This window comes from Oncorhynchus masou, chromosome 33, assembly GCF_036934945.1.
Source record: "Oncorhynchus masou masou isolate Uvic2021 chromosome 33, UVic_Omas_1.1, whole genome shotgun sequence".
Lineage (NCBI taxonomy): Eukaryota > Metazoa > Chordata > Actinopteri > Salmoniformes > Salmonidae > Oncorhynchus > Oncorhynchus masou.
This window is the reverse complement of record NC_088244.1, coordinates 14,673,878-14,745,966: the sequence shown is the minus strand read 5'-3', so window position 1 is coordinate 14,745,966 and position 72,089 is coordinate 14,673,878. Positions and strand designations below refer to the sequence as shown.

The 72,089-nt window shown below is 43.7% G+C and overlaps 2 protein-coding genes across 2 annotated transcripts in view; one reads left to right on the top strand and one right to left on the bottom strand.

The window, feature by feature from the left end:
- Positions 1-51,144: 51,144 nt before the first annotated feature.
- On the bottom strand, positions 51,145-55,734 carry LOC135527879 (spermatogenesis-associated protein 2-like). The gene is made up of 3 exons (XM_064956507.1): positions 55,679-55,734; positions 53,390-54,221; positions 51,145-53,213 (listed from the first exon to the last, which is right to left on the bottom strand). The coding sequence occupies exons 2-3, from the start codon at positions 53,723-53,725 to the stop codon at positions 51,870-51,872; spliced, it is 1,680 nt and encodes a 559-aa protein (XP_064812579.1). The 5' UTR covers positions 53,726-54,221; positions 55,679-55,734; the 3' UTR covers positions 51,145-51,869.
- Positions 55,735-69,954: 14,220 nt separating this feature from the next.
- The window catches only part of rnf114 (ring finger protein 114), a 7,796-nt gene continuing 5,661 nt past the window's right edge, over positions 69,955-72,089 (top strand). The window contains exons 1-2 of the mRNA XM_064956506.1: positions 69,955-70,142; positions 71,325-71,475. Coding sequence (XP_064812578.1) covers positions 70,006-70,142; positions 71,325-71,475 — 288 coding nt within the window. The 5' untranslated portion in view covers positions 69,955-70,005. The remainder of the gene's footprint in view (positions 70,143-71,324; positions 71,476-72,089) is intronic.

Genomic DNA, 72,089 nt, shown 5'->3' with positions numbered 1-72,089 from the left:
CTGTGCACATCGTCAGTTTTTTCCCCTCGTCGGTTATGGGATTCAAACCAGCGAACTGTTAGTTACTGACCCAACACTCTTAACCGCTAGGCTACCTGCCGTCTAAAATGGTACTCTGTTCCCTACATACTGTAGTGCACTACTTTTGACCAGAGGATTAGGGTCACGTTTAGGCGACCTAGTGAAAAGTAATGCACGACATGAGGGATAGGAATAGGATGCTATTTCAGATGCTGCCTCACCTCAGTCTTTTCTATGACATCATCTTTGCCCTGTCTTTCCTTATTTCCTCCCAGCCGGTGAACCGGGACGTGTCCTGTCACATTCAACCCAATACAGAACAGGGCTCCGGGCAGCCGAGCGGAAATGGAGGAAAACTTGCCTCCCTGCGGACCTGGCATCCTTTCACTCCCTCCTCTCTACATTTTCCTCCTCTGTCTCTGCTGCTAAAGCCACTTTCTACCACTCTAAATTCCAAGCATCTGCCTCTAACCCTAGGAAGCTCTTTGCCACCTTCTCCTCCCTCCTGAATCCTCCTCCCCCTCCCCCCTCCTCCCTCTCTGCAGATGACTTCGTCAACCATTTTGAAAAGAAGGTCGACGACATCCGATCCTCGTTTGCTAAGTCAAACAACACCGCTGGTTCTGCTCACACTGCCCTACCCTGTGATCTGACCTCTTTCTCCCCTCTCTCTCCAGATGAAATCTCGCTTCTTGTGACGGCCGGCCGCCCAACAACCTGCCCGCTTGACCCTATCCCCTCCTCTCTTCTCCAGACCATTTCCGGAGACCTTCTCCCTTACCTCACCTCGCTCATCAACTCATCCCTGACCGCTGGCTACGTCCCTTCCGTCTTCAAGAGAGCGAGAGTTGCACCCCTAAAACCTACACTCGATCCCTCCGATGTCAACAATTACAGACCAGTATCCCTTCTTTCTTTTCTCTCCAAAACTCTTGAACGTGCCGTCCTTGGCCAGCTCTCCCGCTATCTCTCTCAGAATGACCTTCTTGATCCAAATCAGTCAGGTTTCAAGACTAGTCATTCAACTGAGACTGCTCTTCTCTGTATCACGGAGGCGCTCCGCACTGCTAAAGCTAACTCTCTCTCCTCTGCTCTCATCCTTCTAGACCTATCGGCTGCCTTCGATACTGTGAACCATCAGATCCTCCTCTCCACCCTCTCCGAGTTGGGCATCTCCGGCGCGGCCCACGCTTGGATTGCGTCCTACCTGACAGGTCGCTCCTACCAGGTGGCGTGGCGAGAATCTGTCTCCTCGCCACGCGCTCTCACCACTGGTGTCCCCCAGGGCTCTGTTCTAGGCCCTCTCCTATTCTCGCTATACACCAAGTCACTTGGCTCTGTCATAACCTCACATGGTCTCCCCTATCATTGCTATGCAGACGACACACAATTAATCTTCTCCTTTCCCCCTTCTGATGACCAGGTGGCGAATCGCATCTCTGCATGTCTGGCAGACATATCAGTGTGGATGACGGATCACCACCTCAAGCTGAACCTCGGCAAGACGGAGCTGCTCTTCCTCCCGGGGAAGGACTGCCCGTTCCATGATCTCACCATCACGGTTGACAACTCCATTGTGTCCTCCTCCCAGAGCGCTAAGAACCTTGGCGTGATCCTGGACAACACCCTGTCGTTCTCAACTAACATCAAGGCGGTGGCCCGTTCCTGTAGGTTCATGCTCTACAACATCCACAGAGTACGACCCTGCCTCACACAGGAAGCGGCGCAGGTCCTAATCCAGGCACTTGTCATCTCCCGTCTGGATTACTGCAACTTGCTGTTGGCTGGGCTCCCTGCCTGTGCCATTAAACCCCTACAACACATCCAGAACGCCGCAGCCCGTCTGGTGTTCAACCTTCCCAAGTTCTCTCACGTCACCCCGCTCCTCCGCTCTCTCCACTGGCTTCCAGTTGAAGCTCGCATCCGCTACAAGACCATGGTGCTTGCCTACGTAGCTGTGAGGGGAACGGCACCGCAGTACCTCCAGGCTCTGATCAGGCCCTACACCCAAACAAGGGCACTGCGTTCATCCACCTCTGGCCTGCTCGCCTCCCTACCACTGAGGAAGTACAGTTCCCGCTCAGCCCAGTCAAAACTGTTCGCTGCTCTGGCCCCCCAATGGTGGAACAAACTCCCTCACGACGCCAGGACAGCGGAGTCAATCACCACCTTCCGGAGACACCTGAAACCCCACCTCTTTAAGGAATACCTAGGATAGGATAAAGTAATCCTTCTCACCCCACCCCCCCTTAAATGATTTAGATGCACTATTGTAAAGTGGCTGTTCCACTGGATGTCATAAGGTGAATTCACCAATTTGTAAGTCGCTCTGGATAAGAGCGTCTGCCAAATGACTTAAATGTAAATGTTAAATGTAAATGTACATCATCCCATAAGGAGTTTTCATCATGTTTTACTTCTAAGAGCTTTGATTCGATAGCAGCCAGTATTTCACCTCTGAGTTAGAGGGAGATGTATGAAGCGGTTTAGGGGGTTGGCAAATAGATTATGTGCCCTGTCATCTGATCTTTTAGGAGAGCAGACAGTGACATGGGACGTCAGTGTCACTTCTCTACCTCCTCTGCTAGGTTGTTGGGCTTCTTTGTTGTATTGTGATGTTAGTGAAAAAGGACTATAAGAGAAGACACAGGGTTAAGGGGTGTCAGTGGAAGAGAGAAACCATACCGTATAGGTGCATGTTAGTACTGTGAGTGTACAGTAAGCCTATTTATTTGATCAGAAACATACTACAAAAACTGATATCAAATGCACGTTCCACTTTATAAGTTGTTTACGCTTCATAGTCCCACATCTCTGTGCTAGATGTGGAAGGTTATGTGGCACTGGGTACAACAGGACTGTATTAGTGAGGGTATACAGTATGGGAACAAACAATGTTATGTGGCACTGGGTACAACAGGACTGTATTAGTGAGGGTATACAGTATGGGAACAAACAAGGTTATGCGGCACTGGGTACAACAGGACTGTATTAGTGAGGGTATACAGTATGGGAACAAACAAGGTTATATGGCGCTGGGTACAACAGGACTGTATTAGTGAGGGTATACAGTATGGGAACAAACAAGGTTATATGGCGCTGGGTACAACAGGACTGTATTAGTGAGGGTATACAGTATGGGAACAAACAAGGTTATATGGCGCTGGGTACAACAGGACTGTATTAGTGAGGGTATACAGTATGGGAACAAACAAGGTTATATGGCGCTGGGTACAACAGGACTGTATTAGTGAGGGTATACAGTATGGGAACAAACAAGGTTACAGAAAAACAAATGAAGACACAAACACAGACACCCGGGGTTGGGGAGTAACTGATCAGTTACGTTACCTGCAAAAGTATTGTAATCAGATTACGACTTTTGAAAATGATTGCTTCTTGAGGGGAAAAAATAAATACATTATGACACTGTTCTGTTTTCTTAATGACATTCAATTCAGCATTGAAAAAAGTCACAAGTTTGTTCCACCTGAGCGTGTCTGGCCTCAAGTCAAAAACCACTATGATGACACACCAAATGCATTTGATGGATCCCTTTCATCTTATTCTAATGTCTCTTAAGGTGAAAGCAATCAAATTACATTGCTGAGTTTGGGTTTTCCAAAAGTATTTCAAACATGTCAGACAGGTAACTGGTAACACATTACATTTAGAAAGTAACCTACCCAACTGTGAACACACACACACACACACACACACACACACAGTGCAGTAATAGTGGACTAGCCCAGTGACCTCTAGGCTCTCTGACATGTTAGCAGAACAGCTGTGAGGACAGGAATGTTAAAGACCCGTCTGCTGTTGCCCTGCAGTCATCCCTCTCTCTCTCTCTCTCTTTCTCTCTCTCTCATCCCTTTTGTCTCGCTCTCGTGCACACGCTCCCATACCTTTCTCCCTATCCCATCTCTTCCTCCCATTCCCTCTCTTCATCTCCCTCATCTTCTCTCTCCTTTTTTTATACATGTGTTTCCCTCTGGCTTGTCACAGCTCCACCATCACCACCCATCCTCTGTCTCTCTCTGTGTGTCTCTCTCTGTGTGTGTCTCTCTCTGTCTCTCTCTCTCTGTCTCTGTATCTCTGTCTCTCTCTCTCTTTAAAACACACATCCTCAGACACTTGAAGGCTTACTGCTCTTATGCAACGCCTGCCTTACATAAGCCTTTACAAACATTCTCTCTTTTTATATCTGTCCGTTGTCATAATCATCTGCAACATGCACGCTCTAAACTCTGTGAAAATCCTTTTCCCTTTCGGTGTCTCTCAGTGGATCACTCACTGTGCGTTTGTGTGTCTACATACTGTATGTGCTCGTATGTAGGTGAGTGCATGTAGGTACATTAGTGTATGTTCTCTTTCATCAGGGATTCACAATGCAAGGTGCATCTGGCATGTAGAGGGTCCAGACTTGCTACATTATGCAGGACACAAACACACACATGAATGCACACTCCCCGGAGCAGGCTGGGAAGAGGGGACCTGGAAGCAGGAATCATCTGCGGCACAAATGTGGAGGACACACACACACAGTGCAGAATCACCTCTAGGGAATGTGCTTATTGGGCCTATATAATTAGGCCCTGTTCAGAAGAAACCATAACCCTTCCTCCCTAAGCGCTTGTGTTGAAATAAGTAAATCAAATCAATGATGAGAGAATAGTCAAATTAACTGATAACTGACAAAGACATGGTGGCGTAGCAGCAACATGTTAATGTGTTGAATCAAGAGGTTCTGAGTTCAAATCTCAGGGGAGGACATGTTGAATGATAAATACTTTATAAATTAACATATGCAATCATGTATGTCAAAAGATTGTAAGATGAGAACACTGCATGTTAAAATCACTGTGTGTGAGTATCTCTAATGAATGGATCAGTAGTTCACCAATCAGGGCTTGGCAACAGTAACAAGGTATAATGAACAAAACATTTGGGAGAATGTTTCTTTGGGACCATCAGGTGACGTCCTGGCAACTGATACACAGAACTGATCTTGCAAATTTCCATTGAAACATGTCTAGAACATTAATGTTTTATGTACACTACCGTTCAAAAGTTTGGGGTTACTTAGAAATGTCCTTGTTTTTGAAAGACAAGCACATTTTTTTGTCCATTAAAATAACATCACATTGATTAGAAATACAGTGTAGAAATTGTTAATGTTGTAAATGACTATTGTTGCTGGAAACTTTTACTGGAATATCTACATAGTCGTACAGAGGCCCATTATCAGCAGCCATCACTCCTGTGTTTCAATGGCACGTTGTTAGCTAATCAAAGTTTATAATTGATTTTAAAAGGCTAATTGATCATTAGAAAACCCTTTTGCGGTTGTTAGCACAGCTGAAAACTGTCATCCTGATTAAAGAAGCAATAAAACTTTCTTTAGACTAGTTGAGTATCTGGAGCATCAGCATTTGTGTGTTCGGTGACAGGCTCAAAATGGTCAGGAACAAAGAACTTTCTTCTGAAATGTATCAGTCTATTCTTGTTCCAAAAATGAAGGCTATTCCATGCGAGAAATTGCCAAGAAACTTAAGATCTCATACAACGCTGTGTACTACTCCCTTCACAGAATAGCGCAAACTGGCTCGAACCAGAATAGAAAGAGGAGTGGGAGGCCCTGGTGCACAACTGAGCAAGAGAACAAGTACATTAGAGTGTATAGTTAGAGAATCAGATGCCTCACAAGTCATCAACTGGCAGCTTCATTATAATGGTACCCACAAAACACCAGTCTCAACGTCAACAGTGAAGAGGCGACTCTGGGATGCTGGCCTGTCTGTGTTCTTTTGTCCATCTTAATCTTTTCTTTTTATTGGCCAGTCTGAGATATGGCTTTTTCTTTGTAACTCTGCCTAGAACGCCAGCATCCCGGAGTCGCCTTTTCACCTTTGACGTTGAGACTAGTGTTTTGCGGGTACTATTTAATGAAGCTGCCATTTGAGGACTTGTGAGGCGTCTGTTTCAAATGTTTTGGGTGTCATTACATACCACCGGGAAAACCTTTAGGACATCAGAGTGACGGTAACTCACCAGCATTACCAGCATTACAACCAGGAATCCGACTTTCCCGAATCAGATCCTTTGTTTGTTCCCCCCAGGGCAACTGAACTGATTCCAGAGGCTGATCCAAAACACTGCTGGCAGAGAAGAGGTATTCATTGTGGACTTCTAGTCCAACCCAGGAGGCGTGCACACCAACCATCGCCTCTGAGTATATTACTCGCTAATGTTCAGTCTCTGAATAATAAAGTTGATGAGCTCAGGGCGAGGATTTCCTTCCAGAGAGACATCAGGAATTGTAACACACTCTGTTTCACTGAAAGAAAAAACTGTCTGAATCCATACAGACAGTCAGTTCATCACGCAGACAGGAATAAATATCTCTCCGGGTAAAGTCCTTTTGTTCACCCGGTCCAGAATACCTCACAATTAAATTCTGACCGTATTACCTCCCAAGAGAATTCTCTTTGGTTATAGTCACAGCCTTGTATATTCCCCCTCAAGCTGATACCACAACGGCCATCAAAGAACTTCACTGGACTTTATGCAAACTGGAAACTGCAACCATTTTGCTCATCCCTTCCTATAGGCAGAAACTCGAACAGGAAGTACCCATGCTAAGGTCTATTCAATGCTGATCTGACCGATCGGAATCCACGCTTCAAGACTGTTTTGATCACGCGGACTGGGATATATTACGGGTCGCCTCAGAGAATAACATAGACAAATACTCTGATACGGTGACTGAGTTTATCAGGAAGTGTATAGGAGATGTTCTACCGACTGTGACTATTAAAACCTAACCAGAAAGCGTGGATAGCTGCTACTCAATTTCAGTAACAAGAGTAGTCTGTTGCTCTACACACAGGCACGCAAACACACGCATACACACATACACCCACACACACAAATATACACACTCCTCTAATAAAGCCTCAAAATGTCAGCTGTCAACTTTACAAGTGGTCCTCATCATAGTTAACTGGTTATGACATTGTGTACCACTTTTGGCGGGTACCACTTGTTTATGCTGGCGCTGTGTGTGTCCTTCTGCCGGACAGTCTGCATGCCTGCTTGCTTTGGTAGCAACGGGGGCTATATGTGGGGTCATGGCGTGTGTGTGTGTGTGAACAAAGATTGGACCAACTGGGGACATTTTGTTATTCCCCACGAGGTCAAATGCTATTTCTAGGGGGTTTAGGGTTTAGGTTAGAATCAGTGTTAGGGTTAGAATTATGTTAATGGTTAGGGTTAGGAGCTAGGGTTAATTTTAGGGTTAGGGTTAGGAGCTAGGGTTAGGTTTAGGGTCCAGATTAAGGTAAGGTTTTAATGTTATAGTCACTCCCACTCCTCTTTCTATCGTTAGGGTTAGGGTTGAGTTTGAGGTTAGGGTAAAGGGTTAGGGTCAGAGTACAGGTTAGGGTTAGGGAAAAAGGGATTGGGGCTGAATTGTGTGTCCCCACAAGGTTAGCTGTACAAGAGTGTGTGTGTGTGTGTGTGTGTGTGTGTGTGTGTGTGTGTGTGTGTGTGTGTGTGTGTGTGTGTGTGTGTGTGTGTGTGTGCGTGCGTGCGTGCGTGCGTGCGTGCGTGCGTGCGTGCGTGCGTGTGTGTGTGTGTGCGCGTGTGATCCAATCTGCCAAGAAACTAACACCACATACACACAGTCTTAAACACACCTCTACTCTATTTCCTCTCCTCTCTTCATTTCTCTCCTCTCTTCTCTCCATTCCTTTCCTCCCTTCTTTCCTCTCACCTCCTCTCCTCTGTTATTTCCTCTCCTCTCTCCTCTCTTATTTCCTCTCCTCTCCTCTCTCCTCTCCACTCCGTTCCTCTCTTCTTTCCTCTCCCGTCCTCTCCTCTCCTCTCTTCTTTCCTCTCCTATCTTCGTTCCTCTCTCCTCCTCTTCTCCCTTCTCTTGTTTCCTTTCCTCTTCTCTCCTCCTCTCTTCTACCTCTCCCCCTCTCTTATTTCCTCTCTTCTCTTCTCTCTACTCCTCTCCTCTCTTCATTCCTCTCCTCTCTTCTCTCCACTCAGTTCCTCTCTTCTGTCCTCTCCTCTCTTCTTTCCTCTCTTCTCCTCTCTTCTTTCCTCTCCTCTCCTACCATCTTTCCTCTCCCCTCCCCTCCCCTCCTCTCCTCTCCTATCTACTTTCCTCTCCCCTCTCCTCCCCTCCTCACCTCTCCTCCCCTCCTCACCTCTCCTATCTTCTTTCCTCTCCCTTCCTCTCCTCTCTTCTCTTCTTTCCTTTCCTCTCCTCTCTGCCTCTCTTCTACCTCTCCTCCTCTCTTATTTCCTCTCTCTTCTCCTCTTTCCTATCCTCTCTTCTTTCCACTCCTCTCCTCTCTTCTTTCCTATCTACTTTCCTCTCCCTTCCTCTCATCTCCTTTCTTCTTTCCTTTCCTCTCCTCTCCTCTCTTCTACCTCTCCTCCTCTCTTATTTCCTCTCTCTTCTCCTCTTTCCTCTCCTCTCTTCTTTCCCTACTCTCCTCTCTTCTTTCCACTCCTCTCTCCTTTCCTCTCCTCTCTTCTTTCCCTACTCTCCTCTCTTCTTTCCACTCTTCTCTCCTTTCCTCTCATATTCTCTTCTCTCCTTTCCTCTCCTCTATTCTTTCCACTCCACTCCCCTCCTTTCCTCTTTCACTACTCTCATCTCTTCTTTCCACTCCACTCCCTTCCTTTCCTCTCTTCTTTCCACTCCACTCCTCTCCTTTCCTCTCCTCTCCTCTCTTTCCACTCTTCCCCTCTCTTTTTTACACGCCTCTCCTCTCTACTTTCCACCTCTCCTCTCCTACAATGCAACAATTTGCAAACACATAAAAAAGGCATACAGTACCATCGGAATGTATTCAGACCCCTTGACTTTTTCCACATTTTGGTACATTACAGCCTTATTCTAAAATAGATTAAATAAATACAAATCTCATCAATCTACACACAATACCCCATAATGACGAAGCGAAAACAGGTTTTTTTAGACATTTTTGGATATAATTTTTTTTATTATTAAAAATGTATTTACATATTCAGACCCTTTGCTATGACACTTGAAATTGAGCTCAGGTGCATCCTGTTTCAATTTATCATCCTTGAGATGTTTCTGCAACTCCATTGGAGTCCACCTGTGGTAAATTCAATTTAATTGGACATGGAAAGGCACATACCTGTCTATATAACGTCCCACAGTTGAAAGTGCACATCAGAGCAAAAACCAAGCCATGAGGTCGAAGGAATCGTCTGTCGAGCTCCGAGACAAGATTGTGTCGAGGCACAGATCTGGGGAAGGTTACCAAAACATTTCTACAGCATTGAAGGTCCCCAAGAACACAGTGGCCTCCATCAATCTTAAATGGAAGAAGTTTGGAACCACCAAGTCTCTTCATAGAGCTGGCTGCACGGCCAAACTGAGAAATCAGGGGAGAATGGTATTGATTAGGGAGGTGACCAAGAACCCAATGGTCACTCTGACAGAGCTCCAGAGTTCCTCTGCGGAGATGGGAGAACCTTCCAGAAGGACAACCATCTCCGCAGCTCTCCACCAATCAGGCCTTTATGGTAGAGTGGCCAGACAGAAGCCCCTCCTCAGACAGCCCGCTTGGAGTGTGCCAAAAGGCACCTAAAGACCCTCAGACCACGAGAAACAAGAGTGTCTGGTCTGATGAAACCAAGATTGAACTCTTTGGCCTGAATGCCAAGTATCAGGTCTGGAGGAAACCTGGAACCATCCATACAGTGAAGAATGGTGGTTGCAGTATCATGCTGTGGGGATGTTTTTTAGTGGCAGGGACTGGGAGACTAGTCAGGATTGAGGCAAAGATGAATGGAGAAGAGTACAGAGAGATACTTAATAAGAACCTGCTCCAGAGCGTTCACAACCTCAGAATGGTTTACGAAAGGTCACCTTCCAACAGGAAAACGACCCTAAGCACACAGCCAAGAGAACACAGAACTGACTTCAGGACAAGTCTCTTAATGTCCTTGAGTGGCCCAGCCAGAGCCCGGACTTGCACGCAATCTAACATCTCTGGAGAGACCTGAAAATAGCTGTGCAGCAACACTCCACATCCAATCTGACAGAGCTTGAGAGGATCTGCAGAGAAGAATGGGTGAAACTCCCCATATACAGGTGTACCAAGCTTGTAGCGTCACTCGAAGCTGTAACCACTGCCAACGGTGCTTCAACAAAGTGCTGAGTAAAGGGTCTGAATACTTGTGTAAATGTGACATTTAAGTTTTTGTATTTTAAGTAAATTTGCTCAAATTTAAAATACAAAAAAACTGTTTTTGCTTTGTCATTATGGGGTATTGTGTGTAGAGTGATGAGGAATAAAAACAATCCATTTTAGAATAAGGATGTAAACTAACAAAATGTAAACTAACAAAATGTGGAAAAAGTTGAGGGGTCGGAATAATTTCTGAAGGCACTCTATATATGAAGGAGAGGGCAACCAGACAATGGATCTGCATTTCATTATAGGATGTGTGACTGCCACGTGCCCAGTTATAGGATGGTGCCCAGTTATAGGATGAGTGATTACGTTGCTTCTGTCTCCGGAAAGCAATGGCCTACATATCTCTCTCATTGTGGCAGAGGCAGTTTGGAACATGAAGTTCTAGATGTGTACTCATCGCTCTCTGTTTCTTTTCACCATTCCTCTAGTTACAGCAAGTTTGATCAGACTGATAATAAATACTAGTGCAACATTGTTAATCCAATTTTGTTTGCTAGCTACAGCAGGCTAATTGTCAAAATGATCTGGCATGATAGTTTAAATAAATTGTGTATGTAGAATGACAATCACTTTTAAGGGGAGAAATCAAGCCAACTCCAATGCAAAAGGAGACATTTGACATAACTGCAGGGAACAGAGATTAAGGTTGCTCTTTCAATTACCAAAATATAACACACACACACAAACACACCACAGGCCCAGTAATCTGACTGCACCACAGGGGCTCTGCACACACAGACAGACACACAGACAGACATACTTACGCACGCACACTCCTCTTATAAGAAATCCACAATGAGTGGTGTGTATGAGTGGCAGTTTTCTTTATCACAGTAGTGGCCCAGAGAGGATTTAGCTAATCAAAGTTTAGTGGTCGTGTACACAAATTTGCAGATGTTATCGTAGGTGCAGAGAATTGCTTCTGTTTCTGGCTCCAACAGTGCAGTAATATCTAGCAATATAATAACAATACAGACATAATCCAAAAAAGGAAAACACAAAAAAAATAGAAATTAAGAAATATCAGAATGAGCAATGTCAGAATGAGCAATGTCAGAGTCCGGAATATGTTAGGGATGTAACGATCCACCAATATGGATCGGTCCAGATACGATTGGTCCGTGGACCCTAAACCGATCCAAAGGTAGCATGCATCGGTCAACAAATCGATTATAACATTATGAATCACCTATTCACTAAAACGTTTTCCTCATATTACATACTTTCTACCTTCCTAAAATACCTAATGCATCCTCTCCTTCAGTGTAGAACTAAGCATGTCTGTGTTTACTGTTACTGATCTACAAGTCATTTTGCATGTCGAACAACCCCAGGGAAAATCAGACTCCTATTGAAACTGCGCACTGTGGCTCCAGCGCTCTCCGTCTTGCGCTCCCGAGGGATTATGATGGAGCGGCGGCGGGGTGTCAGGGGTTCTTACTCCAACTAGAACTGTACCTGGCGACCGTGAGACCCACTCCCTCTGGAGCGGAGAGGGTGAGTGTCCTCGTCTCCTGCCTGACGGGTCGTGCTCTGGAGTGGGAAAATGCGGTCTGGATTGGCCCAGACTCAGCGAAGGAGCACTAACCAGAATTCACCCTCCGGTTTCGTGCTGTGTTTGACCACCCTCCAGAGGGCCTAGCGGCGGGAGAGCGACTGTTCCACCTTAGGCAGGAAAAGAGGAGCGCCCAGGATTACGCGCTGGAGTTCCGGACCTTGGCCGCTGGGTCTGGGTGGAACGACAGGGCTCTTATAGACCACTACCAGTGTAGTCTCCGGAAGGACGTACGCAGGGAGCTAGCGTTTCGGGACACCGCTCTCGCCCTAGATGAACTAATTGACATGTCTATCCGGCTGGACAATCTGCTTGCTGCTCGCGGGCGTTCGGAGAGGGTCCTGTGCGTTCCACCACCCAGCACCCCCGCTGCCATTCTGATGGAGTTGGGAGGGTCCGTGCCGTGGGGTACCGGAGGAGGAGGCTCCCCCTGCACCAGCTGTGGTCGGAGAGGACACACGGCCGATCGGTGCTATGGGGTGCCCGTCTGGGAGTCGAGCTGGCAGGTGGAACGCTTCCCGGTCACCCAGGTGAGTCAGCACCAAACTCACCCAGAACCCCCTGTTGGTCACATGTTTGTCTTGATTTTTTTCCTTAAATTTTTCCCCTCTTCCCAGCATAAGGCGCTAGTCGATTCAGATGCAGCTGGGAACTTTATGGATTGCGGACTCGCCATCAAGCTGGGTGTTCCGCTTGTGCCGATAGATTCTCCCTTTCCCGTGCACTCCCTAGATAGCCGGCCATTAGGGTCAGGGTTGGTCAGGGAGGCCACGGTTCCACTGGACATGGTGACGCAGGGGAATCATAGGGAGCGTATAAGTCTCTTTATTATCGATTCACATGCGTTTCTAGTGGTGCTGGGGATTCCCTGGCTGGCTCGGCACAATCCTAAGATTTCGTGGAGACAAAGGGTTCTCCAGGGGTGGTCAGAGGAGTGTTCTGGAAGGTGTCTGGGAGTTTCCATTGGTGCCACATCGGTGGAGAGTCCAGACCAGGGTTCCACGGTGTGCAATCCTCCCAGAATATGCCGATTTTGCAATCGCTATCAGTAAAAGGAAAGCGACTAAATTACCACCTCACCGACCGGGAGGGGATTGTGCAATAGATCTCCAGGTAAATGCTGTGCTTCCCAAGAGTCACGTGTACCCATTGTCCCAGGGGGAGACGTTGGCTATGGAGATATACGTCACGGAGTCTCTGGGACAGGGGTACATTCAGCGCTCCATCTCACCCGTCTCCTCGAGTTTCTTTTTTTGTGAAGAAAAAGCATGGAGGTCTGCATCCTTGCATTGATTATAGAGGTCTAAATGCCATCACAGTGGGGTTAGTTACCCACTACCTCTCATCGCTACAGCGGTGGAATCATTTCATGGAGCACAGTTCTTCACAAAACTGGATCTCAGGAGCGAGTAAAGTCTGGTGCGTATTCGGGATGGAGACGAGTGGAAAACCACGTTTAGTTCCAAATCGGGCCACTATGAGTACCTCGTCATGCCGTATGGGTTAAAGAATGCTCCATCCGTCTTTCGATCCTTTGTAGACGAGATTCTCAGGGACCTGCACGGGCAGGACGTGGTTGTTTATAACGATGACATTCTGATCTATTCCGCCACCCAAGCCGCGCATGTCTCTGGTATGCAAGGTGCTTGGTAGACTGCTGGAGCATGACCTATACGTCAAGGCTGAGAAATGTGTATTCTCCAAACGAGCCGTCTCCTTCCTGGGTTATCGCATTTCCACCTCAGGGGTGGTGATGGAGTGTGACCGCATTAAGGGCGTGCGTAATTGGCCGACTCCGACCGCGGTAAAGGAGGTGCAGCGGATTTTGGGGTTTGTCAATTACTACTGGAGGTTTATCCGGGGTTTTGGCCAGGTAGCGGCTCCCATTACCTCACTGCTGAAGGGGGCCCGGCGCATTTACGGTGGTCTGCAGAGGCGGACAGAGCCTTCAATAGGTTGAAGGCGCTGTTCACGGATGCACCCGTGTTGGCGCACCCGGACCCCTCTCTTGCATTCATAGTGGAGGTGGACGCGTCCGAGGCTGGGGTGGGTGCCGTGCTATCACAGTGCTCGGGTACGCCACCAAAACTCTGCCCCTGTGTTTTCTTTTCGAGGAAGCTCAGTCCTGCTGATTCGGTAACTATGATGTGGGGGACCGGGAGTTGTTAGCGGTGGTCAGGGCTCTGAGGGTGTGGAGACACTGGCTTGAGGGGGCTAAGCACCCCTTTCTCATCTGGACCGACCACCAGAATCTGGAGTATATTCGGCAGCTAGGAGACTGAACACACGTCAGGCAAGGTGGGCCATGTTCTTCACCTGATTTCGGTTTACTCTGTCATATAGACCAGGCTTCCAGACGTAAAGGCTGACGCACTGTCCCCATGGAGGATTAGTCCACTGAGCCTACTCCCATACTTCCCGCCTCGTGGCTGATGGCACCAGTGGTATGGGAGGTGGACTCGGACATCGAGCGGGAGTTACAGGCGGAGCCTGCGCCTCCTCAGTGTCCGGCTGGGCAGAAGTACGTTCTGCTTGGTGTCCGGGACTAACTGAGTCGGTGAGCTCAAACCCTACCCTCCTCGGGACACCCTGGGGTGGCGAGGACAGTGGGGGGCCTCCGGGAGAAGTATTGGTGGCCCACCTTGGCTAGGGACATTAGGGTTTATGTCTCTTCCTGTTCGGTGTGCACCCAGAGTAAGGCTCCTAGGCACCTTCCTAGAGGGAAGTTACAACCCCTCCCCATTCCACAACGGCCATGGTCTCACCTATCCATAGATTTCCTGACTGATCTCCCCCCGTCTCAGGGGAACGCTACGCTTTTGGTGATTGTGGAGTCCTGCCATCTCCTCCCGTTGCCCGGTCTCCCTACAGCCCTACAGACTGCGGAGGCATTAGTCACCCACGTCTTCCGGCACGTCTTCCTACATCGTCTCTGATTGGGGTCCCCAGTTCACATCCCGGGTATGGAGGGTGTTCATGGAGCGTCTGGGTGTCTCGGTCAGCCTGACCTCCGGCTATCACCCCGAGAATAAAGTGCAGGTGGAGAGAGTGAACCAGGAGGTGGGTAGGTTTCTGCGGTCGTATTTCCAGGACCGGCCAGGGGAGTGGGCGAGATACATCCCCTGGGCTGAAATAGCCCAGAACTCACTAAGCCACTCCTCTACCAACATGTCACCATTTCAGTGCGTGTTGGGGTACCAGCCGGTCCTGGCACCGTGGCATCTGAGTCAGACCGAGGCTCATGCGGTGGAGGAGTGGGTGCAGCGCTCCAAGGAGATCTGGAGGGCGGTACAGGAATCCCTCCAACAAGCCAGTGGATGGCAGAAGAAGAGTGCTGACCGCCACCGCAGTGAGCCCCCCGTGTTTGTACCGGAGGACAGGGTCTGGCTCTCGACCCAAAACATACCCCTCCGCTTGCCCTGCCGGAAACTGGGACCGCAGTATGTAGGGTCCTTCAAAGTCCTAAGGAGAATAAACGAGGTATGTTATCGATTACAACTCCCTTCCTATTATCGTATTAACCCCTCGTTTCATGTTTCTCTCCTCAGGCCTGCGGTAGCTGGTCCCCTGCAGGACGGTGAGGTGCCGGAGGTCCCTACTCCCTCTCTGGACATCGAGGGGTAAAACTTCTGTTCACTTCAAAGCTTGTTGAATGCGGCTCACAATGCTTACATTTCCCACATATGCAAAAATTGGTACTCAACTAGCAACTCACTTCTATACAGAAAGATAGTTTCACTAAAAGAAAGGACTCTAACCTTTTAATAGAGGACTTGAACCCATATAATGGAGAACAAACAAAACAAAGGACTCTAACCTTATACATCCCTGAATATAACAAAAGTTTCTCTTTTTGCGACCAAATCATCCGGGTCACGGCACCAAATGTTAGCAGTTGATGTTATTCTTTAATAACACAGATCCCAAATTAAGCCAGGGGGAGGAAAGTAGATGCTTGGAAGTAGATGGTCATTCTCCCCAGTGATGCTCTCCAGCGATTCTCTCCTATGGTTGTCTCCAGTGAACAAAGGGGCAGGATGTAGTTTATAACCCAGCCTTAGCCTGTGGTTTACTAATTAGAATTCCTTGCAACAAAACTGTATCCAATTTCAGGTTGGACCAATGAGAACATGCCATACCATAAGTTCAGGATTGACATTCCTAACAGATGTTGAACTGAAAACCAAATATTTCCATTGATAATTCCCTATTACAGAAAAAAATGTTTCCATTGATTGTTATTACTCTATTGACTTCTCGTCCTCTGTCTCTGCATTGTGTGTTTATCTTCAAAATATTCTTATAGTAGTCTACAGTTTATCATGAGGAACTCTACCTCAGGCGAGCAATACCTTGAGACGTCTTTAATATTAGAAATTATCAAACGTTGAATACTAAAGTCGATCTAGTGTGACCTGGCTGCTTTGGCAACTGCTGAGTATTCTGCATTAGTTACCTGCAGGTTATTTATAAACACAGTTCCTGCCACATCCTACACAATTATGATATGCATCTCAATCGATCATCTCCTCGGCACTCACCCAAAGGCCCTGCAGCACTGTGGGAAAAAAAGTGTAGCAAAACTAAGATGAGAGAATGCAGCTTGACCTTTAACCTCGCTCTAGTTCTCTCTTTCATAAAATGTTTCACATTACTCTCTCGCTCTCTTACGTGTTTGTGTACTCAGCGAAAAAAACAGTAGTTCATTTGATTTATCTTCGATGCCAAGATAAAGTAAGGTCAATGAAATTGGCAGGCTTCACTTGTTTCTGCAGTGTAATAGATTGCCCTTCTACTATGTGCCACTGCCCAGTGCCAGCTTGAAGACTGGCAGTTTGGCATATGGTCACAGAACAAGTACTTGAATTAGACACTGGCATGTGGGCGCAGCTCCTTAACCTCAGTGCAGCTTGTCAAGATAACACACTGGCCCTGACTTTTACTATATATATGTATGTATGTGCATGCATGTGCGTGTCCCCCTCTTGACAAGGCTAACAACATAGTTGTTCCAAAAGGTCTAGACTTGTGGCCTAAGCAAGAGTTCATAAGTATGGACCCTGGTGACCAGATCTTTACCCTGGATGATTTAGATAGATGTGTAAGTTATTGCTTGTACATGGTTGATTGCAAAATAGCCACAATAGAAAGAAGAGAAACCCCTCTTTTAAAAGATTGAATAGACGCTCCGTGAAGGACATGACTCTTAAGATTTACAACAACAACAACAACATGTAAACAGATGTTCAAGTTGTCCTCTAAATTATTAAAACAGTGTCTTGCTTTCAATACCTTCTGGGCACAGATGTCAATTAAATGTTTATTCCATATTGGTTCTACGTAATGTTATTTAAATGCCGTGGAAACAACATTGATTCAACCAGTGTGCCCAGTGGGTAGAGCCATGACAGCCCTTCACATTTTAAAATGACAGATATCAATCTGTAGTAACTTCTGTTTCAGTACCTTCAGCTCACTGCCTGTCAATATATTCCTCTTTTATCTGTAAATGTTGGTCATTAAAAACTGAACTGCCACTTCACCAGCAAGCAGAAATGTTTCCTTATGTGATATAAAATCAAATTTTATTTGTCACATACACGTGTTTAGCAGATGTTACTGCGGTTGTAGCGAGATGCATGTGTTTCTAGCTCCAACAGTGGAGTAATATCTCACAAGTAATATCTAACAATACACACAATCTAACGTAAAGGAATGGAATTAAGAATATATAAATATTTGGACGAGCAATATCAGAGTGGCATAGACTAAGATACAGTAGAATAGGATAGAAAACAGTATATACGTATAGATTGAGTAATGCAAAATATGTCAACTTTATTAAAGTGACTAGTGTTCCAATTATTAATAAAGTGGCCAGTGATTTCATGTCTATGTACTGTATATAGGGCAGCAGCCTTTATGTGTAAGTTTTTTTTTAAAGTGATCGTGTCGAAAAGATCAGAAGTCAACTCATAATTATATCAGTCAATGGAGGGAATAAACTGAAAGTGGAGCCCGGACTTGCACTCGATCGAACATCTCTGGAGAGTCCAGAAATTAGCTGTGCAGCAACGCTCCCCATCCAACCTGACAGTGCTTGAGAGATTCTGTAGAGAAGAATGGGAGAAACTCTCCAAATACAGGTGTTCCAAGCTTGTAGAATCATACCCAATAAGACTTGAGGCTATAATCGTTCCCAAAGGTGCTTCAACAAAGTACTGAGTAAAGGGTCTGAATACGTATTTTTAAAAAATATATATATATTTCACCTTTATTTAACCAGGTAAGCTAGCTGAGAACAAGTTCTCATTTACAACTGCAACCTGGCCAATATAAAGCAAAGAGGTGTGACACAAACAACAACAAAGTGTTACACATGGAATAAACAAGCATACAGTCAATAAAACAATAGAAAAAAATAAAGTATATATACAGTGTGTGCAAATGGCGTGAGGAGGTAGGCAATATATAGGCCATAGTAGCAAGTAATTACAATTTAGCAGATTAACACTGGAGTGATAAATGAGCAGATGATGAAGTGCAAGTAGAGATACTGGTGTGCAAAAGAGCTGAAAGGTCAATAAAAACAATATGGGGTGAGGTAGGTAGATTGGGTGGGCTATTTACAGATGGACTATGTACAGCTCCAGCGATCGGTTAGCTGCTCAGATAGCTGATGTTTAAAGTTAGTGAGGGAAATATAGGTCTCCAGCTTCAGCAATTTTTGTAATTCTTTCCAGTCATTGACAGCAGAGAATAGGAAGGAAAGGTGGCCAAAGGAAGTATTGGCTTTGGGGATGACCAGTGAAATATACAGTGCCTTGCGAAAGTATTCGGCACCCTTGAACTTTGCGACCTTTTGCCACATTTCAGGCTTCAAAAATAAAGATATAAAACTGTATTGTGAAGAATGAACAACAAGTGGGAGACAATCATGAAGTGGAACAACATTTATTGGATATTTCAAACTTTTTTAACAAATCAAAAACAAATCAAAAACTGAAAAATTGGGCGTGCAAAATTATTCAGCCCCTTTACTTTCAGTGAAGCAAACTCTCTCCAGAAGTTCAGTGAGGATCTCTGAATGATCCAATGTTGACCTAAATGACTAATGATGATAAATACAATCCACCTGTGTGTAATCCAGTCTCCGTATAAATGCACCTGCACTGTGATAGTCTCAGAGGTCCGTTAAAAGCGCAGAGAGCATCATGAAGAACAAGGAACATACCAGGCAGGTCCGAGATACCGTTGTGAAGAAGTTTAAAGCCGGATTTGGATACAAAAAGATTTCCCAAGCTTTAAACATCCCAAGGAGCACTGTGCAAGCGATAATATTGAAATGGAAGGAGTATCAGACCACTGCAAATCTACCAAGACCTGGCCGTCCCTCTAAACTTTCAGCTCATACAAGGAGAAGACTGATCAGAGATGCAGCCAAGAGGCCCATGATCACTCTGGATGAACTGCAGAGATCTACAGCTGAGGCGGGAGACTCTGTCCATAGGACTACAATCAGTCGTATATTGCACAAATCTGGCCTTTATGGAAGAGTGGCAAGAAGAAAGCCATTTCTTAAAGATATACATAAAAAGTGTCATTTAAAGTTTGCCACAAGCCACCTGGGAGACACACCAAACATGTGGAAGAAGGTGCTCTGGTCAGATGAAACCAAAATTTAACTTTTTGGCAACAATGCAAAACGTTATGTTTGGCGTAAAAGCAACACAGCTCATCACTCTGAACACACCATCCCCACTGTCAAACATGGTGGTGGCAGCATCATGGTTTGGGCCTGCTTTTCTTCAGCAGGGACAGGGAAGATGGTTAAAATTGATGGGAAGATGGATGGAGCCAAATACAGGACCATTCTGGAAGAAACCCTGATGGAGTCCTGAAACTGGGACGGAGATTTGTCTTCCAACAAGACAATGATCCAAAAGATAAAGCAAAATCTACAATGGAATGGTTCAAAAATAAACATATTCAGGTGTTAGAATGGCCAAGTCAAAGTCCAGACCTGAATCCAATCGAGAATCTGTGGAAAGAACTGAAAACTGCTGTTCACAAATGCTCTCCATCCAACCTCACTGAGCTCGAGCTGTTTTGCAAGGAGGAATGGGAAAAAATTTCAGTCTCTCGATGTGCAAAACTGATAGAGACATACCCCAAGTGACTTACAGCTGTAATCGCAGCAAAAAGTGGCGCTACAAAGTATTAACTTAAGGGGGCTGAATAATTTTGCACGCCCAATTTTTCAGTTTTTGATTTGTTAAAAAAGTTTGAAATATCCAATAAATGTCGTTCCACTTCATGATTGTGTCCCACTTGTTGTTGATTCTTCACAAAAAAATAGAGTTTTATATCTTTATGTTTGAAGCCTGAAATGTGGCAAAAGGTCGCAAAGTTCAAGGGGGCCGAATACTTTCGCAAGGCACTGTACCTGCTGGAGTGCGTGCTACGGGTGGGTGTTGCTATGGTGACCAGTGAGCTGAAATAAGGTGGGGCTTTACCTAGCAAAATTTATAGATGACCTGGAGCCAGTGGGTTTGGCGACAAATTTGTAGTGAGGGCCAGCCAATGAGAGCATACAGGTCGCAGTGGTGGGTAGTATATGGGTCTTTGGTGACAAAACAGATGGCACTGTGATAGACTACATCCAGTTTGCTGAGTAGAGTGATGGATGCTATTTTGTAAATGACATTGCTGAAGTCAAGGATTGGTAGAATAGTCAATTTTACGAGGGTATGTTTGGCAGTATGAGTGAAGGAGGCTTTTTTGCGAAATAGGAAGCCGATTCTAGATTTAATTTTGGATTGAAGTTGGTTAATATGAGCTTGGAAGGAGAGTTTACAGTCTAACCAGACACCTAGGTATTTATAGTTGTCCACATATTCTAGGTCAGAACCATCCAGAGTAGTGATGCTAGTCGGATGGGAGGGTGTGGGCAGCAATCAGTTGAAGAGCATGCACTTAGTTTCACTAGCATTTAAAAGCAGTTGGAGGCCACGGAAAAAGTGTTGTATGGCATTGAAGCTCGTTTGGAGGTTTGTTAGCACAGTGTCCAATGAAGGGCCAGATGTATACAGAATGGTGTCATCTATGTAGAGGTGGATCAGAGAATCACCAGCAGCAAGAGCGACATCATTGATATATACAGAGAAAAGAGTCGGCCTGAGAATTGAACCCTGTGGCACCCCCATAGAGACTGCCAGAGGTCCTGACAACGGGCCCTCCGATTTAACACACTGAACTCTATCTGAGAAGTAGTTGGTGAACCAGGCGAGGCAGTCATTTGAGAAGCCAAGGCTAGTCAGTCTGCCGATAAGAATGCTGTTATTGACAGAGTTAAAAGCCTTGGCCAAGTCAATGAAGACGGCTGCACAGTACGGTCTTTTATTGATGGCGGTTATGATATCGTTTAGGACCTTGAGCGTGGCTGAGGTGCACCCATGACCAGCTCAGAAACCAGATTGCATAAGGGAGAAGGTACAGTGGGATTTGAAATGGTCGGTGATCTGTTTGTTAACTTGTTAACCTGGCTTTCGAAGACTTTAGAAAGGCAGGGTAGGATAGATATAGGTCTGTAACAGTTTGGGTCTACAGTGTCTCCACCTTTGAAGAGGGGGTTGATCGCGGCAGCTTTCCAATACGAAAGAGAGGTTGAATAGGCTAATATTAAGGGTTGCAACAATTTCGAGCAGATAATTTTAGAAAGAAAGGGTCCAGATTGTCTAGCCCAGCTCAGTTGTAGGGATCCAGATTCTGCAGCTCTTTCAGAACATCAGCTGTCTGGATTTGGATGAAGGAGAAGTGGGGGGGGGGGGCTTTGGGCAAGTTGCTGCAGGAGGTGCTGAGATGTTGGCCGGGATAGGGGTAGCCAGGTGGAAAGCATGGCCAGCCGTAGAAAAATACTTATTGAATTGATCGATTATCGTAAATTTATCAGTGGTGACAGTGTTTGCTATTCTCAGTGCAGTGGGCAGTTAGGAGGAGGTGCTCTTATTCTCCATGGACTTTACAGTGTCCCAAAACTGAAGAGTGAAAGGCAAGTGGTGTCTGGTTGAGCTCCTTGAGTGACAGCGGGCAATGCTTGGTGAGCAAGAAAGAGAGTAAACTATAAAAATGGACGCAACACATGGCAAAATGCCATATCACATTTAACAAAACAAACATTGAAATACTGTTACAGAAGGTAAATTAAAAACCCAAACTGTTCCGTGCATCAAAACCTGTATATAGTAAAATACGGTGCACAATCCAGCCCTACTGTGTGTGTCTGTGTGTGTGTTTATGTAAATGTGTGTGTGTGTGTGTGTGTTTATGTATGTGTGCAGAGGAAAGACATGGAAAAGGGAAAGAGAGAGTGGTGCTCTGTGAAAAGAGAAAGAGGTGTGAGAGAGAAGAAAGATCAAATGGAGAGAGTGTTTAGAATGTAGGCTTACAGACAAATATTACCTAACCCTGGTCACTCACATACTCAAAAAGCCCTATGTCGAGCCACCTGAGAAGGAGATAAGCGACATCAAGCATTTACAAAGCCATGACTGGACTATTTACAAACACACACACAGGGCCTTACACAGTCCTTACATAGTCCTTACACAGTCCTTACACAGGGCCTTACACAGTCCTTACACAGTCCTTACACAGTCCTTACACAGTCCTTACACAGGGCCTTACACAGGGCCTTACACAGGGCCTTACACAGTCCTTACATAGTCCTTACACAGTCCTTACACAGGGCCTTACACAGTCCTTACATAGTCCTTACACAGTCCTTACACAGGGCCTTACACAGTCCTTACACAGTCCTTCGGTTGGCCAGGTGCTCAAAGTAAAAAACAAACAACATTAAACTTGTACTTTTCAACTGCTCCTGTAGCCAAATTCTGGATTATTTGTTTTAAAGCTGGAATCCATAGCGGTGAAACAGCCACGTTTGTTTGCGATATTACAACAACAAAGACATTAGTTAAAAAGTTGAAATCGAATTAGCATAATAACAAAATCCCCATCAAAGTGTAATTTGAAGCTAGATAAATCAGTTTTTGTAAAGGTGGCAGAGCTAGAGCTGTTTTTGTCAGACCAGGAGACATCCCGAGAATTGGTCTTCTCACGAAAACATCTATAGAGTCCGAATGGTTTGGCATTCACACTATTATTCTATGGAAAGATTAGTCTTTCACGAACTTGATGGTGTTCTCCGCTTTGCTCTATGACCTCCACACTGGACACACTGGACTCATCTGAAGTTGGTACATCTGATCTGACAACCGTCTGTAGCTAATTTTCCAGCCACCCTCTAACTCCGGACACTCTCTAGAGGTTGGAGGACTAAATCAACTGGAGCTTAACATTTTAATGGACTAGAAAATAACTAAGTTTTGCAACTAAAGACACCCTTCTTGCGAGCTGACCACCAATTCTTATTGCAATTTATGTAAGTTAGGTTTTGAGGGTAACAAACAAACAAACAGGTATGCACATTTTGTATGACACGCTGTATATAGTAATATTAGACTGCGTGAAAGACCACATATTTAATATCCAAAAATGTATTTTGAACTTTGAATCATTAACTTTTTGACACCTATCACTCTAGGCTATGTTTCATCTTACAACAGCTACATAGAGGCAGTATTTAGTCTAATGTTACAATGTACGCATCAATATTAAACTAATTGGGATACAAATTTTCATTATAGATAACATCAAGCAAAACGTGGGAACACTTTCAGTTATTGTGAAAACGTTCATTCACATTTCAATGCCTTAGCTCTGAAATGTAAATATTTATACATATTCAGATTTAGTTATCTTCCTAAAATGTGTATAGTGTCTCAAGTTATTTAGCTACATGTATTTACCACCACAGCATGGAGAAAGTCAAGAGAAAGTCAGGTGGACATGTTCCATGCCATGGAGGACTGCAGGGCAGGGATGGCTATTCACCAGGCTGCCAAGGTTAGTCAGGTGGGCATGTTCCATGCCATGGAGGACTGCGGGGCAGGGATGGCTATTCACCAGGCTGCCAAGGTTAGTCAGGTGGACATGTCCCATTCCATGAAAGACTGCGGGGCAGGGATGGCTATTCACCAGGCTGCCAAGGTTAGGCATCTTTTATTTTTAGAAGATTACCACGTGTATGTAAATTTTATCTGTTCGTAATAGTTTGATTTTTTATCTACCAAGGTGGATGGTGTACCTCAGCAGACACTGGCGGACAGGCTGAGCGGTCGGGTGACCCATGGTTGTCACAGTGAACAACCCACATTGCTTGCACCAGGATGAAAAGGATAATTTCTCTGGTGCAGAACTGTGTCTACTGCGCCAGCCATGGGTTCCCCTTCACCAGACAGAGGCTGATGAAATACTCCGACAAAATAAGCAGGTATTTGGTGTTCCATGTGTTTATGTATGTAGAACGCTGGACTGACTGTTCTCAATGTGTGTGATGTAAATGTGGGTGTGTATGGTGATGCCAAAACAAACATTTCCATCCTGATGGACAATTTTATATTTTATTATATTGTATGTTTCGGCACCCAGGGGAAACAATTCCACAACTGGGGAAGAGGTGGTGGGAAATGTTCAGGAGGTTCTCTGAGTGATCCAAACCTAATTTATTTAGACCTTGTGGACGAATGCTGAGGGAGGTGGAAGAGAGGAGGAGAATAGGAGAAGAGAAGGGGGAGGGAAGGTGACAGATGGGAAGGAAGGAGGAGGAGGTAGTGGCCAAGGTTTGGGGCAATGATGTTAGGAGAAGGGACAGAACTAAGAGTGGTGTGGTTATGTGTTCATTGATTAAAGGCTGTGTGTGTGTGTGTGTCTGAGAGACAGCAAGTAGCCCTCCATCCGGGTCCGGCTCTCCAGACATCAACAACTTCCTCCCCTTCATAAAAGTATGGCAGGGAGGAAGAACACACGTCTGATCCAGACGAACAAGTCACATGCGTCACCATAGGCAACGTTTGCTTTAGCAGCACTCGCATACCTACAGCGGGGAGTGCCCTAAAGACACACACACAAAACAAACTGCTAAATCACACAAGCCTGCACGAGAATCATGCCAACTTGGAAGAGAATTCCGCCACACCGATTCCCACACTCAGCTCATCAGTGACCCCCACTGAGCCAAACCTGTGGCAGACAGTGAAAACCGCTCAGCAGCCATCCTGCAAACCTGAGAGAACCCCCAAACTACAGCGTGTCTTGCAGGCGACAAGATCAGAGAAGCGTAGTCATATTACCAACAAACCAGTGGCGGTCAGTGCCGTTTAAGATGAGGGAGGATAATCGTTTTTTTATGAGCATGACCTTATTCATTTTACAGCATATTGGATGACTGCCTTTGATATTCCATTCACCCAGCTCAATGTAACATAGATAAGTTTAGGCTACTACGTGATTCTCAAATGTTCCATGTACCCACCAGGAGGTTTCTGCAACCTAGCCTATGGATGACAGTTTACAATGTAGGTGCACAGGTCAAAATCATTTTGAATAATCAAGGTGACAGACAGTGATACATTCAATACCGCATTGCGCACTCTTGCCTGCATCTATCTGATCTAGGGTTTAATCATTAGTCCAACAGTTGCAAATTAGACTTTCTATTGGACAAATTCAAGTATGTTTATCCCCGTTTTGTTCCGTTCGTATCTGTTTAAGAAACGTTTTTCAACAGAATCGGCGGAATGGATTCACACGCAAACACAGTTCACTTTCATAGCTGTCACATAAAAACAGCATGATCACTTTGCTTGTTGTATGTATAATTCCTTCTCACAACAATCTAAGCACTCTCCTCCTCTCATTGTAGTATTTACTGTAGTGTTGTTAAGGATTGTAGTAGGCCTACTGTAGTATTTAATGTAGTAAACACAGTTCACTGTAGTATTTACTGTAGTGTTTTTGCAGACATTTCTGTAGTATTTACTATATTGTTTCGGTCTTTGAGATAGAAGTGGAGACTTTCACTTTCAAGAAACCAACTAAAAGAGCACATTTTCCATAACCTGTGTGTAGGTACTAGGACTGGGGTCTGAATGGATAGTTCAAATCTTCTGCTCTTTTCCATAACCTGTAAGGAACACAATATATGGTCTATAATTGGCATGTAGGTTTCTTACTTATGGGTGGCGCAATTGTGATATGGCGTAGGTGAATGAGCAGGGTATATGCAAATAAAACACTGTAGTATTTACTATAGTTAAAAAGGTGTAGTGCTTTTGTGGACTGTAGGGTTTTTGTGGACATTACTGTAGTGTTTTTTCCTGGATAATATTGTATTTACTATAGTATTCTACAGTATACTGAAACATTCTAAAGTGAGCACAACACATGATTGGGGGATACTACAGTGTGTAAAACAGTATTCTACAGTAGCCTACAGTTTACAACAGTTTAATTCTATAGTAAACTAATATTTTGTCATGTGGTTTATGTCCAAGGCAGAACTGGGCCAGTATAAATGGAAAACACTAAATGTCAATGCTATTAAATGACAATGACATCACAAGGAAGTGCTTCTCTGTACAGGGTCAACATGACGAATGCTGCTTCTATGTCAGCGTTGTCATGTTAAAGAGGAGTACTGTCAGTGCATTCACTGTGTCCTTGTGACATTAGCGGTTACATACAAACACATAGAGAAGCACACAGATATACATGCATACATTCTAAAAAAGAAAAGGCTCCTGGAGTATCCTTTAGAGTTTCTTTAGGGGAACCCAAATAAGTTCTTTGAAGAACCCTTTAAAAGAAAATATCCCATTTTAATGGCTCCTAGGAGAACCTTTTGATGAACCTTTTGAAGAATCCTCAAAGAACCTTTTTGAAGAATCGTTTCCAGTTATATTCATCAGAGGTGTAGGGAGGGTGAAGTCTGTGAATCCAAAAAATAGTACTTATACAAATGATTAACAAAACATGGTTTTCGTGGTAAATGTGAATGAAAAAACTTTATTTGGACATACCTGGTAAGTAGACTCAAAAAAATGTCAATCATCCATTTTATCGCCAGTAAGAAAATGCTAGCCATTGGCTGCTAACAGGCAAGCTAAAAAAAAAGAGTCCCCAACTTCGGAGTAGAGACCCCCAGAAATCATCTGATCGCTCTCTAGTGGTGAAAGTACTAATTGCAGAAAATGCACAGAGGAGAGGGGAATAATTATTTTCAAGGAAAAGTTATTATGCCACTATAAAAAATAAGACAAAAGAAATGTAATACAGTTTGTAATCGATAACACATTAGTGCTGGAAGTGAATGCTGGAATTAAATAACTAACTATGCAAATGAGCAAAAGCTGTGTGCGTTGAGGAAATTAGCTCAACGAGCTCAACTAGCTCAAATAGAAGCATGTCTTTAATAAGTGCCTGTGCTCAGGGATTTAAGCAAATAAACGTTCAGGCGATTAACTGAAGTTTTACGTTACGCATGCATGCACACACCAAGAGAAGTTGTTTGGTGGAATTACCAGCCTCCTTTCACACTAGCAAATCATGAGGCAATCACCACAAAACGTATGTGTGTGTGTGTGTGTGTGTGTGTGTGTGTGTGTGTGTGTGTGTGTGTGTGTGTGTGTGTGTGTGTGTGTGTGTGTGTGTGTGTGTGTGTGTGTGTGTGTGTGTGTGTGTGTGTGTGTGTGTGTGTGTGTGTGTGTGTGTGTGTGTGTGTGTGTGTGTGTGTGTGTGTGTGTGTGTGTGTGTGTGTGTGTGTGTGTGTGTGTGTGTGTGTGTGTGCGCGCGCGTGTGGCAATACTAAATAAGGAGTTTAAAGAAGATATTGTCCGAAAAGTGTTAATTGTGGGAACTGATAAAGAAAGCCTGTATGACAGAGCAGCATAGGCCTACAAGAGGAATCTTCCCTCTTCTCCCAGTCCGTCTGATTATTTTATTTAACTAGGCAAGTCAGTTAAGAACAAATTCTTATTTACAATGACGTCCTACCAAAAGTCAAAAGGCCTCCTGGGGAGACAGGGGCTGGGATTAAAAATGTAAATTAATCCATTTAAAATATATATATATGACAAAACGCATCACGACAAGAGAGACAACACTACATAAAGAGACCTCAGACAACATATCGAGGTAGCAAGACAACATAACATGGCAGTAGCACAAAACATGGTACAAACATTATTGGGCACAGACAACAGTACAAAGGGCAAGAAGGTAGAGACAACAATACATCACACAAAGCAGCCACAACTGTCAGTAAGAGTGTCCACGATTGAGTCTTTGAATGAAGAGATTAAGATACAACTGTCCAGTTGGACTGTTTTTTTGCAGCTCGTTCCAGTCTCTAGCTGCAGCGAACTGAAAAGAGGAGCGACCCAGGAATGTGTGTGCTTTGGGGACCTTTAACAGAATGTGACAGGCAGAACGAGTGTTGTATGTGGAGGATGAGGTCTGCAGTAGATATCTCAGATACAGTGGCTTGCGAAAGTAATCACCCCCTTGACATTTTTCCTATTTTGTTGCCTTACAACCTGGAATTAAAATGGATTTTTGGGGGGTTTGTATCATTTGATTTACACAACATGCCTACCACTTTGAAAAAGCAAAATATATTTTACATACAAACAAGAAATAAGACAAAGAAATGATACTTTGTGGAGTCACCTGTTGCAGCAATTACAGCTGCAAGTCTCTTGGGGTATGTCTCTATAAGCTTGGAACATATAGCAACTGGTTTTTTTTGCCCATTCTTCAAGGCAAAACTGCTCCAGCTCCTTCAAGTTGGATCTGACCAGAGTATCTTCTTCCATGGGGAGTCTCCCACATGACTTTTGGTGAACACCAAATGTGTTTGCTTATTTTTTTTCTTTAGGCAATGACTTTTCTGCCCACTCTTCTGTAAAGCCCAGCTCTGTGGAATGTACGGCTTGAAGTGGTCCTATGGACAGATACTCCAATCTCCACCGCGGAGCTTTGCAGCTCCTTCAGCGTTATCTTTGGTCTCATTGTTGCCTCTCTGATTAATGTCCTCCTTGCCTGGGGAGAGCCAGTGCATGTTTTGTACACTCAGTGTATACTAAGATATCGCCACTAGCCACCCAAAAGTATGGGGACACCTGCTCATTGAATATCTCATTCCATAATCATGGACATAACATGGAGTAGGTCAACCCTGTGCTGTGTGGCAGTTCAGTGAAGACGACACGACAGCACCCTCGGGGGATAGGTACTCAGTGTAATGCCAATTAGTACACAGCTGGGGCCACAAATTGCTTTGTGTTCCTCTATATAGGTGTGTGCCAGGAGAGGAGGTGGGGGCGGATTGGGAGTAGAGATGGCGACATGTGAGGATGTTGGTTTTGCCTACCTCAGAGAAAGCTTCTGTGACTGAGCCCCTTGTCTCGGCAGGCTTTAGGTAGAGAGAAGCCTTTCTCCTGTAACTGGTATGTGTAAAACGATAGTCTAAGACAGGAGTGGCCATTTGTTGTTTTGCTTTCCCTTTTTGGTCACGGCCTTTTGGTCAAAGGCTTGGTTTCTGTTTATTTGTTGTGGTGTACTGGAGTCAGTTTGTCGAGTGAAAGAGCCTGTTTAGTAAACGATACAAAATAAAAGGAACCACAACCACTGCCTATAGTCTGCCTTTATGCCTTCCACCTGTGTTAGTATGCTTTGGGCAAGCTGATCCATTCACAGCTGCCATAACAGCCTCCACACTTCTGTGAAGGCTTTCCACTAGATGTTGGAACATTGCTACGGGGCCTTGCTTCCATTTAGCAACAAGAGCATTAGTGAGGTAGGGCACTGATATTGGGTGATTAGGCCTGACTCGCAGTCAGCGTTCCAATTCCTCCCAAAGGTATTCGATGGGGTTGAGGTCAGGGCTCTGTGCAGGCCAGTCAAGTTCTTCCACACCGATCTCGACAAATCATTTCTGTGTGGACCTTGTTTTGTGCAGGGGGGGGGGGGGGTTGTCATGCTGAAACAGGAAAGGACCTTTGCCAAATGGTTGCCACAAAGTTGGAAGCACAGAATTGTCTAGAATGTCATTGTATGCTACAGCATTATAATTTCCTTTCACTGGAACTAAGGTGGCTAGCTTGAACCAGGAAAAACAGCCTTAGACCATTATTCCTCCTTCACCACTATGCATTGGGGCAGGTAGCATTCTCATGGCATCGGCCAAACCCAGATTCGCATTGTGATCTTAGGCTTCTGTGAGGCTGCTCCGCTATGGAAACCCATTTCATGAATCTCCCGGGGATAGGCAATTTTTACATGCTGCCCGCTTCAGCACTCGGCGGTCCTGTTCTGTGAGCATGTGTGGCCTACAACTTTGCGGCTGAGCTGTTGTTGCGCCTAGAGATTTCCACGTCACAATAACAGCACTTACAGTTGACCGGGGAAGCTCTAGCAGGGCAGAAATTTTACGAACTGACTTGTTGGAAAGGTGGCACGTTGAGCTCTTCAGTAAGGCCATTCTACTGCCAATGTTTCTCTATGGAGATTGGATGGCTGTGTGCTCAGTTTTATAAACCTGTCAGCAACGGGTGGAAATAGACAAATCCACTAATTTTAAGGGGTGTCCACATACTTTTGTGTATATACAGTGGGGCAAAAAGGTATTTAGTCAGCCACCAATTGTACAAGTTCTCCCACTTAAAAATATGAGAGAGGCCTGTCATTTTCATCATAGGTACACTTCAACTATGACAGACAAAATTAGAAAAAAAATCCAGAAAATCACATTGTAGGATTTTTAATGAATTTATTTGCAAATTATGGTGGAAAATAATAATTTGGTCAATAACAAAAGTTAATCTCAATACTTTGTTATATACCCTTTGTTGGCAATGACAGAGCTCAAATGTTTTCTGTAAGTCTTCACAAGGTTTTCACACACTGTTGCTGGTATTTTAGCCCATTCCTCCATGCAGATCTCCTCTAGAGCTGTGATGTTTTGAAGTGTTTTGCCCCACTGTATAGTGTAGCTTTCTTGTATTTTTTTCTGTTGCTGAAATAAATGGGTCTATACCCTAAAATGTTAAAATGTTTGCTACAGAGGCAATTGGGATGCGATGAGATAGAGTAGTCGATAAAGGCCTGGTAAGCCAAGGCTTGTTCTCTGATTTCTCTAAACCTTATTTATTTAGACCTTGTAAAACGATGCTGAGGCAGAGATTGTGTTATAAGTGGGAGGGGAAGATAGGAGGGAAGATGAAAGAGGAGTAGGAGGTAGTGACCAAGGTTGGGGGCAGTGATCATAGAAGACGGAGCGTAACTATGAGAGTGGTGTGGTTGTGTTCATTGATCATGGCATACAGAGGCAGGGATCGTGAAGGAGGCACACACACACACAGCACATGCGCGCACACACACCTCACATGAATGAATAGACATGTCCTTACTCAAACCAAAGAGATGTTCCATGTCATACATCTCACAAAAACATCCCCATCCTACAGAAGAAGATATTTCCCTATAATGGCAATCCATTCATGAGTGAATCATTCCAATGCCAGAGAGATCCTCTGTGTTTTACAAAATAATAAAAGTCAAGGATGTATCTGTATCTTGTATGTTCATAACAGCAGAATAATGGAAGATTTATCGGACCATAGTTGTTGTGACAATGCCAGTCAAGGACTTGTCCGTCTCATCAGAGCAGGAACGCCACTCAGGGTTTATGCAACACAGTTGGTTGAATAGAGAAACATGAATAAATGGCTGGGTTCAGCTTTCAGATGGCTGGGGGAACAATAGCAGTTCTTCTGGAACGGATGTTCACTAGCAGATCCTTGTCCTCCGGCTTCTCCTAGGAGGGTAGATGGAACTTTCTTAATAAAGGGTGTGTGTGTGTGTGGGCCCCTAGTTGAGGTTTGATGTGCCCATTTCAATACCACACAGACCTCTCCTCATCTTGGTCCTGTCCGCACACAAATAAGAAGAAAAACTAGCCTAAAATGTAGGTAGATTGCAACCAAACTTCCAAAGGTTTAGAAAACTCCACCTGGCCTAGACAGTAAGGTAAGTATGCTGAGCAAATATAAAAACTCAACCATTTCATTTTTGTTACAGTTTATGTGAGGAAATCAGTCAAATCCCAAAAATTCATCAGGCTGTAATCTACGGATTTCACATGTCTGAGAATACAGATATCATGTGCCTCAGCATCTTGTCACGGTATATTTGTGCATTCAAATTGCCATCGATAAAATGCAATTGTGTTTGCTGTCTGTAGCTTATGCCTGCCTATACCATAACCTCACCGCCACCATGGGCACTCTGTTCACAACATTAACATCAGCAAACCGCTCACCCACACATACACATGGTCTGAGGTTGTGAGGTTGGTTGAAGGTACAGCCAAATTCTCTAAAACAACATTGGAGGCAGCTTATGGTAGGCAAATGAACATTCAACTCTCTGGTATCAGCTCTGGTGGACATTCCTGCAGTCAGCATGCCAACTGCACGCTCCCTCAAAACTTGAAACATCTGTGGCATTGTGTTGTGTGACAAAACTGCACATTCATTTTAGTGGCCTTTTATTATCCCCAGCACAAGGTGCACCTGTGTAAATATCATGATGTTTAATCAGCTTCTTGATATCCCATACCTGTCAGGTGGGTGGATTATCTTAGCAAAGGACAAATGCTCACTAACAGGGATATAAATACATTTGTGCACAACATTTGAGAGATACAGTATTTACGTTTTTTGTTCTTATAGAACATTTCTGGGATATTTTATTTCAGCTCATGAAACATGGGACTAACACTTTACATGTTGCGTTTTTATTTTTGTTCAGTGTATTGCAATATTGCTATAGCCTACCCATCCAACTGCCTCTAGGGTAGATGGTAGGGCTGGCAGGTTGTTTTGAAACTCTAGTGTCTCTAGTGGTTAGGATGAATCAAATCAAATCCAATTGTATTAGTCACATGCGCTGACTACAACAGGTGTAGCCCTTACAGTGAAATGCTTACGTATGAGCCATTAACCAACAATGCAGATTAAAAAAATATGGATAAGAATAAGACATAAAAGTATCAAGTAATTAAAGAGCAGCAGTAAAATAACAATAGCGACACTATATACAGGGGGGTATCGGTACAGAGTCAATGTGCAGAGCCAATTGATTAGGTGTTCAGGAGTCTTATGGCTTGGGGTAGAAGCTGTTTAGAAGCTCCTTGGACCAAGACTTGGCACTCCGTTACCGCTTTCCGTGCGGTAGCAGAGAGAACAGTCTATGACTAGGGTGGCTGGAGTCTTTGACATTTTTTAGTGCCTTCCGCTGACACTGCCTGGTATAGAGGTCCTGGATGGCAGGAAGCTTGGCCCTGGTGATGTACTGGGCTGTTCACACTACCCTCTGTAGTGCCTTGCGGCCGGAGGCCGAGCAGTTGCCATACCAGGCAGTGATGAAACCAGTCAGGATCCTCTCAATGGTGCAGCTGTAAAACCTTTTGAGGATCTGAGGAGCCATGCCAAATATTTTCAGTCTCCTGAGGGGGAATAGGTTTTGTCGTGCCCTCTTCACGACTATCTTGGTGTGCTTGGACCATGTTAGTTCTTTGGTGATGTGGACATCAAGGAACTTGAAGCTCTCAACCTGCTCCACTGCAGCCCCGTTTATGAAAATGGGGGCGTGCCCGGTCCTCCTTTCCTGTAGTCCACAATCATCTACTTTGTCACAGGGTCCCCTGTGTTGAGGATCAGCTTGTCAGATGTGTTGTTACCTACCCTTACCACCTGGGGGCAGCCCGTCAGGAGGTCCAGGATCCAGTTGCAGAAGAAGGTGTTTAGTCCCAGGGTCCTTAGCTTATTGATGAGCTTTGAGGGCACTATGGTGTTGAATGCTGAGCTGTAGTCAATTACTAGCATTTTCACATAGGTGTTCCTTTTGTCCAGGTGGGAAAGGGCAGTGTGGAGAGCAATAGAGATTGCATCATCTGTGGATCTGTTGGGGCGGTATGTAAGTGGAGTGGGTCTAAGGTTTCTGGGATAATGGTATTGATGTGAGCCACGACTAGCCTGTCAAAGCACTTCATGGCTACAGATGTGAGTGCTACAGGTCGGTAGTCGTTTAGGCAGGTTCCCTTAGTGTTCTTGGGCATAGGCACTATGGTGGTCTACTTAAAACATGTTGGTATTACAGACTCAGACAGGGAAAGGTTGAAAATATCAGTGAAGACACTTGCCAGTTGGTCAGCTTGCCAGTTGTGCCAGTGCAATGTGCTGCGTCACACAGCTCATGCTCGCAGTACACGTCCTGGTAATCTGTCTGGTCCTGTAGCCTTGTGAATGTTGACTTGTTTAAAGGTCTTACTCACATCGGCTGCGGAGAGCGTGATCACACAGTCTTCCAGAACAGCTGGTGCTCTCATGCATGTTTCAGTGTTATTTGCCTCGAAGCGAGCATAGAAGTAGTTTATCTCGTCTGGTAGGCTCGTGTCACTGGGCAGCTCTCAGCTGTGCTTTCCTTTGTAGTCCGCAATGGTTTGCAAGCCCTGCCACATCCGACGAGCGTCAAAGCCGGTGTAGTACGATTCAATCTTAGTCCTTAGAATCAAGACCTGAAAATAAAGCTGATGTGCCTGGAACAGAATTATACTCAAAAAACACCATCTGTCCGAGTATCATTTATTAACGACTAGACTAACACACTCCTACCCAAACCCTGTTTCAAAATTGAGTCCGCTGTGGCTTTATCGTGTCTAAATTTATATTCCTGTGGTGTTCACTTTGATCCAGGTTTAAATTTAGCATAGCATGGGTCTAGTTGTTAGCCCAGTCTAAATATAGCCTGGATTTTCCTGGTGATGGTGGGTGATGAGGGTTGTCGTGAGTCCCCTGCACATGACACTGTCTCAGAGGGGAACCAACAGCACGGGACGCAGCACATTGCACTGGCACACACACACACACACATATGCTGCAAAGTCACACACACTCTGCACACAGTGCAGTCATCTCGCTACACTTGTTAGATTAGAGGAGAATGGATGGTGTAATGAATAATGGGATGATAGCACCACCTACCCTCTGGCAGAGATCTGCTCCATCTCAAATCTACCCCTAATGATTGCAACATCAGTCCTGTATTCCTGTGTATTGTTATGGCAACCCAGCACCAATGCATATGCATACCAATGCATATCTGTCTCATTAACCAATGTCTCATTAACCAAACAGACCTTGTACTTTATTGTTCAGACCAAATCCGATCATAATGTGACAAATTATGTGATGAATCGTAATGAAATGTGATGAAATCATGATGAAATGTGATAAAATTATGTAATGACTCGTGATATAGGGATATGATGATCGTGAAGAAATGTATTAATTAATTATGGGATGAGTACTGCCATGCTGACAATAGTGTATTGATAACTCATCTATACTATAATAAAAAAATATCTCATTTTCAGATAAATTACTCATATAAATGAATCAGATATATTTACAAATAGGCTGCCTTATATCCGGTACATCCCTAGGTATGTACAACATTAAAATGTGATCTGTAAGTACCTACCACCCTCTGGTGGTCACATTGGGAGATTTCAGGTAAATTCACAGGTACAGTACGGAGGTCTTGCCATATACAGAGGGGCAAAACTCCACTATGGCCAAGACCAAAGAGCTGTCAAAGGACACCAGAAATAAAATTGTAGACCTGCACCAGGCTGGGAAGACTGAATCTGCAATAGGTAAACAGCTTGGTTTGAAGAAATCAACTGTGGGAGCAATTATTAGGAAATGGAAGACATACAAGACCACTGATAATCTCCCTCGATCTGGGGCTCCACGCAAGATCTCACCCCGTGGGGTCAAAATGATCACAAGAACGGTGAGCAAAAATCCCAGAACCACACGGAGGGACCTAGTGAATGACCTGCAGAGAGCTGGGACCAAAGTAACAAAGCCTACCATCAGTAACACACTACGCCGCCAGGGACTCAAATCCTGTGGTGCCAGACGTGTCCCCCTGCTTAAGCCAGTATATGTCCAGGCCCGTCTGAAGTTTGCTAGAGAGCATTTGGATGATCCAGAAGAAGATTGGGAGAATGTCATATGGTCAGATGAAACCAAAATATAACTTTTTGGTAAAAACTCAACTCATCGTGTTTGGAGGACAAAAAATGCTGAGTTGCATCCAAAGAACACCATACCTACTGTGAAGCATGGGGGTAGAAACATCATGCTTTGGGGCTGTTTTTCTGCAAAGTGACCAGGACGACTGATCCGTGTAAAGGAAAGAATGAATGGGGCCATGTATCGTGAGATTTTGAGTGAAAACCTCCTTCCATCAGCAAGGGCATTGAAGATGAAACGTGGCTGGGTCTTTCAGCATGACAATGATCCCAAACACACCGCCCGGGCAACGAAGGAGTGGCTTCGTAAGAAGCATTTCAAGGTCCTGGAGTGGCCTAGCCAGTCTCCAGATCTCAACCCCATAGAAAATCTTTGAAGGGAGTTGAAAGTCCATGTTGCCCAGCAACAGCCCCAAAACATCACTGCTCTAGAGGAGATCTGCGTGGAGGAATGGGCCAAAATACCAGCAACAGTGTGTGAAAACCTTGTGAAGACATACAGGAAACGTTTGACCTCTGTCATTGCCAACAAAGGGTATATAACAATGTATTGAGATTAACTTTTGTTATTGACCAAATAGTTATTTTCCACCATAATTTGCTAATAAATTCATTAAAAATCCTACATTGTGATTTTCTGGATTTTTTTTCTAATTTTGTCTGTCAAAGTGTACCTATGATGAACATTACAGGCCTCTCTCATCTTTTTAAGTGGGAGAACTTGCACAATTGGTGGCTGACTAAATACTTTTTTTGCCCCACTGTATTGTGGAAAAATAAAATTTGTGTGGCTGTGACAATGCAGCTTTGCGGCAACCTTGCACATTGAGAACTTTTAATTAGGCATATTCACATTTCCCCTTGGCCTATTCTCCCACCAATGTCTACATGTTGCAGAATTTATTCCTACCTATTATGCTGTAGGATTACCTCAGTATTTTTAACATTAGCCTATTAAGTAATTTTCCAACTAATGTTAGTTATATTGTTGGCAGACGCTCTTATCCAGAGCGAATTTGTAAGTCGCTCTGGATAAGAGCGTCTGCCAAATGACTTAAATGTAAATGTAAATGTTTGCACTTTGGATATATGGGCAGCTAGCCTGGGCAGCCTCTGGTGGGTTTTATGGATCTCCACCTGTTTCCTCTAAACTGCGCTCGTGTGTACGCACCTCCTCCAGGACTTCCACGCAGAAGAAATGATATACTGCGCAGAGACATAAGAGATTGAAGTTCACCACATTATTTTGCACTGATATGCAAAAATTTCTAAGATTTTACTGAGTTCATAGAAGGAAATCAGTAAATTGAAATAAATTCATTAGGCCCTCATCAATGGATTTCACATGACTGGGCAGGGGCGCAACCATGGGTGGGCCCGGATGGCACAGGTCCACCAATTTGGGAGCCAGGTCCACCCACCTGGGAGCCAGGCCCAGCCAATCAGAATGAGTTTTTCCCACAAAAGGGCCTTATTACAGAATGAAATACTCCTCAGCACACCCCATCTCCCTCCTCAGACGATCCTGCAGGTGAAGAAGCCGGATGTGGAAGTCCTGGCCTGGTGTGGTTACATGTGGTCTGTGGTTGTGAGGCCAGTTGGATATACTGCCAAATTCTCTAAAACGACATTGGTAGAGAAACTAAGATTCAATTCTCTGGCATCAGCTCTGCTGGACATTCCTGTAGTCAGAAAATAAATTGCATGCTCGCTCAAAATTGATACATCTGTGGCATTGTGTTGTGTGAAAAAATGGCACATTTTAAGGTGGCCTTTTATTGTTCCCAGAACTAAGTGCACCTGTGAAATGATCATGCTGTCGGAAGTTTACATACACTTTTGCGTTGGAGTCATTAAAACTCGTTTTTCAACCACTCCACAAATTTCTTGTTAACGAACTATAGTTTTAGCAAGTCGGTTAGGACATGTACTTTATTTCATTATTTCAACAATAGTTTACAGACAGATTATTTCAATTATAATTCACAGTCAGAAATGTCCATATACTAATTGACATATATATATTACATATACCACTCAGGAAGGAGACGCGTTCTGTCTCCTAGAGATGAACGTACTGTAGTGCGATAAGTGCAAAGGACATTGAACAACAGCAAAGGACCTTGTGAAGATGATGGAGGAAACAGGTACAAAAGTATCTATATCCACAGTAAAACAAGTCCTATATCGACATAACCTGAAAGGCCGCTCAGCAAGAAAGAAGCCACTGCTCCAAAACCGCCATTAAAAAAGACAAGACTACGGTTTGCAACTGCACATGGGAACAAAGATCGTACTTTTTGAAGAAATGTCCTCTGGTCGAATCAAATTTTGCATCATGAGGCAGGAAAATGATGTGGATATATTGAAGCAACTTCTTAAGACATCAGTCAGGAGGTTAAAGCTTGGTTGCAGATGGGTCTTCCAAATGGACAATGATCAAGCATACTTCTAAAGTTGTGGCAAAATGGTTCAAGGACAACAAAGTCAAGGTATTGGAGTGGCCATCACAAAGCCTTGAGCATAATCCTATAGATAATTTGTGGGCAGAACTGAAAAAGCGTGTGTGAGCAAGGAGGCCAACAAACCTGACTCAATTACACCAGCTCTGTCAGGAGGAATGGGCCAAAATTCACCCAATTTATTGTTGGAAGATTGTGGATGGCTACCCAAAAGGTTTGACCCAGGTTAAACAATTTAAAGGCAATGCTACCAAATACTATTTGAGTGTGTGTAAACTTCTGACCCACTGGGAATCTGATAAAAGATTAAATAAAAGCTGAAATAAATAATTCTCTCAACTATAATTTTGACATTTCACATTCTTAATTAAAGGGTCAGTGTTGTTTTTTGAGACTGGCTTGAATATGCAAATAAACCAATAGGCAGATTGATAGCCTGCAGTGTCTAATTCTCTGTTAATAATAATACATTTAGTTTTGTAAAGTGGTTTCTTGCATCAGACAATACAATATAATGTTTGGCCCATGGTGTTACCGACCAAGTAAAGAAAATCTTTAATTAATGTAAAGCCCTTCGTAATATATATATATTTTTTATTTTTACCTTTATTTAACTAGGCAAGTCAGTTAAGAACAAATTCTTATTTTCAATGACGGCCTAGGAACAGTGGGTTAACTGCCTGTTCAGGGGCAGAACGACAGATTTGTACATTGTCAGCTCGGGGATTTGAACTTGCAACCTTCCAGTTACTAGTCCAACGCTCTAACCACTAGGCTACCCTGCCGCCCCATATATATATATACACTGCTCAAAAAAATAAAGGGGACACTAAAATAACACATCCTAGATCTGAATGAATGAAATATTCTTCTTAAATACTTTTTTCTTTACATAGGTAAATGTGCTGACAAGAAAATCACACAAAAATTATCAATGGAAATCAAATTTATCAACTCACGGAGGTCTGGATGTGGAGTCACACTCAAAATTAAAGTGGAAAACCACACTACAGGCTGATCCAACTTTGATGTAATGTCCTTAAAACAAGTCAAAATTACGCTCAGTAGTGTGTGTGGCCTCCACGTGCCTGTATGACCTCGCTATAACGCCTGGGCATGCTCCTGATGAGGTGGCGGATGGTCTCCTGAGGAATCTCCTCCCAGACCTGGACTAAAGCATCCGCCAACACCTGGACAGTCTGTGGTGCAACGTGGCGTTGGTGGATGGAGCGAGACATGATGTCCCAGATGTGCTCAATTGGATTCAGGTCTGGGGAACGGGCGGGCCAGTCCATAGCATCAATGCCTTCCTCTTGCAGGAACTGCTGACACACTCCAGCCACATGAGGTCTAGCATTGTCTTGCATTAAGAGGAACCCAGGGCCAACTGCACCAGCATATGGTCTCACAAGGGGTCTGAGGATCTCATCTCAGTACCTAATGGCAGTCAGGTTACCTCTGGCGAGCATGCCACCCCACACCATGACTGACCCACCGCCAAAACGGTCATGCTGGAGGATGTTGCAGGCAGCAGAACGTTCTCCATTGCGTCTCCAGACTCTGTCACGTCTGTCACACATGCTCAGTGTGAACCTGCTTTCATCTGTGAAGAGCACAGGGCGCCAGTGGCGAATTTGCCAATCTTGGTGTTCTCTGGCAAATGCCAAACGTCCTGCATGGTGTTGGGCTGTAAGCACAACCCCCACCTGTGGACGTCGGGCCCTCATACCAACCTCATGGAGTCTGTTTCTGACCGTTTGAGCAGACACGTGCACATTTGTGGCCTGCTGGAGGTCATTTTGCAGGCCTCTGGCAGTGCTCCTCCTGCTCCTCCTTGCACAAAGGCGGAGGTAGCGGTCCTGCTGCTGGGTTGTTGCCCTCCTACCGCCTCCTCCATGTCTCCTGATGTACTGGCCTGTCTCCTGGTAGCACCTCCATGCTCTGGACACTACGCTGACAGACACAGCAAACCTTCTTGCCACACCTCGCATTGATGTGCCATCCTGGATGAGCTGCACTACCTGAGCCACTTGTGTGGGTTGTAGACTCCGTCTCATGCTACCACTAGAGTGAAAGCACCACCAGCATTCAAAAGTGACCAAAACATCAGCCAGGAAGCATAGGAACTGAGAAGTGGTCTGTGGTCCCCACCTGCAGAACCACTCCTTTATTAGGGGTGTCTTGCTAATTTCCTATAATTTCCACCTGTTGTCTATTCCATTTGCACAACAGCATGTGAAATGTATTGTCAATCAGTGTTGCTTCCTAAGTGGACAGTTTGATTTCACAGAAGTGTGATTGACTTGGAGTTACATTGTGTTGTTTAAGTGTTACCTTTATTTTTTTGAGCAGTATATATATATATACTTTTTTAAAGTCTCATGCTATGTAGGCCTGCATTGAACACCACATATGGGCTACTGTAGGCTATATCATAGAAATCAAAAGCTATTTCCATGTGAAAATGTTATGAGACTTGCTCCATTGGTTTTGTTGGTAGGCCTACATTATGCTCAAATAGCCACAATAGCCTATTGGCTACTGTCTAAAACTGTAAGGGTACAGCCTCAGTGTTGATTGTAAACTCGCGGCGGAGGTTTAACAAAATTCTCACTACGCTCAAGTTTCCGCTCACAACACCTTATATTTGCTGTGTCCCCAATTTTTGGGGAGGGAATATTGATCTCCACTATGATACTTCCAGACGGGTATCCTACGAAGCAAGATAGATCTACTCAGGGTTATCTAAAGCTAACCGGCTTCAGTTAGCTTCACATTCCAGCTCAGGCTTCATCCGTACTAGAGAGAGGATAAAGAGCTTGCCAGCTTGCAGTCTTAAAACACAGAAATCTCTGGTTCATTCAGACATCCCTATGGGGAAGATTATTGGAAAAATAATAGGATTTTGTGATTAACACCGAAAATAAGGTCTGAAGTTAACACTGGCTTGGGGGATTGTATATGTTTTGTTCTATGAGATATCGTCAGTCAGTTAACATGACCTTTATGAATTATGAAGCCTTTACATGCTTTTTTCATGACCTAAATCCTTCAAAATTCACAAAAAGTTATGTTAATCTTCATCAGCTATCTCATAGAACGAAAAGTATAATATATCCTAAGCCTGTGTTAACCACATACGTAATTTCCGTTGTTTATCCAAAAACACCATTCATCTGCCAATAGGCTTTGTCCAACAAACCACGGTGGAGTTAGAGCCTAGAAAAAAATGCCATTTCTATTTCTCTCTCTATACAGACATGCCTGGTGCCCAAATTGATGACGTTATGTGTCGTGTGGAGAAAAATGGATTGTGAAAGAGGTCAAGGTGAAGGAGGTGTTGTTGCCAATCCTCTCAGCCTGTGGTCTGCCTATCAGGAAGTCCAGGATCAAGTTGCAAAGGGTGGTGAAAAGACCCTGGGTGTCGAGCTTGGAATAATAGTGTTGGATGCTGAACTATGGTCAATGAACAGCATTCTCACATACAGTCCCACGCAAAAGAATTTGCCCCTTTCTGATTTTCTCTATTTTTTTGCATATGTTTGATACTTAATGTTATAAAATCTTCAACCAAACCTAATATTAGATAAATGGAACCTGGGTTTACAAATAACAAAAACAAATTGTACTTATTTTATTTAATTCATTAACAAAGTTATACAACATCCAATTCCTGTGTGAAAAAAGTCATTTCCCCCTTACACTCAATAACTGGTTGTTCCACCTTTCACTGCAAGGACTGCTTCCTGTAGTTGTTGATCAGTCTCTCACATCGCTGTGGATGAAGTTTGGCCCACTCTTGCATACAGAACTGCTTTAACTCAGCGACATTTGTGGGTTTTCAGCATCAACTTCTCGTTTCAAGTCCTGCCACAACATCTCAATTGGGATTAAGGTCAGGACTTTGACTAGTCCAATCCAAAACGTTAAATGTGTTGCTTTTGAACCTTTTTCATGTAGACTTGATTGTGTGTTTTGGATCATTGTCTTGCTTCATGACCCTGCTGCACTTCAGCTTCAGCTCACAGAAGGATGGTCTGACATTCTCCTGTTGAATTCTGATACAGAGCAGAATTCATGGTTCCTTCTATTCGTCCAGGTCAAGTCGTCCAGGTCCTGAGGCAGCAAAGCATCCTCAAACTATCATACTACCACCACCATGGTTGACCGTTGGTATGAGGTTCTTGCTGGGGAATGCAGGTTTGGTTTTGGCCAGATATAATGGGACTCATCTCGTCCAAAAAGTTGACTTAAGTTTGCCAAAAAGCACCTGCAAGCACCTGCATGATCATCAAAACTCTTGGAAGAATGTTCTATGGACAGATGAGTCAAAAGTATAACATTTTGGACTACATGGGTTCTATTATTCCCGGCGAAAACCAAACACTGCATTCCACAGTAAGAACCTTATACCAACGGTCAAGCATGGTGGTGGTAGTGTGATGGTTTGGGGATACTTGTTGCATCAGGACATGGATGACTTGCCTTAATAGAAAGAGCCATGAATTCTGAGAAGATGCTCATAAGCTGGTCAGCACACATTCTAAGGATGTGGCCAAGGATGCCAGCTATGCTAGCGGTTTTGTGAGTATTCACTCTTTTGAGAGTTTTCCTAACGTCAGCCTCTGAGAGTGAAAGCACCTGGTCGCTCAGAGAAGCGATATTCTTCATGGATGGCTGGGTATTGTCTGACACAAAGACACACAGATGGATTTTCCTTTGTAGTCACAGCTGGACTTTCCTCTGTAGTCTATGATAGTTTGTAGTCCTTGCAACATGCAATGCAAGTCTGAGTTGTTGTATATCAATTCAAGTTTGAGTCTGTATTGTCTTATTGCGTCCATAATGGATTTGTGGAGATCGTACCTGCTTGCCTTGTATGTGTCGGACTTGTCAGAGTCATCAGGGTTTGTTCTGCTGATATTGAATGCTGTAGCATGGGCTCTAAGCATTGCATGTATATCACCATTCCTCAAGGGTTTTTGGTTGGGGTATGTCTGGATTGTTATTGTGGGTACAACGTCATCAACATATTTCTTAATGAAGCCTGTGACTGACGATGTTGATTCCTTAATGTTGATGGCTGAGTCCTGGGTGGATGAACATATTCCAATCAGTATTCTCAAAACAATCCTGCAGCATTGAGTCTGCCTCTTTCCAGCGCTTCACTATTTCGATGGGCGAGGGAGAAATAAATTGCAGTATTGGTCACCATCTGGAAGTCAAAGTGATGGGCCAATTAGTTACCGTAATGGCATGCCAGTGTGATTACCAATGTAACAGTGTTGTATCAAGGTGCTCCAATTGTTGCTTCCCACTGGGCAGCAGTTGCTTCACCGGGCAGCTGTATGCAGATGTATCACATCACTGGCAGTAGCTTGACCAATTTGTTACATACTCGATTGTATTTAGAGTAGAATAGCAGCCTACACAATAAATTACTTTTAATATCTGGATGTCACAGTGATAGAGGCTACTACTGCTGCTAAATGGGGAGAGTTTTGTTGTTGTGTTGCTGGCTTGTAGTACAAAGCAGTGTGTCTTTCACTCATGAGTTCTGCTTGCCCGGCGCACTGCAGACATTTTGAGGGAAGTAGCTAACTTTAGACAGTGTAGCTAATATCGGGCCAGGGTGACAGCCAAATAAAGCTAATTTGTTGATGTTGTAGTCCGATAAAAAAAGAAGAATTCTGAACACTCCCGTCCCAACATCAGCAGGTTCTCGCTGGAGTTTCTCGCCACAAGCATATACATTAGCTAGCTGGGGAGGGCTCATTAGGACAGTTGACTGAACTGACTGAACCGAATCCGTTTGTCAGTCACTCTCAACTCAACCGCCATACTATGACCACAGACATTAAAACTGACTACAACAGTGGATATTGCTCATCCACCTGCCACTAATGCTGTGCATATACTACACGATTTCTAAAATCGTAACTTGGATGTGCTCACATTTTCAGAATTCCTTGTCACAAATTCTGGTCTGGGTAGCCATTTGATTAGGTGTTCAGGAGTCTTATGGCTTGGGATTGGAAGCTGTTGAGAAGCCTCTTGGACCAAGACTTGCCACTCCTTTACCGCTTGCCGTGCGGTAGCAGAGAGAACAGTCTATGACTAGGGTGGCTGGAGTCCGACAATTTTTAGGGCCTTCCTCTGACACTGCCTGGTATAGAGGTCCTGGATGGCAGGGAGCTTGGCCCCAGTGATGTACTGGGCTGTTCGCCTTACCCTCTAGCAGCTTAAGGTCGGAGGCCGAGCAGTTGCCATACCAGGCAGCGATGCAACCAGTTGTGCCCTATAAATGACTGTCTTGGTGTGCTTGGACCATGTTAATTTTTTGGTGATGTGGACACCAAGGAACTTGAAGCTGGGGGCATGCTTGGTCCTCTTTTTCCTGTAGTCCACAATCACCTCCTTTGTCTTGATCACGTTGAGGTAGAGGTTGTTGTCCTCACACCACACGGCGAGGTCTATGACCTTCTCCCTATAGACTGTCTCTTCGTTGTTGGTGATCAGGCCTACCAATGTTGTGTCATCTGCAAACTTAATGATGGTGTTGGAGTCATGCCTGGCCGTGCAGTCATGAATGAACAGGGAGTACAGGAGGGGGCTGAGCACACAACCCTGAGGGGCCCCTGTGTTGAGGATCAGCGTGGCGGATGTGTTGTTACCTACCTTACCACCTGTGGCGGCCCATCAGGAAGTTCAGGATCCAGTTGCAGAGAGAGGTGTTTAGTCCCAGGGTCCTTAGCTTATTGATGAGCTTTGAGGGCACTATGGTGTTGAATGCTGAGCTGTAGTCAATGAATAGCATTCTCACATAGGTGTTCCTTTTGTCCAGGTGAGAAAGGGCAGAGTGGAGAGCAATAGAGATTGCATCATCTGTGGATCTGTTGGGGCGGTATGCAAGTGGAGTGGGTCTAGGGTTTCTGGGATAATGGTGTTGAAGTGAGCCATGACCAGCCTTTCAAAGCACATCAGGGCTACAGGCATGAGTGCTACGGGTCGGTAGTCATTTAGGCAGGTTACCTTAGAGTTTTTGGGCACAGGCACTATGGTGGTCTGCTTAAAACATGTTGGTATTACAGACTCAGACAGGGAAAGGTTGAAAATGTCAGTGAAGACACTTGCCAGTTGGTCAGCGCTTGCTAGCAGTACACGTCCTGGTAGTACGTCTGGCCCTGCAGCCTTGTGAATGTTGACCTGTTTAAAGGTCTTACTCACATAGGCTGTGGAGAGCGTGATCACACAGTCTTCCAGAACGGCTGGTGCTCTCATGCATGTTTCAGTGCCATTTGCATAGAAGTAGTTTAGCTCGTCTTGTAGGCTCGTGTCACTTGGCAGCTCTCGTCTGTGCTACCCTTTGCCATCTGTAATGGTTTGCCTGCCCTGCCACATCCGACGAGCGTCAGAGCCGGTGTAGTTCGATTCCATCTTAGTCCTGTATTGATGCTTTGCCTGTTTGAAGGTTCTTGAAGGGCATAGCAGGATTTCTTATAAGCTTCCGGGTTAGAGTCCCGTTCCTTGAAAGCGGCAGCTCTTGCCTGTAGCTCAGTGCGGATGTTGCCTGTAATCCATGTCTTCTGTTTGGGATATGTGCATACGGTCACTTTGGGGACGACGTCATCGATGCACTTATTGATGAAGCCAATGACTGATGTGGTGTACTCCTCAATGCCATCAGAGGAATCCCGGAACATATTCCAGTCTGTGCTAGCAAAAAAGTCCTGTAGCTTAGCATCTATTTCCTCTCAGACAAGCATTTAGTTGATAAGACTATACAACAATTAGTTTACAAAGTCCGCTAATTATTCTGCATTTTGCAGTCATTAAAAGTATTGTGTATATTAGGCCTACTCTTTTCAGAAATCGACAGCTCAATGTTTTAAACTTAATGTCCGCAAAGTTTTGGTAAATCAGTCAGTTGGCATTTGTAGATCAGTCACTTGGCTGTCGCCTGCAGTCGTTTTGATGCACTCGAACACAGTCACTTCTCTGGCTAAGTGAGTTGGTATGACCCAATCCAGGTCGGAATGTTACCAACTGGGGTGTATTCATTAGTGGAAACAGGTGGAAGACGTTTTGCTATGAAAGCTGGTGTTTTAATATTCTTGCGATCTCTCTTGGCTGTGAGATGTTACTTTGCAGAGCACTATGAACAAAAAGGACAAAACACAGGTGTTTTTTATTTATTCTTGAAATTATTTTATAAAATCGCATTTATTCATTGACGTTTTATATATATATATTAGAGAGAGATTTATATATAATTTCATCAACTAACAATTTGGAACATTTTCCCTTCCCCTCTATGACCTGTAATGATAGTGGGGTTCAGGAGACTGGTGGGAGGGGATATAGGAGGAAAGGCTCATCGTAATGTCTGGAATGGACTCGATGGAACAGAGTTGATGTGGTGAATGAGGGGGACTGCTATATAGACAACACCACCACTTTTCATACTGGTGAGATTACCAGTGAGAAGAGGGACAAGGGATGATTGATTTCTCTGTCACATAGGAAGTTTGTGGAAAAATAAATAAAAATGGTGGCCTATCAAATGGCACTCTATTCCCTAAAAAGTGCCCTACTTTTGACCGGAACTAGATAACTTCTGCCAAAAGTTATCTACTCTGTAGGAAATAGAGGTGTCATTTGGGATGACCAAATATGCTCAAATAACTCATCAGTGCATTCCATGACTAAGACTAGAAACAAGCTGCAGTATGTAATCAAGGTGTAAACGGCCAGATGATCCATATATGTATTATTTTAGTTCAGCCCTGTCAAATGACACATCAATGCTGCTCAGTTAAATCTCCACATGGTCTTACTGTTAGTTTTTCAATTTTTCATTTTAATCAGTTTTGCACCATAGAGCAATGTTTCCCCTTGCCAAAATATAGAGTAGGTTATGTGCAATCAATTTAACGGCCTCTTGTCTGTGTTCCTTTGGGTCTGTGAGGACAACGGATGTTTCTGTTATGCATATTCACTACAGATTCTTTAGAGATTTTAATTATCTCATATTGGTTCCTGAGATGTTTAACAAGTTTCCAGGCATTGTAAATGTGTGATAATCTGTGTCTGTACGACAAACACACATTGGGAGGTGAGAGCCAAATGGAGATCAATTCACCTTGCCCTCTCAGAGCCTGGGGCCCGCATCTACAAAGGGTCTCTGAGTTGGACTGCTAATCCAGCATGTCTCTAAAATATTACTCACTTTGATCTAAAAAGCTAAACTCAGTCTAGATCAGCACTCCTACTAAGACGCTTTGTGGCCCTGGTGAGAGCTCTTGGAACGGAGACCACAAATTAGTATTGGGAGATACCCATTCTCTCCTTGGCCCTTTAGGAAACATCACTAGATGGAGAAAGAGGTCAAAGGTGAATTGCACGAAGGCCACTCCGGAAAGACATTTAAACCGATCAGCAGTAAAAAAAAAAAAAAAAAGATGCATCCTCCCTTGAGGTAAAAACAAATCTAATGCAATTGGGAAAAATAAGCATAGATATCACCAAGTCACTTCAGCAATTATGCCAATGAGGAAAGGATGTATTTTAAGTTTTTGAAGGCTTAATTTGAGATTTATGTTGGCCTTATAAAAACAGACTCCATTGGGGATCCATTGAATTGATTCTTGAAGAGGTGAGCAATATGATGGAATTTCTTTACATCAACCATATTGCTTACTTATTTGATGACATTCTAAAATGAGGGGATATTAGAGGTGAATGACAGACCTAATATGCTGCTCAATTACAAATCACTCCCTGGTCCCTACCAACTATGCACTTATGGCACATTCTTAACAGCACATTCCATTCAGAGATAGTTGAGCTATATCCAAAATAGCCTACCTATCCAGACCCTTTCACAGCTACAATAACTGCCTAGTAACCTGTTCCTAGTGCTCAATGTCCTTTAGCCAACTTCTCTGAGCATCGTTGTGTGTATGGCATGACAATGAAATTCACTGGACTTCACTAAAGCACATACCCATCTGAGAGCAGGCTAGGTGCTGATCTGTTGCACCCTCTTACAACCACTGTGAATATTTTTATTTGACCCTGCTGGTAATCTATGAACGTTTGAACATCTTGGCCATGTACTGTTCTAATCTCCACCCGGCACAGCCAGAAGAGGACCGGCCACCCCTCAGAGCCTGGTTCCTCTCTAGGTTTCTCCCTAGGTTCCTGCCTTTCTAGGGAGTTTTTCCTAGCCACCATGCTTCTACATCTGCATTGCTTGCTGTTTGGGGTTTTAGGCTGCGTTTCTGTATAGCAGTTTGTGACATCAGCTGATGTAAAAAGGGCTTTATAAATACATTTGATTGATTGGTGCCTAGGTCTAGAGATAGTTAATAGATGCTCACCCCTCTTCTCTATCTGGAGGTATTGTTGACAGTATAATATAGCCTAAGGCAGCAATGGCCAGCTGGGTTCATCAGTCAGAAATACCCTTGCCTTTTTGTCCTGTGTTGTGTCCTTATCAACACATCTCTTTATTAAACTGATGGGAGCTAAAGCTTCCACTTGACTGAATGTGATAGTCATGTGTACTCCAGAAACACTTGTGACATCACTCACCATACATGGATTTCAGCACAAACAGAATGTTCAACTTGCAAGTGTGAAATGTCATGACTTTCGCCCAAGAGTATGTTCAGTGGAGTTTAAATAACACATGTTCTGTATGAGCTGCAGCTCTCTCTAGACCATGTGCAGTAGACAGACTGAACTGTGTCAGGTTATACAGTACCAGTCAAAAGTTTGGACACACCTAATAATTCCAGGGTTTTTATTTTTTACTATTTTCTACATTGTGAAGACATCAAAACTATTTAACACATATGGAATCATGTAGTAACTGAAAAAGTGCTGAACAAATCAAAATATATTTTGGATTATAAGTAGCCACCCTGTGCACACTCTTGACATCCTTTCAACCAGCGTCATGAGGTAGTCACCTGGAATGCATTTCAATTAACAGGTCTGCCTCGTTAAAAGTTCATTTGTGGAATTTCTTTCCTTCTTAAGGCTTTTGAGCCAATCAGTTGTGCTGTGACAAGGTATGGGTGGTATACAGAAGATGGTCTTTTACCAAATAGGGCTAAGTCCATATTATGGCAAAACAGCTCAAATAAGCAAAGAGAAATGACAGTCCATCATTACTTTAAAACATGAAGGTCAGTCAATCTGGAAAAATAAGAACTTTGAAAGTTTTTTCAAGTGCAGTCTCAAAAACCATCAAGCGCTATGATGAAACTGGCTCTCATGAGGCCTGCCACAGGAAAGGAAGACACAGAGTTACCTCCGCTGCAGAGGTTACGTTCATTAGTTTCCAGCCCCAGAAATTCCAGTCCAAATAAATGCTTCAGATTAAGTAACAGACAACATCAACTGTTCAGAGACTGTGTGAATCAGGCCTTCATGGTTGAATTGCTGCAAAGAAACCACTACTAAAGGACATCAATAAGAAGAGGCTTGCTTGGGCCAAGAAACACTAGCAATGGTCCTGTGTGGCTCAGTCGGTAGAGCATGGCGCTTGCAACGCCAAGCGGCGTGGGTTCGATTCCCGCTAGGGCCACCCATATGTAAAAGTAGTGGCCCTAGCTGACTTGTAAGTCGCTTTGGACAAAAGCGTCTGCTAAATGGGATATATTATTATTATTATTATTCAATGGACATTAGACCGGTGGAAATCTGTCCTTTGGTCTGATGAGTCCAAAAAGATTTGGTTCCAACCGCCATGTCTTAGTGAGACGCAGAGTAGGTGAACAGATGATCTCTGCATGTGAAGTTCCCACCGTGAATCATGGAGGTGGTGTGATGGTGCTTTGCTATTTTGCAATGTTTCGGTTACAAGTCCAACGCTCTAACCACTAGGCTACCTGCTGCCCCTGTTTACAATAGGACAATGACCTAACACACCTCCAGGCTGTGTAAGGGCTATTTGAGTGATGGTGCTGCATCAGATGACCTGGCATCCACAATCACCTGACCTCAACCCAATTGAGATGGTTTGGACAATAGAGTGGAGGAAAAGCAGCCAACAAGAGCTCAGCATATGTGGGAACTTCATCAAGACTGCTGGAAAAGCATTCCAGGTGAAACTGGTTGAGAGAAAGTCCAAGAGTATGCAAAGCTGTCATCAAAGCAAAGGGTGGCTATTTGAAGAATCTCAAATATATTTTATTTGTTTAATTAACACTTTTTTGCTTACTACATGATTCCATGTGTTATTTCATAGTCTGGTTGTCTTCACTATTATTCTACAATGCAGTAAATTGTAAAAAATAATGAAAAACCCTGGAAGGAGTAGATATGTCCAAACTTTTGACTGGTACTGTACATGCTGTCTAAATGGGAGTGGGAAGAAGTCATCTCCAAATGCAGATCTAAGTCAGTTTGGAGATTTTCCACCTGGGATTTGTAGGTTAAAATGGTCCTGGAAAGGAAACAACCTTGAGTGTCTAAGTGCAAGTACAGAAAATACCTTGACAATGCCTGCACTGCTGGAGTGATTGGGTGAAGTTTTGTTATAGTTCTGGGACTGTCACCGGCTTAAGACTTAATTTCCCAGAGTGCTTTACAGATAACTGGCTTTCAAAACAGCCATCTCCAATAGAAACTGACTTATCAGTGAAGTAGCACTTTGAGCTTGAGGAGTTAGGTATGTTGTGAATATGGATAGATAGAGGAACAGATTTGGAGACACTGATGCAAGAATAGGTTATCTACCAGTAAGGAGTCAAACAACATTTCAAGAGCAGCATGTAAACCTTAGCTATACACTTTAAACATTTGAGGGTAAATGTACAAGGCATTGTTCTTTAAATAGACTATTATGGCATCTGACCATTGTCTCTCAAAATATCCCTTTAAAGCATCCCCCCCAAAACATTCACCCCAGACGCATCCCAACCCAACAGTCTTACATTGATCTACAGAATTTATAACCATTGAAAATATATACTATTGAATTCCAGTGTACATTTACGGTTGTTGTTTCCCCCCCCTTGGTTTTTCAAGTTTAAAAAGGGTCTTCAGTGAACATAATCCAATTCCAGAAGACTATGACACATCTACCGGGCAGTCTCCTCGGCTGAGAAGTTAAGTCAGCATTTGAGTTTTGTTTTTCTACAAGCCGGATGACTCTTGCTTTTTTCTCCCGTTTCACTTGGAGAGGACTAGATTTGAGGGGTTAGGAAGCGCTACGACGTCACATGACTAAGCTAGAGCAGGGTGGTGAGGTAAGGAAGAAGAGGAAGCAGTTGGAAAAAAAAGCCTGATCTTTTACAAGGCAGAGAGGCAGGAGATACGACTCCCTATGATGTGTCCTGTGTTTATTCCAGAGCCATACATCTGATAGAGAAGGGAAGAGAGTTCAAGGGAAGGGTGAGAAAGTAATGAGGAGGAAGAGAGAACAGGAACAGGTAAGAGGGAAATAGAAACGAGAGAGAGGTTTGAATAGTGAGAGTCCTCTCCCTGTTGTTCCTGGCTCATCGGTAGACCAGATGTGATATGGTTCCAGACTTAAAGTTGAGCTGGTGGTTGGGAACAAAGCTATGCTGGGGTTTTTTACGCGTGCACACATCTTTAGCGTACAGGCTCATGCACATGTCACATGACACCTTGGAGCAGTTCACGCAGGTGTGCGAAGCACACGGCTTGTTACAGAACCCGCACCGCGACCCCCCCAGGCTTGCTCGGTCGCTATTGGCTACCAGGGCCGACGACATAGCAACCGACTTGCAGGGAAACAGCTTAGTGGCCATGAGGGGTTTCTCCACCATCTGGGGGTGAGGGGGAGTGAGGGGGTGAGGGTGTATGTGGGGGTGTGGGGAGTGGGTGTTGGAGTAGACTGACAGCTTCTCCTTGACGGGGAGGTAACCATCCACGGGGCGAGGCGATTTGGGGTTGGGGTAGTCCTGCAGGCCGCAGCATGGGGAGGGGTCGATGTCGTGGCAGGCCTGGCACAGGATCATTTCACACCTGGGGCAGGATGCCAGGCTGGAGCAGCCCAGGCCACAACCCTGACACTTCACCCCCGGAGAGGTGAGTCCACTGTGGGTTTTGAGTGCCCAGCCGTCCCTGGCATCCCGGGGCTCCCTGGATGGAGGTCTGGAAGGTGTCTGTCGACCTCCAACCCTAGGCCCACCCCTCTCTGTGTACAGATCAATTTCATCCAATGAGGAGAGGTGGTAGGAGGAGTAAGCGTCGACCGAGGGCAGGGATTGAATAGGGAAGAAGTCTGGCACGGGGCTGTAGGAAGGTGGGTCAGTCACAGAGAACATGGAAGTAGAGGTGCTGGGCCTGATAATCTCATCCTTCATGTCCTCCTCTGCATCCACAAACAGAGGCTCCTTCCTCAGGCTCAGAGAGGCTTTCAGAACAGGCTTAGAGGCTGCGTGCCAATTCCCAGCTCCATCCGTAACATCCACCGACTTGGACGGTCTTCCCCCTCTCCTCAGATGGTGAGGGTGAGGTATGTCCATTGGTCGCACTGAGAGCCTGGCCATGTCGGCCCCAAGGCTATCTCGCCGTCTGAGAACCTCTGCACAGCCGGCCGCGTCATCCCGGCAGCCCCTCCGTTGCTCCAGGGCTTCCAGCTCAGAGGCTGAACCCCGGGCCAAAGCCACCACCTCCCCCAGGAGACGACACTCGGCCTGGGCAAGGAATAGCTCGAAGGCTAGCTGCCGGAGGTGGGCTGGGCCACCTGGGTGGTCCCGGACGTGGAACTGGAGCTCATGGTCGCGGGAGTAGCCCATAGAACGCAGGAGGGAGCGGAGATCAGCGTCGCACACAGCAGACTGGAGAAGGTAGACGTACGGGCCTGTGAAGGTCTACAAGTGGGGATAAGGAGGACAGAGTTACGGAGCATTCCTGCAAATTAATTGTAATGCATACAATGTTTAACCTCAGGGACCATATTAATATACTACAACAATCCTGCCACCTGCACAAAGCCTGATGACAGGAACACATCCAGTTCAGTAGCTTTAGATGATGGGTGCTGTACCTTTATGCAGCGGAACTCTTTCTTCCAGGGGAAGAGCAGCAGGTTGGTGCAGAGAGTCTCCAGGGTGAGGAAGGCTCTCTCCAGACCCTGCAGACTGCAGCCTCTCAAGCATCGAATGGCGTTCTCCACAACCTCATAGAAGCGCAACATGCGGAACCTCTGGCCCGGGTCTGGTTGGTAGGCCCCCAGCAGGGCTGTGGCCGTGGAGAGTAGAGCCTCGCTGCCACCCTCCAAGGTGCTTCCCCCAAGGCCCGCATTCCCCCCTCCGTCCTCTAGCCGCCTCTCCAGGCACACCACATACCTCCGGAATAGGTCCTCTTGCAGTTTGGCATCCATTGGCGGTGCAGCAGTGGACTGCTTCAGCCGTGACACCCCTTCCTCGCTTCCTCTCTCATGCCCCAGACGACACTTTCAGCAGCCCCTCTCTGCTGACATCTCGGGACAAATGCACCCCACTGAGGGTTGAGAAACGCACCTCCGAGCTCAATCAGGAAGTTGTCGCTATGCTTCAGATGAGAGGGGATCAGTAGGGTTGAATTGAACTGCTTCCTGATTGGGATGGCTAGGCTCTTGCCTGTAGGCCCACCATCTGCTTTTGGGCATCTCTGGTTATTTTTAACTGGCAGTCCATGTAGGCTCTCCAGGGAAAATGTGGGGAATGAGATGAGGCCAGAGGGTGCTGGTGGCCCTGAGACGTATCCGGTTTGGTGGCCCTGAGACGTATCCGGAGGTCTAGCCTCTGCCCTGTCATTTAACCAAAAGGTGAGTTCAGGGTCACTGGGCAGAGAGGGCCACAATTATGATGCTGGGCCTTTTCTGCACCAACTCCAAGCTGCAACGACAAAGAGGGATATGATGTGGATAATGAACACACCACATGCTTCACTGTGCCAATGAGGATGATGTATTGAGCTTGGGACACATTCCCTCTTTCTCTAGACTCATCCAGCCTGCAAAGAGAATGCAATGTTGACACCATCAGGTGATTCAGAAGCAGCAGGTCAAAATGTTCCAAACATGCAAAATTGCCCATTGAAACAAATGGGTTGAAGAGCATCATTATCTGAGTTGCCTGTGTGTGAGAGAAAGGGAACATGTAGCCTAGACTCTGCTACTGACACTGAACGTGCAGTATAGGATGTATAGGAGCAAGGAATTTTTACCCTCAGTACACTTCATAACCGTTTAGCCAGCAACTGCACTCGCATCCACCTCGCATGAATTCCCAAATAAAAAAACTAGCAAGCTCAAAAATGCATATGGCTACATGTACATGGTATGCTGGTTAATTAATTATGAATAACGTTAGTTCTTGACCCAAAATGCAATTTTTATGCATTTATCTCAAATCTGCATTTCACGGCAATATCATTGACATTCGGGTTTGCTTCAATGTGGCTTACGTTCGACTAGCTATACATTTACATTTACATTTAAGTCATTTAGCAGACGCTCTTATCCAGAGCTATGGTGCTGCAAATAGACAATTCAGCAATCCCTTCGGGATGCTCTTAAATTCGCTAGCTAAAGTGACATGCAACGATTTCTAAATCGAAAGGTACAAGCGATTGTTATATTTTCGTGGAAAATGGAATCAGTAAATTACTGCCCGTTGTAAGGTTAGACATATAACGTTGACTAGCTAGTTGGCTAGAGAGCAGGGTTTGCTAACAAACTAGACTGAAACGAATATAAACTCATTCGAACAAGTTAGCCAACTATGCAATAACCACCATATGTGGCAGCTCTGGCTATTTGACGATTTTGACGCAAAGGACCAACTGCGCAAGCGGTGTTCTAGTATTCCGCGTAGCAAGACAGCTAGCTACTACTAGCTAACTAATATATGAAAATACATAACCAGCTGGGTTAGCTAGCTATGCTAGCATGCGCTGTTCCCACCAGCTAAACACAACCATTAAAAACATATTTCTACATCGAATTGAACAATAACGCCACACATCAACGTTAACCACAGTGATCAGCTGAGTACGCAGTAAAAGTGGCGTTTACAAGACAGAACTGGCAAGCCGTGATGCTAATGTACGTTAGCCACAGTAACTAGCTAGCAGCTGTGTCAGTCTGTGCCTGGCATGGGCCCGAGCCCGGCCCAGGACAGAACGCCCATCTATGCGAAGCTAGTGAGCTCGCTTCCCATCGCACGAGAAGCTTGTAATTTAACCATTTCCACTTATGAGTAGAGTTAGAAGTGAGTTGTGCACATTCATGTTTCTATTATTGTAAAACCTTTTTTTATCATAAAGACGCCACTAACATTCAACGCCTTACCTTGTCCGTCCGACTGCTGGAAATTCCCATCACCTCATTGCGCAAGCGCACTCTCTGGAGAGGAGCTTGGCCATGGTTATCAACGAGCCTGGGAATTTTATTTTTAGAAAAACTGCCCAATCAGAGTATGCCTTATGTGCAATCTATGTCCATGTTGTGAGGACATTGCCACATTACAAAGACGACGAGGCCCAACATAATGTATTTGTTTTCAATGCATTTTTGTGTGTATAGCGAGCTACTTGTGTATTATACATAGTAATATAATGATAATAAAGCTATTATCTTTCCGTCGACATAATTGGAATGGCTACAATAGATTATTATATATCATGCAAATGTTTATGATAAAAAAAATTGTGAACATCAAAACATTCCCGGTATTTCCCTGATAACAATTATATTTTAAACAAAACGTTTTCACAGGCCAGTCAGATTACCAAGCCTGTCAAACTTTTTGTTAAAGAGCTCAGATGGGGGGGAATTGTCGAGTAAATCTGCCCATAATTACATGAGGAAACTTTTGAAAATTAACAGACTCATGGGACCAGCACCATTGCTATAGCATTACTTAGAATTCTTCCTAATGTATGTAGTTATGGGGTACTTGAATCCTCTTGTCCTAAACTGTGTTATCTTCAACCTAGTTCGGAACTCTGTCGGGGGAAGCTTTGACTGCTAAGATGAAATAATAAGGCCTGAGGAGGTACAATATAGTGTTCTAAGAACATCCCTTGGCCATGGTATATTGGCCACATACCACAAACCCCTGATATGCCTTATTACTATTATAAACTAGTTACCAACGTAATTAAAACAGTAAAATAAATGTTTTGTCATACAGTGGTAACCTATCTGAAAAATACCATGGCTTTCAACCAATCAGCATTCAGGGCTCAAACCACACAGTTTATCATTGTAAGTAAATCCAGTTTGAGTGATGAAAGGTTAGGTTCTCTAAATCGCTGTGCAAGAAATACTTGGACAAACTTCAAAAAACGAATGTTAGGCTATTTTCTGGCAATTGTGCCATTATTATGTGCCAGATGTTAAGACTTCAAACTGTTATAAATGCCCTATTTGCGAGATTGACTTGATATTTTAATAGGCATAGGCTACTGACTAAAAGTTGGGTTAATTATTACAATTACATTTTGCCATGGTTTGCTGAGCTAGATACAGGTAGCCTAAAGCCCCTGATAGGAAAACATCTAATTTCAGGGTAAGGTCCACAATGAAACTGACATTAAATGTGGAAAATTATACATTTGCAATAGAACTGTGACCATGATCACAATTAATAACTTCCAACAGCTCAGACACCCATGCATAAGACAAGACATGCCACAAGAGGTCTCTTCACAGTCCCCAAGTCCAGAACAGACTATGGGATGTGCACAGTACTACATAGAGCCATGACATTACATTACATTTACATTTAAGTCATTTGGCAGACGCTCTTATCCAGAGCGACTTACAAATTGGGACTACAGGGAACTCTATTCCACATCAAGTAACTGATGCAAGCAGTAAAATTAAATTTAAAAACAGCTTATGGAACCGTGCTGAATGTGAAGCAACACAAACATTGGCACAGACACAAACATACACACACACACGCACTATACACACACATGGATTTTGTACTGTAGATGTGGTAGTGGTGGAGTAGGGGTCTGAGGCCACACATTGTGTTGTGAAATCTGTGAATGTATTGTAATGTTTTTATAAAAACAATAAACAGCAAACAAAACGTGAAGCTCAAGCAGTGCTCACCGGAAACTACACAGAAACAAGATCCCACAAAACACAGTGGGAAAATGGCTGCCTAAATATGATCCCCAATCAGAGACAACAATAAACAGCTGCCTCTGATTGGGAACCATACCAGGCCAACATAGAAATAAATGCACTAGATCACCCAACCTAGTCACACCCCGACCTAACCAAAATAGAGAATAAAAAGGCTCTCTATGGTCAGGGCGTGACAATAATTGTATAAACTGCCTTAATTTTGCTGGACCCCAGGAAGAGTAGCTGCTTCCTTGTCAAATGTAATTATCTAAAAATGGCCATTAATAATTGCATAATAACAAGGCTATAACAACAAACTGAAGTTATAAGCTATTTATTCAATCCATTTGCCAGCTCCAAGTAGACGACACAAGTGGCACAAATTGATTTGCAATGGTTCCAATGATATTTCAACATATTTATTTAATCAAATGGAAGGCTACAGTAGCCTACAATGGCATTTACATGAATAGCCTACTTGATGGCCAAAAGATGCCAATGTATCAAATCAAATCCAATCAAACGTTGATTTGTCACGTGCGCAGAATACAACAATGAAATACTTACTTCCAGGCTCTAACCAACAGTGCAAAAAAGGTATTAGGTGAACAATAGGTAAGTAAAGAAGAAAAAACAACAGTAAAAAGACTGAAAAATAACAGTAGCGAGGCTATAAACAGTAGAGAGGCTACATACAGTAGAGAGGCTACATACAGGCTATAACAGTAGTGAGGCTACATACAGGCTATAACAGTAGCGAGGCGACATACAGTAGAGAGGCTACATACAGGCTATAACAGTAGAGAGGCTTCATACAGGCTATAACAGTAGCGAGGCTACATACAGGCTATAACAGTAGTGAGGCTACATACAGGCTATAACAGTAGTGAGGCTAGATACAGGCTATAACAGTAGCGAGGCTACATACAGTAGAGAGGCTATGTACAGGCTATAACAGTAGTGAGGCTACATACAGGCTATAACAGTAGCGAGGCTACATACAGGCTATAACAGTAGTGAGGCTACATACAGGCTATAACAGTAGCGAGGCTACATACAGTAGAGAGGCTACATAGAGGCTATAACAGTAGCGAGGCTACATACAGGCTATAACAGTAGCGGGGCTACATACAGGCTATAACAGTAGCGAGGCTATATACAGGCTATAACAGTAGCGAGGCTACATACAGGCTATAACAGTAGCGAGGCTACATACAGGCTATAACAGTAGCGAGGCTATATACAGGCTATAACAGTAGCAAGGCTATATACAGGCTATAACAGTAGCGAGGCTACATACAGGCTATAACAGTAGTGAGGCTAGATACAGGCTATAACAGTAGCGAGGCTACATACAGTAGAGAGGCTATGTACAGGCTATAACAGTAGTGAGGCTACATACAGGCTATAACAGTAGCGAGGCTACATACAGGCTATAACAGTAGTGAGGCTACATACAGGCTATAACAGTAGCGAGGCTACATACAGTAGAGAGGCTACATAGAGGCTATAACAGTAGCGAGGCTACATACAGGCTATAACAGTAGCGGGGCTACATACAGGCTATAACAGTAGCGAGGCTATATACAGGCTATAACAGTAGCGAGGCTACATACAGGCTATAACAGTAGCGAGGCTACATACAGGCTATAACAGTAGCGAGGCTATATACAGGCTATAACAGTAGCAAGGCTATATACAGGCTATAACAGTAGCGAGGCTACATACAGGCTATAACAGTAGCGAGGCTACATACAGGCTATAACAGTAGCGAGGCTATATACAGGCTATAACAGTAGCGAGGCTACATACAGGCTATAACAGTAGCGAGGCTACATACAGGCTATAACAGTAGCGAGGCTACATACAGTAGAGAGGCTACGTACAGGCTATAACAGTAGTGAGGCTACATACAGGCTATAACAGTAGTGAGGCTACATACAGGCTATAACAGTAGCGAGGCTACATACAGTAGAGAGGTTACATACAGGCTATAACAGTAGCGAGGCTACATACAGGCTATAACAGTAGCGGGGCTACATACAGGCTATAACAATAGCGAGGCTATATACAGGCTATAACAGTAGCGAGGCTACATACAGGCTATAACAGTAGCGAGGCTACATACAGGCTATAACAGTAGCGAGGCTATATACAGGCTATAACAGTAGCAAGGCTATATACAGGCTATAAAAGTAGCGAGTCTACATACAGGCTATAACAGTAGCGAGGCTACATACAGGCTATAACAGTAGCGAGGCTACATACAGGCTATAACAGTAGCGAGGCTACATACAGGCTATAACAGTAGCGGGGCTACATACAGGCTATAACAGTAGCGAGGCTATATACAGGCTATAACAGTAGCGAGGCTACATACAGGCTATAACAGTAGAGAGGCTACATACAGGCTATAACAGTAGAGAGGCTACATACAGGCTATAACAGTAGCGAGGCTACATACAGGCTATAACAGTAGCGAGGCTACATACAGGCTATAACAGTAGAGAGGCTACATACAGGCTATAACAGTAGCGAGGCTACATACAGGCTATAACAGTAATGAGGCTACATACAGTAGAGAGGCTACGTACAGGCTATAACAGTAGTGAGGCTACATACAGGCTATAACAGTAGCAAGGCTACATACAGGCTATAACAGTAGTGAGGCTACATACAGGCTATAACAGTAGCGAGGCTACATACAGTAGAGAGGCTACATAGAGGCTATAACAGTAGCGAGGCTACATACAGGCTATAACAGTAGCGGGGCTACATACAGGCTATAACAGTAGCGAGGCTATATACAGGCTATAACAGTAGCGAGGCTACATACAGGCTATAACAGTAGCGAGGCTACATACAGGCTATAACAGTAGCGAGGCTAAATACAGGCTATAACAGTAGCAAGGCTATATACAGGCTATAACAGTAGCGAGGCTACATACAGGCTATAACAGTAGCGAGGCTACATACAGGCTATAACAGTAGCGAGGCTATATACAGGCTATAACAGTAGCGAGGCTACATACAGGCTATAACAGTAGCGAGGCTACATACAGGCTATAACAGTAGCAAGGCTATATACAGGCTATAACAGTAGCGAGGCTACATACAGGCTATAACAGTAGCGAGGCTACATACAGGCTATAACAGTAGCGAGGCTACATACAGGCTATAACAGTAGCGAGGCTCTATACAGGCTATAACAGTAGCGAGGCTATATACAGGCTATAACAGTAGCGAGGCTATATACAGGCTATAACAGTAGCGAGGCTATATACAGGCTATAACAGTAGCGAGGCTACATATAGGCTATAACAGTAGCGAGGCTACATACAGGCTATAACAGTAGCGAGGCTACATACAGGCTATAACAGTAGCGAGGCTACATACAGGCTATAACAGTAGCGAGGCTATATACAGGCTATAACAGTAGCGAGGCTCTATACAGGCTATAACAGTAGCGAGGCTATATACAGGCTATAACAGTAGTGAGGCTATATACAGGCTATAACAGTAGCGAGGCTATATACAGGCTATAACAGTAGCGAGGCTATATACAGGCTATAACAGTAACGAGGCTATATACAGGCTATAACAGTAGCGAGGCTATATACAGGCTATAACAGTGGCGAGGCTATATACAGGCTATAACAGTGGCGAGGCTATATACAGGCTATAACAGTAGCGAGGCTATATACAGGCTATAACAGTAGCGAGGCTATATACAGGCTATAACAGTAGCGAGGCTATATACAGGCTATAACAGTAACGAGGCTATATACAGGCTATAACAGTAGCGAGGCTATATACAGGCTATAACAGTAACGAGGCTATATACAGGCTATAACAGTAGCGAGGCTATATACAGGCTATAACAGTAGCGAGGCTATATACAGGCTATAACAGTAGCGAGGCTATATACAGGCTATAACAGTAGCGAGGCTATATACAGGCTATAACAGTGGCGAGGCTATATACAGGCTATAACAGTGGCGAGGCTATATACAGGCTATAACAGTAGCGAGGCTACATACAGGCTATAACAGTAGCGAGGCTACATACAGGCTGTAACAGTGGCGAGGCTACATACAGGCTATAACAGTAGCGAGGCTATATACAGGCTATAACAGTAGCGAGGCTATATACAGGCTATAACAGTAGTGAGGCTATATACAGGCTATAACAGTGGCGAGGCTATATACAGGCTATAACAGTAGCGAGGCTATATACAGGCTATAACAGTAGCAAGGCTATATACAGGCACCTGTTAGTCGGGCTGATTGAGGTAGTATGTACATGAATGTATAGTTAAAGTGACTTTGCATATACGATAAACAGAGAGTATCAGCAGCGTAAAAGAGGGGTTGGGGGGCAAACAATGCAAATAGTCTGGGTAGCCATTTTATTACCTGTTCGGGAGTCTTATGGCTTGGGGGTAAATACTGTTCAGAAGCTTTTTTGTCCTAGACTTGGCCCTCTGGTACCGCTTGCCATGCTGTAGTAGAGAGAACAGTAAATGACTGGGGTGGCTGGGGTCTTTGACCATTTTTAGGGCCTTCCTCTGACACAGCCTGGTGTAGAGGTCCTGGGTGGCAGGCCACTTAGCCCCAGTGATATACTGTGCCGTACGCACTACCCTCTATAGTGCCTTGCGGTCGGAGGCCGAGGAATTGCCATACCAGGCAGTGATGGAACCAGTCAGGATGCTCTCGATGTTGCAGCTGTAGGACCTTTTGAGGATCTGAGGACCCATGCCAAATCTTTTTAGGTTCCTGAGCGGGAATAGGCTTTGTCCTGCCGTTTTGACGACTGTCTGGGCGTGTTTGGACCATTCTAGTTTGTTGGTGATGTGGACACCAAGGAATTTGAAGCTCTCAACCTTTTCCACTACAGCCCAGTCGATGAGAATGGGGGTGTGCTCGTTCCTCCTTTTCCTGTAGTCCACAATCATCTCCTTTGTCCTGGTTACGTTGAGGGAGAGGTTGTCATTCTGACCCCACCCGGCCAGGTCTCTGACCTCTTCCCTATAGGCTGTCTCGTCGTTGTTGGTGATCAGGCCTACCACTGTTGTGTCATCGGCAAACTTAATGATGGTGTTGGACTCGTGCTTGGCCATGCAGTTGTAGGTGAACAGGGAGTACAGGAGGGAATTGAGCATGCACCCCTGAGGGGCTCCAATGTTGAGAATCAGCATGGAAGATTTGTTGCTACCTACCCTCACCACCTGGGGGAGGCCCGTCAGGAAGTCCAGGATCCAGTTGCAGAGGAAGGTTTTAGTACCAGGGTCTTTAGCTTAGTGATGAGCTTTGAGGGCACTATGGTGTTGAACTCTGAGCTGTAGTCAATGAATAGCATTCTCACATACAGTTGGAAGTTTACATACACTTACGTTGGAGTCATTAAAACTCATTTTTCAAACACTCCACACATTTCTTGTTAACAAACTATAGTTTTGGCAAGTCGGTTAGAAGATCTACTTTGTGCGACTCAAATAATTTTGCTAACAATTGTTTACAGACAGATTATTTGACTAATATTTCACTGTATCACAATTCCAGTGGTTTAGAAGTTTACATACACTAACTTGACTGTGCCTTTAAACAGCTTGGAAAATTCCAGAAAATGATGTAATGGCTTTAGAAGCTTCTGATAGGCTAATTGACATAATTTGAGTCAATTGGAGGTGTATCTGTGGATGTATTTCAAGACCTACCTTCAAACTCAGTGCCTCTTTGCTAGCCTTTTGGGTTAACTCCCTCTTTACCTCTGTAGTCTGGTCTCCTTCACCACCAGCAGTTACCATACCCAGTCTGCTAGGTGTTGCTACTGAAGTCCCCAGGACATTCACAGTATTAGGCAAGACTGCCTTCTCTTCTTGTGAACCAGACGCATGGAATAATCTACAATCCATGCTTCATCTAGATATGTTAGTGCCACTGAATGAATTTAAAATATTGATGGGAGACTCTGTTTACAGAGGAGTGTAGATGCTTTTTTTAAGGCTGGATCATGTTGTTGTATTGCTGTATGTTTTAATTATGTAATGGATTAATTGTTGCTCCCTTCTTGGCCAGGTCTCCTTTGAAAAAGAGACTCGGGTGTCAATGTGATTTTCCTGGCTAAATAAAGGTTAAATACATTTTTAAAAATTTAGAAAAAAAAACTCCAAGTCACAGCTCCCCCTATAAATGCAAATACCTAGGAGGCCTAGAAAATGATACAAGGGATAGCGCCATAAAATAACAAAGAAAATAAAACAAAAAATATGACATACATATTTATGTGTCCCATATACACATGGTATATGGGTACCACCTTGACATCTCTGATCTGCTTGCCTCAATAAATTAATGCTAGAATATTGGTTGCCAGGATTAGCTGTTTGAATCTCTTAATAAATGCACAACGGTGCAAGTTAGACACATTTTCTTTTGTTTACATGTGAGCATGTATTTTTTTGTCAGTCCTGTCAATGTTGAGGCTCCCGAGTGGCGCAGTGGTCTAAGGCACTGCATCTCAGTACTACAGACGCACAATTGGTCCGGGTTACGGGAGGGGTAGGACATCATTGTAAAATAAGAATGTGTTCTTAACTGACTTGCCTAGTTAAAGAAAGTTCAAATAAAAAAATCACACATACCTCAGCACACATAGAAGGTCACTTTTCCTGCATCCAAATCTGTGCTAAAAGTGGGAATGTTTCACAGTATTTCTGATTATCTTAAATCATCAATGAGCCAGTTCTTTTTTACAGAAAACAATGGAACCACCACTGCAATATAGGCCTACACTCAGAAAAAAAGGTGCTATCAACAACCTAAAAGGATTCTTCCTCTGTCCCCATAGGAGAACCCTTTTTGGTTCCAGGTAGAACCCTTTCTGCCCCTAGGTAGATCGCTTTTGGGCTCCATTCCACAGAGGGGTTCTACCTGGAACCAGAAAGGGTTCTCATTTGGTGACAGCCAAAGAACCCTGTTGGAACCCCTTTTTCAAAGAGTGTATTCAACAAGTTCAACCTGTTAAGTTTACACCGTTTCATTCTGTACTCAAAAATCTGCCTGGTACACAAGATAACATTGTCACGTCCTGACCTTAGTTCCTTTTTTATGTTTTCTGTTTTGTGTGTTTGCACCTTACAGGACTGTTTCGTTCACTCTCTTTGTTATTTTATTATTCAGTGTTCAGTTGATTTATTAAATATTAACATGGACACATACCACGCTGCGCATTGGTCCGATCTTGACTACTCTTCCTCAGATGACGAGGAGAACCGTTACAAACATGCAACAACCTCTGCTCAGACTTAAATAGCGGTGTTCCAAGAACCTCCACCAGGGGTGACTGTAGTATCCTCAAATGGACAAAAAGGAGACACGAGGGCACCCCACAATGATTTTAGATCCCAAGGGGTCTTTATTTTTATACTGTATGTTCTCAATCTCATCACTATCTCCTTAGCCATCTTCCATTTATGGCATTTCAACATTGACACAGAGGGGCACATCAAACTCATGTCTTTTCTTGTAACTCCATCCATACACACACAAAACACTGTAGCTTCGTGTTTATATTTCTCACATTTTAGGCATCCAGCTGAGGCCTTGGATGGATCATGTTGCAATGAGATGAGCACAGGGGTATGTATGTACAGTCCTTTTCAGTCTGACGTAAAATTAGTTGAACAGGAGAAGAGGAGGTGGTTGCTTGTGGGAGAGCAGTGAATACAACAGCTGCAGTGATGCTTATTGGTTGCTCTGGCTCATCACTTCTTGACAAAAAGAAAGATCGATTTAGAAATTAGTTTGACATTGCCATAGTTCAACAGCTGAAAAGCCATCATTAACATACTCCCAGAGATAGCAAGACATTCAGTATTCACTGAATGAAGTAGCCTACCCATCCCCATTTACAATTTCATTCATCAATGAAATAAATTATACCATAGCACATTCAATTACGTTATTATTGTAGACTATAGGCTACTCCTGTATCTACCTTGTACAGTACCTTAATCATAAAATGAAGTAGACTACCCATGCAGGGTAACAATTTAATTTATCAATTAGAAAATTATAGTAGCACATCATTACATTATTGTAGAATAGGCTACTCCTGTATCCACACTATATTAGGATACCATTATAATTTCAACGATCAGGCATGATTTTAGATCTTCGATCGAAGTTGTATGTTGTACCTCGTTTCCCTTCTTCAGTGAAAAGTAGTTAAGCATCCCCCATTCAATTCAGTCCGAGTTTCAATTTGTAGGCCTAGTGACAGTGGAAAAATAAACCCATAGCTCCAGCACACAATGTAGGGGTATTGTATTACAATGTAAAATATGTATATATCCTATAGCACCGCGTGTGTATATTTTAATTACAATTTAATTAATCCATTAAATAAATATTACTTGCACATCAAATTACATTATTATTGTATTGTATTGTATTGTATTTATTAGCGATCCCCATTAGCTGCTGCTAATTATTTATAATAGGGCTACTGTACAAGGAGGGGTGTCCAAATATGTGTTGTGTTACCTCCCACATCAGTGTATTCATCATAGTGTCAGCTTTTGTTGCTGGCATGTCATCCCTAAGCTTATCTTGCCAATATCAGAGGGTTTTGTGATGAATGAGCCATGAATGATGTATTCAATGAATGATGTAGCCGAGTAGTTTTTTTGAACCATTTAAGGTGTTCCAAAGCTTTTTACCATCATTCTTTGTATGATGTATCTTTGTTTCATAGTATTGTTTCTTTTTATTTATCTTAGTCACATGATTTCTTAATTTGCAGTACATTTGCCAATCAGTTGGGCTGCCAGACTTATCTGCCATTCCTTTTGCCTCATCCCTCTCAACCATACAATTATTTAATTCCTCATCAATCCAAGGGGATTTAACAGTTTTTACAGTCATTTTCTTAAATGGGTGTTTATTAGTAACTGGAATAAGCAATTTCATAAATGTGTCAAGTGCAGCGTCTGGTTGCTTCTCATTACACACCACAGACCAGCAAATATTCTTTACATCATCAACATATGAATCACTACAAAACTTATTGTATAACCTATACTAGACCCAGCCTTTGGAACTTTGGTTTTCCTAGACATTGTTATTAAATTGTGATCACTACATCCTATGGATTTGGATACTGCTTTAAAGCAAATTTCTGCAGAATTCACAAAGATGTGCTGTTTTTAAATATCCTGGAGGTTGACTGACAACCTGAACCAGGTTGCGGGCATTGGTTACAGTTTGACATTTTTTCTTAAGTGGGTAGCTTGATGAGAGCCAGCTAATATTTAAATCACCCAGAAAATATACTTCTCTGTTGATATCACATTCATTATCAAGCATTTCACACATATTATCCAGATACTGACTGTTAGCACTTGATGGTCTATAGTAGCTTCCCACAAGAATGGGCTTTAGGTGAGGCAGATGAACCTGTAGCCATATTACTTCAACAGTATGTAACATTAGATTGTCTCTAAGCTTTACAGGAATGTGGTTCTAAATATAGACCGCAACACTGCCCCCGTTGGCATTTCTGTATTTTCGGTATATGTTAAATCTGTGTATTGCTACCACTGTATCATCAAAGGTATTATCTCAGTGAGTTCCAGAGATATGTCAGAATATGAATGTCATCTGTTACAAGCAAGTTATTGACTTCATGGACCTTGTTTCTCAGGCTGCATATGTTAATATTGTCTAATATTGTCTATTTTCTGAGTTGCTTGATTGTTTTTAATGCTTTGCTGGGTAGACTATCAGAAGTAGACTTGCTCATGTTATTTATATTGGAGCTGATAGTGCAGGGTGAGCTGCAGAAAGTGATATTCCTACTAGGGCACACCACCTCAGTGCTAACAGTGTAACTCTGGTTCATAGGCTTATGATTACTGCATACAATAGCTGTAGGATCAACAAAGGTATTCAGGACAATTACGGGGACATAAATTAAGTTACTTATATTGTGTCTGCAAACGCCCCTAGGATAACGTACATTCGATGCAGCATTATGACGACTCATTGTCACAATGGTAGGGATTAACTGAGCTGGTCTTGGATCATTTACCAGTCATTGTTTGAAAGCAGCCTTGAAATGTGCGGACAGAGTCCAGGAGCCAAGATGATTTGGATGGACTCAATCATTCCTGTAGAGTATCTTCCATTTTCAGAAGGTGTCAAAGTTATCTATAAAGTGACTCCAGCAGAGCTACAGTAATATTTTAGCCAGATGTGTAATGCCAGTAGCCTGCTGAATTTTTCACACCCAACGATGGTAGTGGACCTGAAATGATTGGCCATTTTCTGGAGTCTTTTAATGCTAAAATCAGTTATTTAAATCCATTGCCATATGTTCCGAGCTAGCCCTCCTGATGTGGTTTGACCCCAAATGGACTACAACAGTGTCAGCTCCCGGGATCTGTCATAGAACAGTAGGAAGTAAATTTGCTATGTCCTCTACTCATGCTCCTGGGTAGCATAGGGTTTTTGCCTTGGGAACTGAGATGTTTCTCACCATAGAGCTGCCATTGATGACAGCTGGTGATGTTGAATGGGCCGGTCTCTCAGGCAGCCTCACGGTCTGATGAGGGTGGGAGCTCCGAGGATCTGAACCCGAGGTAGAAGCTACTGGAGAGGGAGACAGAACAGAGAATGAAGATGTAGGTACCTACAAAAAAAATAGCATGGTTGGTTAAGAGTTGATAAGACAGCAGCCCTCCCCTCTGGTGCCATCACTAATTTTCTAAATGTAATCCATTACAGTTACCTGTCCAAAATTGTAATCATTAACGTAACTTTTGGATTACCCAAACTCAGTAACGTAATCTGATTACATTCTGATTACATACATTTTAGATTACTTTCCTCTTAAGAGGCATTAGAAGAAGACAAAAATGTATGTTACCAATTCTATTGCAGGATAAATCAATGTTAAAGTTTACATAGCTGGCCATATATGGATGTTACATTTTACTTTATGGGTTGTTTATGTAGGCTTCTTCTAACCCACCGCTTTCTACTACATACAATTAAATTATATCTTTACATTACTACATATAATTTATATATCCAACAATGTATGTAGCAACTATATTGCCCCCTTAAGTTTATCAAAAGTGTGCGAGTTTGAGCATGTGTCCATTATTGGATTTTTGGATTTGGATTTTTTTTATCAGAATGAATTAGATTGAGCAATAAAAGCCTCAATTTTATTCCATAGGCTGGGATCCACAATATGTATCTGTTGCAAGAGCGCATTTTTCACTGTGTCCATTGATTTAAAAAACAATGATTGATAGGCAGTTTAAACTTACTGAATTCAACCATTATTGGGTTCAAATACTAATTTAGATTTGTGAACAGACATCCACAACAACCACAACCCGTAAGGCGCAAAAAGCTAAATGCACTATATAGATATAACTAATAATAAGTGATATCCGTTTCGCCGCAGACTACACCACTGCTGTCATCCTTAACTGCAAGCGTTTATTCAACTTGGATAATCTTTGGATGCCGATAGCAGTCGCACCATTGGAAGACATAGCTAGTACTGTAGCCTACTTTCCAAAAGCCTATTCCTGCTCTTTTCCCGTGATCCATAAAACACATTTGTTGTGTCATCATAGTGATCTCTGGCTTGTGGTCAGACTCGCTCAGGTGGAACAAATTTAAACCTGATCCTTTTTTCAATGCTGATTTCAATGTCATTGAAAAAACAGAAGTGTCCGTTTTTTTCCCGCAAACATTCTTTCTGAATTGAAAAGGAATCCTCGAAGTAATCACCTAGTTGTTCAAAATTAATCTGATTACAATATTTTAGCTGGTAACGGATTAGTTACGTTATTTGTAATCCCTTACATGTAACGGATTACATGTAATCGTTACTACCAACCCTGGTAATTACCACCTTTCCACTTGTTTATGAATGCAGCATGAGCTCATTTTTCGTTTTGTTTTCAGGGGTGCATTCATTAGACGGATTATGTTGCAAAACGTTTAATCTGTTGCAAAACGTTTTGCATCAGAAATAGTTTACTAAAAACGGTTACCGTTTTGCAAAGGAAACAAGAGTTAATATTGGAGAAATTCGGGTATGTCACTCTCTGTTTGGTTCCATTCGCTATGTTATAAGCTTCCGTTTGGTTTCTAGAGTAAACGGTAAACCAGTCGTCATTAATTAACACTGATACAAAGTCCTAAGCTCCGCCCATTTCTACAATGTATCTTCTTAAAATCAGATTTTAACCCTAACCTTCACCACACTGCTAACCCTAAACTAAAACCTAACTTTCAATTACGACCAAAAAGCGAAATTTTGTTTTCAGGATTTTTTTAACCAATTTTGACTTTGTTTGTGTTATCTATTGGAAACCCGCTTTCATCTGTTGCAAAACGTTTTGCAACAGATCAAATGTTACGCTACGGAATTCGACTAATGAATACACCCAGTTGTATTGAACGCAACAATAGGTCCCCCAAATTGACAGCTGAGAGAGAGAAGAAATGGCGATGCTAGGATCCTTTAGCTCTGCACAGCAGAAGAAAAATGTTTCTGGAGGCGACAGGGACGTGACAGAGTTCCTCTGCCCGGTTTGTCTGGAGATTTTTGATAGCCCTGTCACAACACACTGTGGACATACGTGAGTATCTTTACACAAATATGTATTTTTGTCTATTAACGAAGCTGGCTAGACATCGTCCAAGTTAACGAGCAGTCTAACGTTAGCTATTTGGCAGAACTAGCCAGTCCACCAACAATATCTGTTGTGAGCTGGCTAGCTAAACGATTGAACATGTATGTACACCCATAAGCTAACTACTTCTGACATGAATTAATAATTAGCTAGCCATTAACGGTTTATTTTGGCATTCAATGTTATGTTTGTAAGATATTTGTAAGTTCATAAATCTGCTTTACGTTCAGTTTTGTTTACGTCAAGAAATGGGGTTCAAGAATCGTGGGTTTTGTAGTTGAATAATGTGTGAAATTCATTAATGTATATCTTTTAAAGAACTACAAAACCCAATGTCCTCAAATGACAGGACTATTCCTCGGTGACGGAAGTGCGTTTAGTAATAAAACATTCGCACCGTCATTGAATTTCATAAAGTAAAGTATGAAACTGAAAGAGGTCTAACGTTAATCATCTGCATCATTGTTTATTTGTGATGCCAGACGTATAACATTGTTTTGTTTTCCTTCTGTATTGAACAATTCGTTGGTATTACATTACCTATAAAAAGATGTTTGCTTTCATTTTAGCGGACTAAACTCCATGGTGAAGGAAGTTTCTGATTAACTAAACCAATGTCCAACTCTCACTAAATCGATTTGCTCAAGGTCAATACTTCAAAAACATTTTTATGAAACGCCCAGCTTGTCTGTTGCACCCTTTAGTTGCGTGCCATTCTTTGCCTGCTGAAACCATACTTTTTCAATAAACGTTAATCTAATACTTCCATTGACTGTTTGCTAATTGCTGTTGCTCAAAGACGGCAATTTGGCGCATGTGGCCATTGAATCTCAACAAGGAAACAGTCGGTGGTGGTATTTTGATTAACGTTTTATTTAAATAAAAAGTATGGATTTCAGCAAAGAAAAGCATTCGACAGAGGACAAATATGAAATTATTGTAAGTATTGGCCTTGGCAAATTGGTGTAGCCGGAACTAGATTCCACCAAGCCAGGTCTCAACTCCACGCCATTGAAATTCATCAGAAACTTGCATCACCGTGGAGTTCAGTCCGCTACTTGCATTTTAGCCAATGAATGATTTTCTACACTTCCACTCTCCTTTCCATTCTCTCCCTCCACCCTCCAGGTTTTGTCAAAGTTGTCTGCAGGCGTGCCTGCGGCCTCAAAAGCCAGTGTGTGCCGTGTGCAGGGCAGCACTGGGTCACTGGGCCAAAGCCACTGACCTAGATGCCCTCATACACACCTCTGTGGCGTCCTGCAAGGGCTGTGGCGCACAGGTGTGTCTGTGTGTGTATAGCATGCTGTCGTTTTGTTAAACAATGTGCATATTCAAGGGAATTAGGACGAGGGAGTGAATTTTATATACAATGTATTCAGACCACTTGACTTTTTCCACATTGTTACATTTACAGCCCCTCATCTACACACAATACCCAACAATGACAATTGTTGCAAATGTATTAAAGGAACTGAAATGTCACATTTACATAAGTATTCACTCGTTACTCAGTACTTTGTAGCACCTTTGGCAGCGAATACAGCCTTGAGTCTTCTTGGGTATGACGCTACAAGCTTGGCACACCTGTATTTGGGGAGTTTCTTCCATTCTTCTATGCAGATCTTCTCAAGCTCTGTCAGGTTGGATGGGAAGCGTCGCTGCACAGCTATTTTCAGGTCTCTCCAGAGATGGCTGGGCCGCTCATGGACATTCAGAGATTTGATCCAAAGCCAATCCTGCGTCGTCTTGGTTGTATGCTTAGGGTTGTTGTACTGTTGGAAGGTGAACCTTCACCCCAGTCTGAGGTCCTGAGTGCTCTGGAGTAAGGTTTCATTAAGGATCTCTCTGTATTTAAATCTGTTAATATTTTCCTCAAATCCTGACTAGTCTCCC

What these genes read in the sequence shown, in the direction of transcription:
- LOC135527879 (XM_064956507.1), bottom strand. Translation starts at nt 53,725, where the DNA reads ATGGATGCCAAACTGCAAGAGGACCTATTCCGGAGGTATGTGGTGTGC. An exon ending in AAGAGTTCCGCTGCATAAAG is followed by an intron (nt 53,214 to 53,389) that starts GTACAGCACCCA and finishes CCCCACTTGTAG; the next exon opens with ACCTTCACAGGCCCGTACGT.